At 35.8% G+C, this 72,089-nt stretch overlaps 2 protein-coding genes across 3 annotated transcripts; one reads left to right on the forward strand and one right to left on the reverse strand.

The window, feature by feature from the left end:
- Window positions 1-11,901: 11,901 nt before the first annotated feature.
- LOC121368033 (conserved oligomeric Golgi complex subunit 6-like) lies at window positions 11,902-29,976 on the reverse strand. 2 transcript variants are annotated; one of them, XM_041492545.1, is made up of 20 exons: window positions 29,875-29,976; window positions 28,480-28,623; window positions 28,214-28,285; window positions 27,398-27,456; window positions 26,714-26,825; window positions 26,117-26,199; window positions 24,889-24,959; window positions 23,852-23,945; window positions 23,538-23,614; window positions 22,208-22,345; window positions 21,773-21,837; window positions 19,201-19,292; window positions 18,796-18,910; window positions 17,916-18,047; window positions 17,287-17,454; window positions 16,493-16,600; window positions 15,003-15,056; window positions 14,539-14,618; window positions 12,663-12,842; window positions 11,902-12,487 (listed from the first exon to the last, which is right to left on the reverse strand). In XM_041492545.1, exons 1-19 carry the CDS (start codon window positions 29,974-29,976, stop codon window positions 12,695-12,697), a joined length of 1,914 nt encoding a protein of 637 aa, XP_041348479.1. In that variant the 3' UTR covers window positions 11,902-12,487; window positions 12,663-12,694. The 2 variants fall into 2 exon arrangements, with proteins under 2 accessions (XP_041348479.1, XP_041348478.1); XM_041492544.1 differs by having other exon boundaries at window positions 11,902-12,842.
- A 714-nt stretch (window positions 29,977-30,690) lies between these two features.
- Window positions 30,691-53,640, forward strand: LOC121390188 (ER degradation-enhancing alpha-mannosidase-like protein 1). Its single transcript, XM_041521947.1, has 12 exons — window positions 30,691-30,981; window positions 36,228-36,300; window positions 39,115-39,218; window positions 40,028-40,199; window positions 41,220-41,403; window positions 42,596-42,687; window positions 43,576-43,658; window positions 44,547-44,667; window positions 45,936-46,180; window positions 48,097-48,193; window positions 50,268-50,441; window positions 53,370-53,640. Exons 1-12 carry the CDS (start codon window positions 30,731-30,733, stop codon window positions 53,463-53,465), a joined length of 1,692 nt encoding a protein of 563 aa, XP_041377881.1. The 5' UTR covers window positions 30,691-30,730; the 3' UTR covers window positions 53,466-53,640.
- The last annotated feature ends 18,449 nt before the right edge of the window (window positions 53,641-72,089 follow it).

Genomic DNA, 72,089 nt, shown 5'->3' on the forward strand with positions numbered 1-72,089 from the left:
GGGGAGGGAGTTTAGACTGTCGATACATTTTTATATGTGAGATTCGAGTAATGATTCTCTTAAAAATATTTTTTTTAAAGAGAAGAAAATTCGCTTTGATCAGGGGTGGTTGATCCCCCCGAAACCGTCCCTGCTCACGCGCTTGACCAATGTGCTCTGGTGATGACGTTTAAGAAAGGACCAACTTATAACTGTCTGCCTGTCTCTGCCTATGTCTGTCTGTCTGTCTGTCTCTCTCTGTCTCTGTCTGTGTCTGTATGTCTGTGTGTCTGTCTGTCTGTCTCTCTCTCTCTCTCTCTCACACACGCACATACACCGCCCAACAGTCCATAAAACCACTCTCTGAAGGTATGTATTAATTAAATTAACGTTGTGTATTCAGTGAACCAGTAAGCTGACTGCCCGGGGTATGGTGGCACTGGTCGTTGATTTAACCAGCATACAAACAATCACAATAGATGTGTGTACACCTGTACATACTAGTGGCAGCATAAACGAAAATACATGTAATAAGTCTCATTTAAAGAATTGAAAATAGCCCCGTTTCTAACCAGTATTAACGACATCCTATTTGTATTGGTGGCTATTTTCAGCTTGAATGAGAAATAGTTCCCACTGTGAGGCTTGAAAAGATCTGAATGTGTATTTTGACTCGGAAACACTATGGAAAACCAACTCTAGAACTTAACGGGACTATATACGCTCCGTGCGCAGTTTATTTTAAGACATAATAAAAATATATGCATGACTGAACGGTCACATTATTAGATCAGTACTGTATACACTAGCATCATTACTGGATGATGAGAGGATGAAGAAGAAGTTTGTTTCGTTTAACGACACCACTAGAGCATATTGATTTATTAATCATCGGCTATTGGATGTCAAAAAATTTGTAATTTTACATAAAGTCTTACAAAAGAAACCCGCTCCATTTTCCCATTAGTAGCAAGGGATCTTTTATATATGCACCATACCACAGCCTTTGTTATACCAGTCGTGGTGCACTGGCTGGAACGAGAAATAGCACAATGGGACCACGGACGGGGATCGATCCTAGACCGACCGCGCATCAAGCGAGCGTTTTACCACTGGGCTACGTCCCGCCCGCCGATGAGGGGATGAGTGATCTGTACATAACATGAGTTAGTGGTGAGACGGACGGATGGACAGACGGATAGACAGAAATACGGACGGACGGGCCAATGAATAAATGAATGAATAGATGGATGAATAACGTAAGTATAATTATGGGATTAATATTTATAACACAAAATGTGGAGACATTCTGGTAGATGAGTAACAATTTGTAAGCAATTAATATATTGTATGTGTTTTAACTTGTTTGATTTTCTGTTTTGTTTTTAACATGGGAAGGTATTTATAAAATAAATTATATATCGAAGTTAAACAAAAAATATCTTGGACTGAGTTTTAAATAGAGTATTTAAATAGACAGACAGACAGACAGACAGACAGACAATAGTACTGGTCAACAGACCAAGAATCCAAAATCGCGGGTTAACCTTAAACAACTTTTAAAAAGTATATTTTGATTTGTTTTCAAGCAATAAATCACTTTAGATGATTAAATATGATCCGCGTATAGGGTCCATGTGCACTGCATACTAATGTGAACAAAAATAGAGTTACTGGGTTTTGTTTCTGAACGGCAGTGTTATTGCCAACCACATTACAAACTATCTTGTGGGCCCAACTCTGTCAAGTGGTTAAGACACTCTACAAAACGCTAATGAAATGAGTTTAGAAGATCCCTTATCGATCGTGTTTACTCTTTATTGGTAATATTGGGTACATTAATGTCGCTCGGGTGCTGTATAATATTGCAAATATTGACCGTTCTCGTCGCTCTTGTGAGAACAACCTTAGTGCATAAAAGCAATGCGCTGCCATACAACTTGGATATAGTTTACTAAGTGGCAGTATCTATGAAACTTCACACAACTGTTACAAATGTTGCTATTTGTTGTTACATGGTGTGGTAGAACACCACATTGATAGACTGTGTATTAATATATTCGCCAGGCTGTTAATGTGAATATATACATATTTAGAAATGCATGATCACACGCACACGTAACTATGATATACTAGTCCATATACATGTACTATATGATTTGCGTAGCATATCATAAAATGACATTATACATAGTTTAGTATGATTAGTACCTCTATATTAAATATAGACATGTATATTTGTGTGTATGTATATGTGTGTTTGTGTGCGTGCAGAATCTTAAATATATATATATATATATATATATATATATATATATATATATATATATATATATATATATATATATATATATATATATAGACAGACAGACAGACAGACAGACAGACAGACAGACAGACAGACAGATAAATACATACAAAGCTAGATAGATAGATAGCTAGACAGACAGATAGATAAATACATACAAAGATAGATAGATAGATAGATAGATAGATAGATAGATAGATATACAGATAGATAAATACATACAAAGATAGATAGATAGATAAATAGACACATACATACAGACATACAGACATACATACACACACATATATATTATAAACAAGTTTTATCATAATCCCAGCACCTCCAGTGACTAATATTATAATATAATTTTTAAGATTAGGAATTTTTAATTAAATCAGAAGAGAAGTTTTGTACAAGTATCTTCATTTCATAGAAAAAAAAGAGTTAGGCTTAGAAGTATTTGAACTTTACACGTTTAAAGGGCTTAACAATTAATTCGATAGATCTGTGATCAAAAAGTCGCAAAGTTAATTCGAAGTCATTACACACATACACATACATAATAAAGTAAGAATGGAAATCAGCTTGTACTAACCTGATCATAAGACATAATCCCACTAATCGGATCTTAAACACGTCGATAATCCACAAATCCTATAACGGGTAAAAAAAAAACAGAAAGGAAAAAAAGTTCATGTCATATCCATGCCATCTTGGCATTATGTTCTTCTCCTCTCTCGGTGAGGTATCCGCTTGTACACCTGATTCGCTTTGCTGGCTCGCTTCACTTGCCAAGAAAGGAACAACTCTCACCCTTCATTCTTATGCAAATAAAGTTACTCTGACGACGGCGCACAACATGACCCCTGAATATACGTCCTATGTTTGGTCGCTTGTAGATAGACTGCACATGCCGCGACAGTGGGGGTAAAAGGTACTTAAAGCCCACTGCTCGTGCTCGACTGAGCGACAAAACCTTTCAATCAGGAATCTGTACGTATACAATGATAGATAACAGATCAACAACAGCTATTGATTTTTTAAAAATGAGACGGGTTCAGTGCAAGTTACGTGTAATATTATATAGCTTTTTATGGGGTATAGTCTGCATGTGTATCAACTACTATATTACGTAAGTGGCGGAGATGTTTGAATAGAGAGAATAATTGACTCGGTGCATGTTCCTCAGTAAATGTATGGTGTGAAGTAAAATGTGAACCCTTTTGTTAAACCGTTTTCTTCTTCTGTCTTTCGATATATATATATATATATATATATATATATATTTATTTTATTTTCTATTTGTTTTGTTTTATTGGGGATTTTTTAAGTATTGGTATTAGGTAAAACTACTCTCCTTTTTTTTGCAATTCGTAATACTATAACCTCTTTTATTACTGGTTTTTAACAACAGCAATACAAAACCTCATACGATCTGACGAATATAGTCATAAGTACGGTTATCTACTCGTAATCGACTGTCGACTCAAATTTCATTTCATTTCAACTTATTTTTCTGCTTATATCCAGTTAAGGTTCAAGCACGCTTGCCTAGGCACAGACACCTCAGCTATCTGGGCTCTCTGTCCAGGACAGTGTGTTAGTTGTTAGTGAGAGAGAAGAGGGTGTAGGTGTAGTGGTCTTACACTTACCCATCGAGTCACTAAAACTCGCTCTGGGTGGGAGCCGGTCCCGGGCTGCGAACCATGTATCTACCAGCCTAATGTCCGATGGCTTAAAGGGACATTCCCGAGTTTGCTGCATTGTAAGATGTTTCCGACTAATAAAATATTTCTACGATTAAACTTGCATATTAAATATATTTTCTTGTTTCGAATGTCAATGTCTGTATAGTTAATGTGTTTCTGGTCATCTTAATATTTGTAAGAAGCCCAAACGGCAGGGGCGTGCGCAGGAAATTTTGCAGGGGGGGGGGGGGTCGAGGTGTCTGGCGAAGCCCGTGGCGGTGGGTCTGGGGGATATGATTTTTTTTTTCGCCTTGAGCGGGGGGGGGGGGGGGGGGGGGGGGCCTTTGTCTTCAAATAATTTCGTACGTACGAAAAACATTAGTTAGAAATTTAACCTAGTACAAATATTAGAACGATCAGAAACACGTTTACTATACAGCCACTAATATTTTATGCAGAAAAATATATTTGGTATGTAATTACAATCGTTAAAAAGTCTCTGTTAGTCGATAACATCTTAAAAATTGCAGCAAACTCAGGAATGTCCGTCTAACCACGACACCACCGAGGCCGGTGAGTGTCTAGTCAAAAACGAACATTGCGCTTATATTTCAGATGCTCCGTCTGAATATCTGAGCTGTATTAAGTGTGGCGTGTGCTATTCACTACATGCGAGTGCATGCAAAACACCTTTTTATTCTCTTGTATTTTATAATTTTAGACCATGTATCACATTTGCCAATGTCGTCACACACACAAAATCAGTTATCGTATTCATGTTGGTACAAAATATATCTGTAATTTAATTTACGACTTTTACTTTTAGGTGTCTCATACATTGTATATGGTAATTTGCGATATTAGATAATGGTTAAAGGATTTAAAAAGAAACACCCCGACATGCCGTCGAATAGACTATCATTTTTGACAAGGTAGAAGTCTTTGTATAACATTTAACACAACACGAACCACGGCTTTTAAGAAGCCAGTTGCGTATGAATTAATTTAAAATCCTTTTGTAATTTTATACTACTAGAAGATATGTTAGTATACGCAAGGGACGTCGGTAGTCACATAAGATCCTTTTGATAGCAACATTTGCATTTCCCCACAGACAGGACACTTCAGATCATGGATTTTAATATACTCGTTTGACTTGTGCAGATATACGTATACTTTGACTTGTGCAGATATACGTATACTTTGACTTGTGTGCAGATATACGTATACTTTGACTTGTGTGCAGATATACGTATACTTTGACTTGTGTACAGATATACGTAGATATACGTATACTTTGACTTGTGTGCAGATATACATATACTTTGACTTGTGTGCAGATATACGTATACTTTGACTTGTGTGCAGATATACGTATACTTTGACTCACTGGGCCCACTGACGGGGATCGATCCAAACCGACCGCGCACCAAGCGAGTGATTTACCACTGGCCTACGTCTCGCCCCCTGATGTTTCTGATACCACGAAATGCAGTTTTTATATTTTTAAACACGCACGTACCTCTGAGAAATAACGGTTACGGAGACGAGCTCTTTATAGGTATTTCCCCCATTTCAACGTCAAAGACTTGTTCCACTCTGTTGTACCTTTATTCAAATGTGTTATCCATTTACAGATGAACCAAACTTACAATAGGAGATACAGCTGTGGTGGCAGTACTTACGACGGGTGCCCCCAGGGGCAGGATGTGTTCAACTTTCCAGAACACCTGATATCATCACTATTATGACAGTGATTCACGAGTGAATGTCAGCACAGCTATACCTATTCTAATGAGCTCTGTCCAGTGCTAGTTGTAATTTAGTAAACTAGTATGGGAGTGGCAGCATCTTTTTGGCGGTGCAAGAGGGATAAAGGCACTAGATAGATTCATTTAACAGGTTGAAACTAGGGTCTGTGACTTTAATGTTTTTGCTGTTCAGGGCCCGTGCTTATAAAACTTTAGTCTACACCCAAATCTTTAATGACGTCTTTTGCATGCATTTTATTTATATATATATATATATATATATATATATATATATATATATATATATATATATATATATATATATATATACTCTTCAAAAAAAGAAACGCAAAAGGGTACAAATGGGTTATAACTCCGATTTTATGTTTCCTACCGGTTCATGCTTTGTGAATATAAGGTCATTGCATGTCCCAAACACATTCCCACGGTTACATTCGATAAAACGCAGCTACTGTACAATAAAGTTCCAAAATGTGAATATTCGCAAAAACGCAGCCACGTGCAAACCATGTCACCACTGCACGTGCGTTGTCTGCACGTGCAACATGAACACCGACAGTATAAAAGTGCAGGGTGTTCGCTTGCCTGGCCTCTGTATCTGGCCGACAGTTGACAATCCAGGACATGCCACGTCTCAGTGAACCGCAGAGAAACAATGCCATCGGCCGACTAGACGCAGGCGAATCCAGAACGGCCGTTGCCAGGGCATTCCATGTGTCCCCAAGCACCATCTCCAGACTGTGGGACCGTTACCAGCAACATGGATCAACACGTGACCTCCCTAGATCCGGTCGACCACGGGTCACTACCCCCGGGCAGGACCGCTACATCTGGGTACGCCACCTTCGGGAACGATTGACTACTGCCACCTCCACAGCCGCAGCAATACCAGGTTTGCGCAGGATGACCAGACCGTACGGAACCGCCTACGTGAGGTAGGAATTTCGTGCCACCAGTTCGAGGTGTCCTCCGACTCCGACAGTGGTGCCAGATTCATCGACAATGGCCTCAACTGCGAGGATGTGGTTCCGAGTCCCGCTGCTCCGACACGCGTGTATACGCGTCGTGGTGAACGTTCCAAACTGCGTGCAGGAAGTGGACAGATTCGGCCAAGCGCAGAACTGACCTGGTCCACGTGCAGGGCAACCTGAATGCACAGGGCTACATTGACCAGATCCTCCGGCCACACATCGTTCCAGATCCTCCGGCCACACATCGTTCCAGTTATGGCCAACGCCAACGCAGTGTTCCAACATGACAACGCCAGGCCTCACACAGCACGTCTCACAACGGCTTTCCTACAGAACAACAACATTAATGTCCTTCCTTGGCCATCGATATCACCGGATTTGAACCCAATTGAGCATCTATGGGACGAGTTGGACCGACGCCTCCGACAGCGACAACCACGGCCCCAGACCCTGCCCGAGCTGGCAGCAGCCTTGCAGGCCGAGTGGGCCACCATCCCCCGGGACGTCATCCATACTCTGGTTGCTTCAATGGGCAGGCGGTGCCAGGCAGTTGTCAACACACGCGGAGGCCACACCCGGTATTGACTCCAGATGACCTTGACCTTGGTGGTGTGTCCTATCACTTACTCACAATGGACTAGAGTGAATTGTGAACAATCCTGCAACATTTGGTAATTATCGGACTCACCATTCAATAATTAAATCAATTCTCCAAATGTTACGACAATGTGGTTTTGCGTTTCTTCTTTTGAAGAGTATATATATATATATATATATATTGCGCTGTAATGACGCTGAAGTCTCAGAATCTATTAGTTTTGAGACTAAACTTTTATAAGCACAAGGCCAGATATCCAAGGGTTATTAGATAGGTATATATATATACATAAATAATTTTCTTTGCAGGACAAAACACGAAAACCCCATTAAGTATGACCACGCTATATAGCATGGGTTCGACATCACACTATGCGCGAGAGAAGAATTTGCTACAAAACAAAGGATTATCGAACCCGTGCGGTCAAACATCCTCGGCGCTTGATCGTTCTCAGATACACTGGCGCTTTTCACACCTGGATGAAACAAATACAGCTACAAATCAGCTTGGAAAGAATTCTGCAAGTCGAATTGGACCACACTGTAACTAATTGCGAATCAACACCTAGCTGGGGAGCTGTTGGGATCAAAGTATTAACCGCGAGTCGACTCGCACGACAAATCCTTTATGCCATACTAAATTGGTAAGCGAAAAGTGATGATTAGATTTGGATAATGATTAAGAAAGAAAAGGAGCCCCCCACCCCCCTCTCACCCACCCGTCCTTCTCAGTATGGTATAATGGTTCAATAACACCAAATCAGTTATCACTGCCAATAATGTTAACATTTTCCAATAATACTGACATAATAAGTACATCTTTTTAGTTCTAAGGTAAAATGACACCTTTCCAGCCAGACTAAGTAAAACTCTATAACTGTTAATAAGAAACAATACTGTCCATTACGACTTTGACTCCCGAAAGCCGAAGATATCTCTTAACCAAATTGAAGTCCGCAGCTGCACTGTCGATCTCCCCCCTACTTTGGGGGCGATGATCCAGTTATTTGGCAAGTTGGCCGAGTTCTGGGTATCCTACACCGGGGACAAGACCTTCATAACGCTGGTATACGGGCCGACTCAACAACCCATGACGACCACAGCGAAGAAGAGAAGGCAGAGGAACCAGAGACAACACAGGGGGGAGGGGGTGGGGAGAGACTAAACCCAGCAGCTACTCTGCCAGCGGCGGACCCTCCAGCCCCGCCTCCAAGTAAGCCGGTGTTGCCTCACCATGTTGAGGTTGACCCACCGGCCAAGGTCGTCGCCAAACCAGTTGAACCCCCATTGGTGTCACCAAACCTAAACCGGCTCAATCCCCTCCCCGGTGGCCAAACTGGCGTACTTGCATTCTCCGAGGGACGTGCCCCCCGACGGTCAGAAACTGATGGTGACCAGCACCTCATATGATTGCAGAATGCTCCATGGATCCGCCTTTCGAAAACTACTATAAGGGGAGGAGCACCTTGACAGGCAGCTTCGGGGGGGGGGGGGGGGGCACATGATTATCACCACCCTCCACAGCGGCCGATTCCAGCAGGCCTACACCAAAAAGGACGCCTCCTACGAGACAATGCACAAGACTTTGCACAGGGTCTTGGCCAACCACTATCTGCACATACTGAGGAAGACGAAGAGCACCAGAGACGACACAGGAGAGGGGAGGAGGGTGCTACTAAATACTAGTTTCAGATGTTCAAGAACTTTGATGTCAAACCGCAACCCTTTTCAGGGATACACCACTACCCTAGGTTCGTATAACGTCGGTACGTTTAAGTTTAAATTTCAAAACCCCGACACCCTTTAACTTTCGGCTGTACCGTTCAAAATTAGCGGACATAATGCAAAAAAATTATTTCCAACTTCTCGGCTTACTTCTCCAAAGGAGAAGTATAATTTTTTTACCACCGCCTCTTTCGCCTCCATAAGCGTACGAGACGGGGGCAGAGGCAAATGCCCCCTTAGTGCTGGAGCAAAACATAAAATTTTAATGGTTTATTTAACAACGCACTCAAAACATTTTATTTACGGTTATATGGTGTCGGACCACAAAGATATTGTGGGAGGAAATCAGCTGTTGCCACTTCATGGGCTACTCTTTTTGATTAGCAGCAAAGGATCTTTTATATCCACCATCCCATAGACAGGATAGCACATACCACAGCCTTTGATGTACCAGTTGTGGTCCACTGGCTGGAGAGAGAAATAGCCCAATGGGCCTACTGACGGGGATTGATCCCAAACCGACCATGCATCAAACGAGCGTTTTACCACTGGGCAACATCTCGCCCCTTGAAACATCAAATTCGGGCAAAAATTATACATATAATCGGAGACCTTTTCACCATGTATTTCCATCATTCTACCCTCAGAATTAGTTGTAATCCATGCAAAAATGTGTAGGAATTTGTTTGCTACTCTATATAACTGCTTGGTAGTAATGCGAATATGAATAAATGTTATGTAGATTCAGGCATTTTTGTTTAATTCGGGCAAAAGCCAGCCTTCACCCTCTACAAAATTGGAAGCCTGTACGCCTATGTTTGCCTGTTTATCTCAGCCACAAGAAGCCGTCTTCAGTGCTCCTTTAGTGCTAAAATCGTAAGCGAGAGTCCCGCCTTCCCCCCCCACCCCACCCCTTTCCTGTCTTGGACACAAGGGCTTGCTTCGAAAGAACTTTTGCCCACGACAGGCGTGTGCTACAACAGCTTGCTCTGAATGTGCACGTTAAACCCTTGTACTTGACCTGACCTAATACTGTTAGCGGTCATTCTTGGATGTCTTATTTATCTAGAGCTTGCTTCCATTCCTTCCCTTTAAATATTACTGGATCTCTAAATGACTGTCATTCTTAAAAATGATCACGTTAACACCTAAATAGCAATCCATTGAAACAACTTGGTTTCATCTTCCATGACTAACCAGTTTGTTTTTCTATGCATACATATATCAAGTAAACCTGTTTACATCAAGAGAGCACTGGATAAAAAAAAAAAAAACAAACACAAGAATTCCTCAGAATTAAATGTCTCGCCTACTGTAAAATGTTTTGGAAGGAAATGTTTTATTTAACGGTTATATGGCATCAGACTTATGGTTAAAGACCTCACAGATATTGAGAGAGGAAACCCGCTGTTGCCACTTCATGGGCTATTCTTTTCAATTTGTAGCAAGGGATCTTTTATATGCACCATCCCACAGACAGGATAGTACATACCACGGCCTTTGTTACACCAGTTGTGGAGCACTGGCTAGAATGAGAAATAGCCCAGTGGGTGTAAAATGTTTTGGATGCACTGTGATGAATATCCAAATAAGCAACTGTAAAACAAGTTTCGTTGACATAGGACGTAGTTTGTCAGAAACTGATCTAAATGCAAATCTTTAACATAAAACTTGAATGCAAAACTTGACATTGTTGCAACCACCTCTGCCTTCTGAGAAGGAATACTTTTACTGCGTACAGGCCTGGGTCCCGTTTTACAAAGCGATCTTAGTGCTAAGATTACCTTAAGTGCATTGCTACCTTATGCATCAATTACATGTAACATTCACATTTAACTCTGCAACCACAGTTTCACCATCATCATATATAGATAATTTATTTAAAATTAAAAAGAAACTTGTAACATTAAAGATGCACACACACACACACAGACACATTAACACACACACACACACACACACACAGATGCATTAACACTAACACACACACTCATTAACACACACACACACACACATTAACACACACAGACACATTAACACACACACAGACATTAACACACACACAAACACATTAACACACACACACACACAGACATTAACACACACACAGCCATTAACACACACACACACGGACACATTAAAACACACACACACGGACACATTAACACACACACAGACACATTAACACACACACATACATTAACACACAGACACATTAACACACATTAACACACAGACACATTAACACACACATTAACACACACACATACATTAACACACACAGACACATTAACACACACAGACATTAACACACACACACACACATTAAAACACACACACACCCACGGACACATTAACACACACACAGACACATTAACACACACACACACACACACACATTAACACATGCACACAGACACATTAACACACTCACGGACACATTAACACACTCACGGACACATTAACACACACACACAAACATTTTCTCTAATTAATTTTGTATAATGTAATAAAAATAAAACACACACACACTTGATTTGATAGAATTTGTGACCATTATACACTGATAAATTAAGAACAAAAAGACATACAATTCTTATATAATAATGTCATGAATTTTGCTAATGAAGTGAAATGTCATTATTTCGAACTCTTACATCATAATTCCAGGATATTTCTATTTCACAAAATGGTCCCATGACACAATTGTCATTGACAACTTTAAAGCACAACTCCGGCACTAATACCCATTTGATTTGGTCTCTTCAACATCAAGATAATAATATTTTAACCATATTTTATAATGAAATCAACCACTGCAAATTTATTTAATACCAAAAATCATTCAAAACATTTAACAAATAACAAAACTTCATAAAAATATACAATATTATGTATTGACAAAATGTAACAAATACCTTATATACAAATGCACCACAATATATAATATATAAACCCCCAAATTATAATAAACAACAACAATGTAATCCATGTATTATAACATAAGTTTGACTTATGTACTAGAAACCAGAATTTGCTATATCACTGAAATAAGTGTTATCAGTTAATAGTAAATATAACACTTTGTTTTTACTGTCCAAACTGATGTCACAATTACAAGCTTAATGCCTCAAAAGAACACCACATAACCCTCAAACTGATGGCACATAATATTCAATTTTTTGTTCTTCAACATTGTTTTTTTTTTTTTGGTTTCAATTTTTTTCACTACTCTTAATTTTTGTGCTTATAACCAATTAAGGTTCAAGAATGATGTGTTTGGCACACACTTCAGGTATGCTGGCTGTCTGTCCAGAACAGGAATCAATGGTTGGTCCTTGGTGTAGTGTCTTCATACCTCCTCACTGTGCCATAAAAACACACTCTGATTAGAAGCCAGTACTGGCATTTGAACTCAGTATCTACCAGCCATAAGGTCAATTGATTAAGCACTACTCCACATACGGGTGTTGTTGCCAGGGATGGGGCCATGACCCACCACAACAATCATACCTCTCTTTGTTTTCTCCCCACTACTGTCGCTATACAATGACTCCTAGCCAGTGATTGAGGCCACCCCAATAAAAAATCCAGCTTACACCAATGTACACCACTGAGGCAGGTCAGCTCTGTCCAGCTCTATATTATAATGACCTAACAGCGATGACTAAACTATGACAGCAGTTTCACCACTTGGCTTGGAGTTCTCGGCACGATGCTCTGGGGTTCACTGTAACCATTGGATGGATGATGGATGGCTTGGTAGATCTGTTGGTAGGCTTCACAGATGAGCTCAATAGAACGCAACTTCACATTTTCCCTAAAATTTCAAGAGGAAATAATGGTACAATTTCATATGAATACAATTTATGACCCATGAATATAAGATTTTCAAGTCCAGAGGCATGAGACTTAACAAGCATTCTGTGAGTACTGCTAAAGCAATACATGTCCCCTACAGGGCCTAACACATTTTCTTATCTCCTAAATTCAATGGCAATAACTTTGTGAAAAATGGTAAGTTGCGATGAAAGTTAAACTTGATCTGTAACAGTACATGATACCTTCAGGCATTGAAAAAAAAAAAGGTTCAGAAAACAAATTTTCATATCTCCTAAGTTCAAGGGCCATATCTCTGTGAAAAATGGGTACATTTTGATGAAAGTTAAACTTTATCTGTAATAGAACATAATAAAGTTATACATAAATTTTCAGCTCAATATCTTGGGGCATTGCAAACAAAATTGCCACAAAACAAATTTTGTAGTTCAAACTTGATCTGTAACTACATGAGAAAGCCATACACAAAATTTCAGCTCCATATCTCGAGACATTATAGAAAAAACCCATCTGGAAAAATTATATTTGGGACAGACAGACAGCGATGAAACTTACAGTCCCTTTCGGATGGATTGGAAGGGGACTAATAAAGTATTGCCCATACAAATAGCATGTAGTTGAAGTCAGAAAACTTTGCTAAGGTCTGAAGTCAGGACTTCCTTATTATTATGAGTTTTAATCTCCATAAAAAACCTTCAACCCATTATAGATTTTAATTATTATCATGATGAACTTAATTCCATTTTGAAATTTTAATTAATGATTCTTGATTAAACAAATGTCACTGGTAAACTAAAAATTAATGGCCGAATTTATGCAGCCTGTTTTTCTTAAACGCAGGTGTTTAAGCATTGTAAATGTATATGTATGTAGTTACACGCGTGCAAGACATAAACAGGCTTTGTAAATCCAGCCCTAATTGTCCAACAATACGAAACCAGCCTATGGTCTTAACACATGATAAATGGCAATATCCTGGCAGAACATTATTGTTCTGTGTGCATGACAAATGATGCTAATTATTAACATTTAAAAAAATAAACATGCAAATTAAGTCTTGTTATAGGAACTATCCTGCATTTGTAGCCATTGCAACATGTTTTTAACCAATATAGCCTGTTTTAATTTAAATGTAGATTTCAGTCACGTCCATCTCACTTGTGTGCATAGCCCTGGTGCATGTCAAATTTATGCTAATTGTACTTCAAACAGGGTTTTTTTTTGTTGCAAATTTTTAAATATTCAGGTGTATGACATGAGTAGATTTAAAGGCATATTGTCACATACCACTGACCTATTTAATGGTCTAACAAAGTATTACCTGAACAAAAATAATTTGATGTATCTCTAAATGTACTTTATTCACCTATCTTCATAACCATCATACTCCATTTATAAATGACATTTTGTAAAAATAATTTAATTATGGCAATGGTCCATAATTCAAAAACTAAAATTGCCGAGAAGGATGACATGGATTTCACTCCATCATGGTTCAATTAAGGTAATGCGATAGCTAGATTTGGTTTCCAACAATTAATGTAATTTTTTTTATTATCCATTTTTTGAGAACTATGGTCCTTAAATCCGTGAAAGTATGCCTTTAATTCCCTGTCCATGAGAAAAACCCTCAGTACAGTCCCTTTAAACTTCAGATACTGAAACTACACACAAACCTGATCAAAGCACTAAGGAGAAAACTGCACTGTGGGAGAACAAGACTGTCTGGGGTAGCAAGGTAACTGTCAAACTTATTCTGAAAAAGAATCATTGTACATTCAAAATTTCTGATAAGGTTCATCAGGTATCTGTTTTTTAATACCCAGCACACATTAAATAAAATTAAGATTCTAACTTGAGGAAGCAAAACTGAAAACAATTGTGCCAATCAAAAGTTGTCAGCTGTATATGTATAAATGCACAAAGTTTATTAAATATTGTACATGCTATGTCTTAATTCAATAAAGAAAAGGATAGCAAAATTTGTTTAATAGTTGGGATGAGAAAACCCTTAATGGCAATGTTGAGGAGGTTTGATCTTATGACCCATACACCTCTGGCAAGTACTCTATCGACTGAGCTAAATTCTACCGTTAAAATCTGTGAATAATGAACAACTGAAAAGAAAAATAGTTCTTACCATGCCCGACTTAACAGCCAGGGTATCCATTCCACTCAAAGAAGACAATGGACCCTGAAATATAAAAAATATTTCTTTGATGAATTTTTAAGAAAAAACTAAATCTCTTACAAGTTAACACAGGCTACTCTGGGTATATAGAAATTTTTTTGCCAAATTATCTGATGAATTCCAAAATAGCAGAAACTTACCATTACTTTTAACAAAATATTAATCATTACATAAAATTCTTTCGCCAAATTAAAATAACATTTGCCAGTTGTGTTTAAAATTAGCGACTGGCGAACTTGGCGAGTGCCAGAGATGGCACTGTAACAAGAAATGTTTTTAATGAAACAAACATAACCAATTAAAGGGACATTCCGAGTTTGTTGCATTGTAAGATGTTTCCAACTAATAAAATACTTCTACGATTAAACTTGCATATTAAATATATTTTCTTGTTTAGAATGTCAATGTCTGTATAGTTAATGTGTTTCTGGTCATCTTAATATTTGTAAGATGCCCAAACTGGATTTTGTCTTCCAATAATTTCGTATGTACGAAAATGTTTAGGAAATAAAATGAAATTTAACCTGGTACAAATATTAGAACGATCAGAAACATGTTTAATATATAGACACTAATATTTTATGCAGAAAAATATATTTGATATGTAATTACAATCATCAAAAATTCTCTGTTAGTTGATAACATCTTAAAAATTGCAGCAAACTCAGGAATGTCCCTTTGAACAAAAACTGTCAGACTTAATGGTATATAATTAAATTTCTGTTACATTCATTACAACGTAACGTCATCCGATTGGTCCGGACGTAGCAACGGGAGTTTGTTCATTTTTCGATGAACGTAAAAATTACGTCGTCAGGGAACGTCATATGTGATGACGTCATTTTATATGGGCAAGTTGTCTTAATGAACGTTATTGTTTATGGATAAAAAATAATTCAAAATAAAGTATGACTTTTTAGTGTTATTATTAGAATGTATCATTCAAATTTAATTATAAGTATTGTCTGTTATTTCTTTTATGTTCATCTGGGTATGGACAAAAAAAATCATCCGCAAACTTATGTGAGAACAGCTTCGCCGATTCACACAGTTTGCGGATGATTTTTTTTGTTCATACCCCGATGAACGTAAAAGAAACAACAGACAATCCTTAATTATCACTGAACTTGATGACACAGTGAAGAAGCATTAAGACTTTAACACTGGTTTGTTCTGGGTTCATAGTCTTGTATTGGCTCAAACCTAGAGTGAATTTCTATGACTCAAAATACTAAAGTGTAACTGTAAGGCCAATCACAATCTTTTCTATAATGACTCATCATTGAGATGTTGGAAGTAATAATTAAAAAAACAGGCATAATAATGAAATAAATAAATAAATATAAGTTTAATGGTATCACATGCATAAAATATAGTAATGAAACCAGTTAGATGTTTAATACTTGATGGTATATCACAGTGATGGAGCAATCTGTTACCTGACTAGGCTGGTACTGCTGGATTGTGTTGTAGATGGTAGCTAGACCTGTGTTGTTTAACACAAATGAGGCTTGTTCACTTGTCAGAGTGTCCACATGGGCATCAATCTGAAACCAGAGATTAACAGAACGCATCATCAATCAAACTGTTAAAAAAACTTTAATTTGTTTATTGGTTTAATAACACCACATACACACATTAATTACCAGTAATTAACCATCGGCAATTGGACGTAAAATATTCGGTAATTCTGACACAGTCTTCAGATGAAAACCACCAAATTTTTCCATTAGTAACAAAGGATTATTTATATGCATTTTCCCCACAGACAGGACAGCACATACCACAGCCTTTGAATCTTGATATAAGTCTTTGGGCATGGGTCTGCTGAGGTGGTTAGATCCAATGACCCAAGCACGTCAGGTGAGTGATCTACCAACTGAGCCAAATGACCTGGTTGAGTAAGAAAGGACTAATATGGAGGTGGACAGCAAAAGAAGTCGAAAGATAGAAGCTGCTAGAGAAAAAAATAGATGGAATTTAAAAGAAAGAAAGGAAAGAGACAGTGAGAATAAGAAACAAAACCCACAACTTTAGGTAGTGTGCACCGGCTTAATTGAGGTGGGGGTGGCATGGGGCTATGCCCTCCCCCTATTTTTTTTTTATCCTACCACCTTTTATATTTTCCTGTGGCCTCATAACACAGGACATAGACAGCCTGATTGGCCCTTACCAATGCAGGAGCCCCCCAGTATAAAATCCTGGCTACACCAATAGTAGTGCGATGACATACCTGAGCTTGCAACATCTCTAGTCTTGTGTCAGTGAATTCGTAGAGCGCCAGTGATGACTGCATCAGGTAAATAGAATTGATAATGTGTGCCGCCATGTCCACTGTACTGAGTCTACTGGCGGACATAGAACACATCTGTAACAATGGGTCAACCATGCAGGACAGAATCTGAAAAATAAACCATACATACTCAAGTCTAGGGATTTCAGCACTTTTCCAGTTCCAAGCCAGGGATTTATATTGTGGTTCTTGATCTAGAACAAAGAAATCAACTGCTACCATATAGGTTACTCCTGATTAGTAACAAGGAAGTATTTATGCACTTTCTTTACAAAATGGACAAAATGGCACACCCATCTTTTAATATACCAGTTACAGAGCTCTGAACAGAATGGGTATTTGATTTGTTTGTTTAAAGTGTATGCCAATTTTTATTTATGTAATGTTAGGACAAGAAAATTAACAGCATCTTGCCCTTTACTTATAAAACTTTTAGTCTAGACTCATCTTTAATAACATTTTGAGACTCATCTTTATTACCTTGAGACTTTGTCATGGCAACGCTATAGGAAAGTGCATATGTCTGACATCATTACAGATAAGAGTCTAGAAGTTTTATAAGAAGATACCTGTTTAAAATCCTGTTTCTTGTCATCGACTGGCACCACCGAGGCATCATGACATGCCAGAACATCCTTCAACAGCTGTAGACTCTGAGTCAGGGACGCAGTTCCACCCAAGTCGGCTGGAGGTAACTCTACCTGTGACATAGAAGAAAAGAAAGGAAGTTTTTAATAATAAATCATGATGTGCTAGAACATTCTTCAGCAATTGTTGACTTTCATCTGAGATGTAGTTCCACCCAAGTCTGCCAGAGATGATTCTACCTGTAACACAAAACACAATGTAGTCTTCAGAAAAAAAACACTACACTTTTCTATTAGCAGCAAAGAATCTTTAACAAAATTTAAAGTTAAAGTTTGTTTTGTTTAACAAATGAATAAATTAATGTTTAACGACACCCCAGCACAAAAAATACATTGGCTATTGGGTGTCAAACTGTGGTAATGGAAAAACAATGTGTTTTGTTTAACAACACCACTAAAGCATATTGATTTATTAATCACCAGCTACTGGATGTCAAACATTTCGTAATTTTGAAATATAGTCTTAGAGAGGAAACCTGCTACATTTTTCCATTAGTAGGAAGGGATCTTTTATATGCACCATCACACAGACAGGATAGCACATACCACAGCCTTTGATATACCAGTTGTGTTGCACTGGCTGGAATGAGAAAAATATTTTATACGCACCTTACCAAAAGACAGGATTGAACATACCACAGCCTTTGATATAACGGTCGTGGGGTCATTGATTGGGATAAGGAAAACTCCTGCCACTTTTATCATAAATAAATTCAAACATTGAAAAAATATATTTCGCGAAATGATGACTTTAATCTTTCCTAAGCATGAGGCACGGTACAACTACACTGATGGATCTTACCTTATCAAGTAGCTTGTTGGCATGGCTGGTGAGACTGTTGAAAAACATTCTATGGCTGAGATCCTGGATTTCGGCAATCGTTGATAACAGCGCAGCCTCCTTCACAATTATCTGTCTGCAAAAACATTATACCAACTCTGATAACATATAATGAATATAAGGCGAATGCTGTCTAAAGTAACAACCTACTTTGTTTCTACTCTGTGAATTATATTATAATAATATACAAACATTAGCCTATATAGCAATTCAACTGAATTTGTTTTTAACTTTCTACATTAGAAGACGGGAATAACCTCTACTTTAAAAACAAATATAACATGTTTCCTAGAAATTGAAATATTACCACTCAACTTTGATGGGTCCGAAAAGGAAAGCAATTCTAATTAAACCTTGCATACTCACCCTATAGTGTGATGATAAAACTTGAGAAGGTTGTCCAGTTTGTAAAGTGTCACTGGATCTTGTTGCGATAGCAACACTTGTTCTACTCGAACCTATAAAAAACAAAGGAAGGAAATGTTTTATTTAACGACGCACTCAACACATTTTATTTACGGTTATATTGCGTCAGACATATGGTTAAGGACCACACATATATATAGAGAGAGGAAACCCGCTGTCGCCACCTCATGGGCCACTCCTTTCGATTAGCAGCAAGGGATCTTTATATGCACCATCCCACAGACAGGACAGTACATACCACGGTCTTTGTTACACCAGTCGTGGTGCACTGGCCGGAACGAGAAATAGCCCAATGGAGCCACCGACAAGGATCGATCCCAAATCGACCACGCATCAAGCGAGCGCTTTACCACTGGGCCACGTCCTGCCCCCTATAAAAAACAGGTAAAAAACCCGCCATATACCCGTAAATAAAATGTGTTGAGAGCGTCATTAAATAAAATATTTCTTTCCTTTCTTGTTAAAGGCAAGACAGAATATATACCATGACAGGGTTTCTGCCGAGGGTAAAATGGATATGGCGCCATATCCAAATTGTTTTGCAGATTTTTTTTCTAAGTTAACTTTTTGACAAAATTAATGACCCTTTATCATTAGTGTATGATTTTCTTAGCCCTAACCCTAAGCCTAACCCATTTTCTTCCTGGGGGATAGCAGGTGCATGCAGCACACATTGTAAACATTCAAACCAAAGAATTTCTTTCTGGCAGAAACCCTGCATGACCTGATGGGTCCAAGAATGATCAATCCTAAGACCTATTGCACTGAGCTACATCCTACCACCTAAGAGCCAGTACTGCTGCATCTCATACTACAGCTAATGTACCCCAACATTTATTCAAGGATTGTCTGTTATTTCTTTTACGTTCATCAGGGTATGAACAAAAATAATAATCCACAAAACTGTGAATCGGCGATGCCATTCTGACATAATTTTGCTGATGATTTTTTTTTTGTTCATACCCAGATTAATGTAAAAGAAATAACAGACAATACTTATACTTAAATCTGAATTATACTTGCTAATAACACAAAAAATTCATACTTTCTTTTGAATTATTTTTGGTCTATAAACAATAACACTCAATAAGACAACTTGACCATATAAAATCGAGAATTGAACAAACTCCTGTTGCTAAGTCTGGACCAATGGGATGACATTATATTGCAATGAATGTAACGGAAATTTAATTATAAGGGAATTGTTTGTATGTTTTTGCAGGTGTTAAAATTTGTTTTGCTTAATAACCCCTCTTGAACATATTAATTAATTAATTACTGGGCCATTGGATGTCAAACATTATCTTCAGATAGAACTGGCTATATTTTTCCATTAGCAACAAGGGATCTTTTATGTGCATTTTCCCACAAACAGGACAGCTTATACCATGGCCTTTAATCTACCAGTCATGGGACACTGGTATGGATAGAAAAAAACCCCACAATTGGTCTGCCATGGAGGTTCCATCCTACAATCCAAGTACCTCAGGTGAGTTCTCTGCTCTATTTCAAGTGAGTTATCAGCCCTATTTAAGGTGAGTTATCTGCTCTATTTCAAGTGAGTTATCAGCCCTATTTCAGGTGAGTTCTGTGCTTTATTTCAAGTGAGTTATCAGCCCTATTTCAGGTGAGTTATCTGCTCTATTTCAAGTGAGTTATCAGCCCTATTTCAGGTGAGTTCTGTGCTTTATTTCAAGTGAGTTATCAGCCCTATTTCAGGTGAGTTCTGTGCTTTATTTCAAGTGAGTTATCAGCCCTATTTCAGGTGAGTTCTGTGCTTTATTTCAAGTGAGTTATCAGCCCTATTTCAGGTGAGTTCTGTGCTTTATTTCAAGTGAGTTATTAGCCCTATTTCAGGTGAGTTATCTGCTCTATTTCAAGTGAGTTATCAGCCCTATTTCAGGTGAGTTCTCTGCCTATTTCAAGTGAGTTATCAGCCCTATTTCAGGTGAGTTCTGTGCTTTATTTCAAGTGAGTTATCAGCCCTATTTCAGGTGAGTTCTCTGCTCTATTTCAAGTGAGTTCTCAGCCCTATTTCAGGTGAGTTCTCAGCCCTATTTCAGGTGAGTTCTCAGCCCTATTTCAGGTGAGTTCTCTGCTCTATTTTAATTGAGTTCTCTGCCCTATTCCAGGTGGGTTCTCTGCCCTATTTCAGGTGAGTTCTCTGCTCTATTTCAAGTGAGTTATCAGCCCTATTTCAGGTGAGTTCTCTGCCCTATTTCAGGCGAGTTCTCTGCCCTATTTCAGGTGAGTTCCTCTGCCCTATTTCAGGTGTGTTAGGTACTAGTCTTTTTTTCAATCAGGTTCAAACTTACATTTTCTTTAAACATGATTTTTATTCATCAATAAACAATACTGCTATTTGATTTCAGTATACAGTCTCTTATGAATATTGTTAAGAAAATATTTCAGGATTATTAGAATACTGTATTTAGTTTAAATACAGAGCATAGCTTATTATTTTGGTGCCGTAACACAATGACTCCATGTGTATTAGCGTCTCTAATGTTACCTTAAATGGCCTGCACACACCTTCAGTCACATGACCTAGAATTTCTTCAATCTGAGAATCTGTTGCTGCAAATAATAATTTTAATTTAACAAATTAAAATTTATAAATTTATGTGAAAAAATAACTAAATTACACTTTTACATCCTCCTCATATATATGTTGATCTATCATCATTTACAGAATTCTAGAGATACATTGTTTCTTTTCCCCCCATTTCTTCTTGTAGGAATTTCTATAATTTCACATCAATTTTAAATTGAAAGATGAAGCAGAAAATGGATTCTTGCCGTAAACTATACATTTTTCATGTCAGGTTCAATTGATGAATTGTGGTGAATTTAATTTAAAAAAAATTTAATTAATAAAAAATATATAAAAAAGTAACTGCAGTAGTTGGTTATACTATATAGTATATATCACATTCATAGTAAATACCTTGAATAAGTTTGAGCAAATTCTGAAGATGTTCTTTTTCCGAAGCAGAGACTTGATGTAACCAAGCCAGCATGTCACCAACATACCGCAAAGGATCATGGGAATGAAGTTCAATTGGGCGTGGTGTGCCACCAGGTCCTGTGGAAACAGTTGTAAAATAATGATTAAATACTTGTAAACAGATTACTTTGCAACACCTATTCATTTTCTTAAATCAAATATCAAAACATATACTATACCGTGTACCAGAAACCACTTTAAGTATTATTTGTTAATAATTCCAGTTTGTTTTGTAAATATAAAAAATGTTCTATTTTGCTGTGCAATTTGCAAAAATATTGGTTAATATATAAATAAATACAGGTTATTACCAGAGTGTTTTTCGGTATCGTCAATATCATATATTAGGAATAAAAATTGTATTATGGAGCCTCCGGCGAGCATAATCCATTATTTTTATTCCTAATATATGATATTGACGATACTGAAATACACGAGGGTAATAATCTCTTTATCATATAAGCTCAAGCTTAATTAAACGTGTTTTTGTAAACTGTACACGCAACTTTAATTCCAGTCCGCCATTACTAGATATTCAAATGACGTAAGAATATGTGGCGCAGTGTATTTTTGAATGGAAATGACGTCAACCTCGAATGACGTCATTTTAGATGTCCTTACATCAAAATAAAGTTATGCCTAATGTTTTTTGTTTTCCGAACGCTGGACAGCTTTCAGTGTCAAATTGCCAATGCATACGTCAATCATGGAGTGTCACCCAAGTACGTTTGCTTAAATGTCAATAATCCTAGTGCCGAGACCTTGACTAATTTACATCTAATTTGCAAAGTTATCAAATTCTTAAAGTATGTGATCTGAAAAATATCACACACTTTGATTGCACTGAAAATTTAAGATATTATATGATAAATAGCAATACTCACCCATAATGAAAATGTTGTTTGCTCATAGAGTTTGCAATAATATTTTCTTGTATTTAAGTATTCTTTTGTTAATATGTCTCTACTAGTTGGAGATCCATTTGGTATGCATGTAAAATTAAAAAAATAAATCCAGACATGATCATTTTAAGCAGTCAAAGCTCTTCACTATGACTGAGAATTGTCAATTTTGTTATGTCATGATCAAAGTTTTACAATTTTCAGAAAAAATTAAAATGTTTGGTACTTTCAAAACAGTTTTCCTTTATTTTTGTTTACATCAAAGCAAACTGGACTTATTGACAAAAAAACTTTAAAGATTTTGCTGGTAAAAGATATGAGAATAAATGATGAAATGAAATATTAATTAATTAAAGCAGGTTACCTACCTCCTCTCGTAAGAGCATCGATGAAGCCTCGAACCACAGCACTTCTTCTTGCCGTACCAAACTCATCCAGGGAATATCTTTGAATCAAACAAATTTACATCAATATTCTAAATTTATAACTGGCAAATATGAAAACTATATATTACCAGTCTGTAATATCTCTTTTTGGTCATTGGCATTATAAATTCTTATTATTACATTAAAACAGTAAAGTTGGTGGACCTAACATTATTAGATTTATATCAATTTGTAATTTGGGGTCTTACAATTATTGGATATTAAATATACTGATCTTATATTCACTAAGTGCTTACTTAAACAGAACTGGTCGATCCTGTAAAGCTTCCATAGCTTGACACAGTAACAATGGAACATCTATAGAATCTGCTGTCAAAGTCCTGCATTCATCTGAAAACAGAACACTCTATGTTAATCAATCAACAATAAATACAGTGCACATAAAATATTCAGTCTGCATACAGTATATACTAATGCAATCTTTAACTATTCAGATCATTGATTTAAGGAAAACTGTTATAATGAAATGTTGCAACAACGAGTCACTGATTTAAACAAAATTTAATATTCTGAGGGTACTGCTAAAGCAATACATGTCCCCTACTGAGACTAAAACATTTCATATCACCTAAATTAAAGGGCAATAACTCTGTGAAAAATGGGTAAATTGCCATAAGTCAAATCTGATCTGAAACAGAACATGATAAAGCTATACTAAAAATTTCAGCTTAATATCTTGAGGCCTTGCAAATAAAGTCTGGAATTTTTTTTTTTTGTATTTCCTACGTGCAAGTTCAAGGGCCATAAATCTGTCAAAAATGGCTACATTTCCATTAAAGTCAAACATGATCTGTAACAGTACATGATAAAGATATAAATAAAATGTCAGCTAAATATCTCAAGGCATTGTGAAAACAATATATGGGACAGATGGATAGACAAACAGACATAAGGACGGAGATGAAACTTATATTCCCTAATAATAACCAGTGCCTTCATATTCTAAACCAGATCCTAGGTTTAATACAATTAGAATTTGAAAAAGAAAGAAAGAAAAAAAGGAAAATTTTATTATATTATGATATACAGTAAAGTACACTTATAACGAACATGCTTAGAACGAACATCTGCATAGAATGAACTGATCATCCCATTTTACCTCCATATGCATAAATAACTAACGTAATAAAATAAAAATGTGTACAATGAACTACTGCTATAACGAACTATCATGGTCCCTTCCGATTCTCTATAAGAGTACCGGGGTACTTTACTGTACATAATAAGCAGTGACATAAGAAACATGACAGTGTATATTATTTGTTTATCTTACTCTGAGTCCACCTATATAATCTCTCGTATGATGATTCTTGGTGCAAAGCCATGGACTCCATGATTTCTAGTCTGAAAACAACAATGAAGAAATTAAAAATACAGGACAGAATTGACACTAATTGAATATTTAACAACACTCTGGCATAACAAAGCACATCGGCTATTGAGTGTAAAACAAATTTATGACAATCAACATAAAAAAAAAAAATTTATGAATAAAATATAGTGTAAACATCTGTGAAAGTCACATTTATGAAAGGCACAATGAAGCATATCAGCGTATCATACCAAAATAAAATGTACAAAACGTTACAGTCAAACCATGGACAGTGTGTGTGGAACCAATATTGCAAAATGAAAAACATATCACAGATGCTGAATTCAAACAGACAAAAACAAACACTAGTCAGCCAATGGAAACAAAACCAATATTGCACCAAACTATTAATACAAATGGAAAAACATAATCACTGGGGGCAGGACATAAAATTTGTTGAGTGCGTCGTTAAATAAAACATTTCCTTCCTGTCTTCATAATCGCTAATGCTTAAGAAACTCATTAACACAAATTTAAGAGACACAGAAGATTACCTGTACTCGTCTCTCAGGACAACCCATAAGAATGTTGCCACCCTTTCACCATGATGAGCAACAATATATTTCGACCAGTATGGACCTTTCACCGATTTCCAAGTTTATGAAAAGATGTAGATTTTTCTTATTTTGACATGTACAAAGTACATATTTGACTGCAGTGTATGTCAATATTTATAACAAGAATTTTGAAACTACTACTAAAGCAATACATGTCCCCTACCAGACAAAACAATTTCTTTATTTCCTACATTCAAGGGCCACAACTCTGAAAAGTGGGTAAATCACCATGAAACTTCAACTTGATCTGTAAAGGTATATACAAATGATAAAGCTATATACAAAATTTCATCTTGATATCTCCAGGCATTGCAACGGTTCAAGGGCCATAACTCCATTAAAAATGGGTAAATTGTTCAAGAAAGTAACAGTACATGATGACGCTATTCACAATATTTCAGTTGAATATATCAAATCCTTCTGAGAAAACCCATCCGGAAAACATATTATGGACAGGCGGACAGAGAGACAGACAGAAGGATGGAGATGAAACCTATAGTCCACTCCAGTTGGACTGGTAAGGGACTAATAACCACGAGAAGGTGAAAAAAAAGATAAATAAAAATACCAACCCTGCAGTCTGCTGGTTGGTCCGGAGCAATACTTTACAATCAGTGTGTATCTGCTTCACTCTTCCTAGAGCACTGAAGAAATCCTTTACAAAGAAAAGAAAAAGAAATAAATGTTTATTATCGATTTATTAACAACAATAAACTTCCTCCAAGTCTAACGTTTTATTTTACAGCTTATATATTCTGATATTTGATATAGGAAACCAAAGTATAAGAATTACTAACTTTTATGACAGCAGCAGAGTTAACAAGTGTAATAAGAATAAGTAAAATTAAAGAAAGAAACAAATGACTGTTTTAAATTACATTTACAATAGTAAAAGAAATACAACCTATTTATATTTACAATTCTGATTAAATTTTATGTTCACAGTTATTGTATTAATTAAGAGTAAAAAGAAATAATAATAATAAAAAAAAATTAATTCTTTTTTTAAAGAACAACAAAAAACCTGTATTAAATATATCAAAAGTTGAATTCCATTAAATGTTTACTGACAGATCTAATGTTAAAACTGGTTAACTAGGCTGTAGGAAATAAAACATATTTTGAGGATGTCCTAAACCTAATGTTGACATTACCACCCTATGAATCACCTTATGTAACTGTCCATCCCGAGTGCCACGCAGTATTTTGATTTCCTCTGGCTTCAGTTGAAATTTAGACAGGAATGCATCAGCTACTTGCACTTTCATCTCTAGCTTCTGACTGAAATGAAAATAAACCAATCACTAATTGTTTTTAAGTAAAATGAATTCTTGCAAGATCAAATAAAAACTGATTCTAGACTACAAATAGGACATTAACTTTTTATTGTTGCTTATTAATGAATAAAAAACCCCAAACCCCACCAAGAGTAGAAATTGCACTTTAATATAAATATTGATATTCTTTATATAAATTGTACTGTCTTATATTTAGTTCTTACTATACATGCTACTCAAGGGATGTCATTCATAAGCAGGTATAGAATTACAAAGAATAAATGCTATCCTGATCAAATGTTGATATTTTACAATCTAATTTGCATTAAGTTGACAACCCTGTTATACATACACTTGCAAGCTTGTTCCTGATTATCTTAATATCAATGTATAATGTTAATATTTAAGATAAACGAATGAGTTTTTTTAGGTCATTCTTTGACTTCGGTATCAACCTGATTATGTCAAATGTCAATAGTTGGCTATAATTACATTTCTGGCTGTTATTTCTATTGTTAATGACATCACTGTACTTACTCTAAATTACATATTAACTGAAACATTGAAGTGTACTACCGTTCTGTTTGTAGTTTTGTTGTCTGGCTAATGAGATCATGGGTCTGTTCTTTGGCAGCCTAAATGAAAAGAAAAAATTAAGAAAATATAATAAAATTTAAACAAATCTTATTTTGTCCGTGTTTAAGACTTCAAATTCATACCTCCTAAATTCAAGAACCATAACTGTAAAAAAATGGGTACATTGCGATGAAAGTTATGACCTATAACAGTACATGATAAAGTTATGTACAAAATTTCAACTCAGTATTTCAAGGTATTGTGAAAAACTCAGGAAAACAAATTTGAGTATCTCGTGAGTTCAAAGGCCATAACTTGATGAAAAATGGGTAAATCACCACGAAAACCTGACCTGTAACAGTACATTATAATGCTATAAACAATATATTGAGGTATTGTGAAAAATAAGTCTGGAAATTTTCTTTTTTATATATCCCAAGTTCAAGGGCCATAACTCTGTCAAAAATGGGTAAATTCCCATAAAAGTCATATCTGATTTGTAACAGTACATGATAAATGCAATACACAAATTTCAGCTCAATATCTTGAAGCATCGGGAGAAAAATATGTCTGAAAAACTATATACATGTATAGGACAGATGGATAGGCAGACAGGAAGATGAACAGAGATAAAACCTACAGTCTCCTCCGGTTGAACCATTAGGGGACTAATAAATGTGCAATGGTAATGATCAACTTTTCTGAAATTTTCTTTTGATCAAGAAACCTAAGTACAGCAATTACTGGAGTATGTTTTACACAGATGTGTCTGGCTGGACCAACACACAGTATTGGTTTGTACATGCATCAATTTACCTTTAGTCTACTTGTCATATCTTGACAACAGTCATTCATGGCCTTCACATTGCCGTAGACACAGTCCAGTTGCTATAGAAATGAAAATAAAATATATTAGATATAGATACCAGTATACCATGCATGTTGCATATAAACAAATACATGTACATATATGTGTTAATATTTAAGTACCCCTGGAGGGTAACCCCATTAGCATGTACAACCAAAAATGAAATATTTCTTTAAGTAAATCAGATATGTGTAAACATATTTATATTACCTACCTCTTTTACTGACTGGAAGGCAGATAAGAATTCTTCATTTATGGCCAAACTTCTTTTCTCAATATCACTGCGCAGGTTTCTTCTGGTACGCAAGCTGTTTTCTCCAAGTAATGTCGACAAATACTTAAGAGCTTCAAGCATATCCTGTCATAAAATACAGAAAAGTTACATGTAATGTGTGATTAAAAACGTGATATATTTAACAACAGGAACTTATCTTAATGAGACTATACTGAGACAGTCTGCTGCACTGTAAAATGTTTTTAACTAACAAATTTTGTAACGACTAGTATTTGATACTAATTGTATTTTCTTATTTCTAATTGTCCTAATACATGCATTTGAAAGTAGCCTAAACTGGATTTGGTATGGCAATAATTTCAAATGTACGAAAAATTATATATTAGGAAACAAAATGGAGTCTGACCTAGTCACTTGCAGTGCAAACAATGATCAGAAACACATTTAATACACCACCACTAACATTTTATTTAGACAAATATATTTAATTTGTCATTACAGTTGTTAAAAAAGTCTATTTTGGTCGACATGATGTCAACAATTATGAAAACTCAGGATCCAGTCAGTATGCCCAGAGGTGGAGACAGGGTTTCAGTCATTATATATAAAGAGCGTACGGGAGAAAGTGGGTTCACCGATAGGGTACATTTAAATAAAGGTAACTTGTTATTGCATGAATGTCTCACTATCAAAGTTATGGGTGTAAAATGTAAGATTTTCAATCTCCTAATTGTGTTTGATGTACATTTTAGAATTCAAGATCAATGTTAGCTCATACATTGGGGGGGGGGGGGGGGCAGTAGGAATATGGTGGTTAATATTATATACAAGGCTAGCTCTGCGTTAGCAGAACATTTCACCAAATGATCTATTAAACTTAAAAAATTTCAAATTATTCCATGAAATTATTTCGCCAAATCAAAATGAAATTCGCCAATTGTTTTTGAAATTCACAATTGGCAAATTTGGCGAGTGTCAGAGCTAGCCCTGATATAATAATAATAAAAAATACCCAAGGTTTACAGATATTGAGGACTCAGTCATTATAGGGTTTTGACTAAGGATGTGACTTCAAAATCACCATATTTTTTCAACTAAAAATATATCTAGACTTAGAATAACACCCAACTATTTTATACAGTGTATTAACATAGTTGACAAAGCTAGAGTCAAGTTTTCGTATCATTAATCACGTGTATGGAAAGCGGGAGAAGTGAACATACGATTTAAAACACAAATTACATTACTCAGTCTTTAAAGAATTTTGTCCCAATAGAGATGCCAAACTAAGTACAAATATTCACTATTTTAAAGGCTTCCCTGTATTTTTCTGTAATAAAATAATAAATGCACTAATTGCAAGACAATCCAGACCTTGTCATTATCAAGTCTAGACTCTAGAATTTTGCTTAGTTTTCTAGTAAGTGGATTGTTTGCTTGTTGTGTTGACACGTCCGAACTATCCTTGTCCGCCATCTTGCTTATGTGCGAAGGGAGATAATTAGTTCCCAACATAAACTAATATTAGGACCGTACTAAAAAGATCAAAGCAGGATCTCTATTAAAAACAAAAAAAAGTTATTCAAGTCCTGATTTTATTTATTGATTTATTGATTTATTGATTATTTTAAACATTTATTAATTTAAAAAGGTCTCTCTCTCTCTCTCTCTCTCTCTCTCTCTCTCTCTCTCTCTCTCTCTCTCTCTCTCTCTCTCTCTCTCTCTCTCTCTCTCTCTCTCTCTCTCTCTCTCTCTCTCTCTCTCTCTCTCTCTCTCTCTCTCTCTCTCTCTCCCTCCTCCCTCCCTCCTCCTCCCTCCCTCTCTCTCTCTCTCTCTCTCTCTCTCTCTCTCTCTCTCTCTCTCTCTCTCTCTCTCTCTCTCTCTCTCTCTCTCTCTCTCTCTCTCTCTCTCTCTCTCTCTCTCTCTCTCTCTCTCTCTCTCTCTCTCTCAAGCATCGAACTACCTTAAAACGTGGTAACTTGTAGTTAGCCAAGCACGTAAACGCCTAATAATATTATAATCTAAATCTAACTCCTTGCGATTCAGATTCGAAGTTTTTCAGACAATACTTACAGTCATCTAGTCGACTAGTAATAACCGTCCTAGTTTTTAAAACACGTATCGGTCACAATCCCAGTTTCAGTTTGCAATTCAAAACAACCAATGTAATTTGACCACATATGACGATATATCAACTTGGTTTAGTTGAGATTTAACATGGAAAAGTATCATGTCATATTACTTTTTAGTTTTGTTCGTATATTTGGTGCCTATAATCAGTAAGGACTATTTGTTTGATAGCTACTGGGATCCATATAACAGTAAATATGGCCATTTTTCCGAGAAAGAAAGACTGGAGATGCTCGAAGCTGCCAGAAATATGTTTCATTTTGGATACGACAATTACATGCAGCATGCGTACCCCGAAGACGAGTTGAACCCGATCGACTGCAGTGGACGAGGTCACGATGTTGATAACCCGTAAGTGGGTAGGACTTTCATTTGGCACTATCACACATAAAGAAAATTATAAATACTTATCATAAATAGTTAGGGTTAGGGTTAGTGACAGTCACAGTGCCAAAGGAAAGTCCTACCCGTAAGTGGACTACATGCATAATGATAATAATATTGGTGTTTGGCATTGAGTGAAAGGCCTGGGTAGGAAAGAGTTCGACCCGTACCCCTCTATATCAAAGCTCTAATTTAGTAATTAGTCTAAAGACTAGGCCTAACCCTAACACTAAAACTAACCTTAATATGGGGATATGGGTCGAATTCATGCCGCCTGGGTATAAATGGGGTTATTGTGACCCATGAGGGGAGGGTATGTTAAATTTAACACTGCTTAAAGGGATGCTTGCTCAAGACTTTTGGACTGGCATGCATATTCAATGATATATAATGAATGAACGAATGAATATTAAACGACACCCCAGCACGAAAAATACATCGGCTATTGTGTGTCAAACTATGGTAATGCAAACAAATAAGGTGATGATCAACATCAACATAAAAATTCAAGATTTAAATGAAAACAGTGCAAAGAACTGTGCAAAAACACAAACACCACAGATAGATACTGACTTTTACTAAAAATTTCAATTTGTGCTGTATTGGCCATTCTTAAAGAAAATGTTACACCCCTGCACCACGTTGAGGTTACAGCATACGCAGGGGCCAGTGATATATAATGCACATTATTGCTTAACATCAACAAGTATGATCATATATATACTAAAAGGCAAAAGTTATTGTGACATGGAGTTTTTGGAGCACTTAATAAATTTGTGAATGGATTTATGGATGTAAACCAGAAAAAATATGCATGAAACAGCTAGAAGAAATGCATCCAAGCAGTTGTTGCAGTGATTGCATGCTTTGTGCAAGAAACATGGAATATTCGGGAGAAATCCTGTCCAGTGTTCACCATAAAAGGCCAAACATTCAGTTGCAAATCACTGCCACTCTGTGCAGCCTTCAGAAGTCAAGAAGTCAGAAACACACCATTATAGTGAACTGTTTGATGCAATTTCGTCATACCACACCTCAGTGAAAATGACAGATGGCGAGTCATAGAGATGCTTGAACCTGGGACCTCGCAGCGTGACGTCGCACATCAATTCAACGTCCACAGAAACACCATATGGCACTTATGGCAATGATATCAACAAAACAACCAGGTCAGGGACCGTCCCCATAGTGGCCGACCACCCGTGACAACCCCTAACCCAAACCCTGATCCTTCCTCAGATCTGGAATAACATTCCTGGGAACTTTCTCCAGCATTCAATGGTCTCAATGAGATGACGGTGCCAGGCCTGTATCAATGTTCAAGGTGGACACACTCGCTACTGACTGTGTGAACTTTGCTCTGGACCCCCTCTAGTGATGTGGCTCATTTGCATATGGCAGGTGCACCCTTTTCATGTTTTCATACCTTCTGACATTTCTCTTTCCATGTTATAATGTTTCATACACGGCAGTAAAAACTTATCATCAGTTATCTTTGTCTTTTGTGTGTCACAATAACTTTTGCCTTTTAGTATAGTTAATTAATAAAATATTTAAATGTGACGGCTATTATATATTTAACGGGCACAGCCATTTTGTACCATCCCAGTGAATACACCCTCTGGCGAGCCAGTGGTTATGTATCAAGTCAGGAATTAGTCTTAGAACTGAAGAAACAAAACGTACCTGATTTTTGCAGATGGATCGCAATGTTCTGTAATAATATCCATCCTGGTAAGCCAGCAATAAGTATATATTATTTTCAATACAAAATAAAAGCACCATTGTCAAAGTGTCGAAATAACTGTATTATCTTTTGTCCATAAATTAACCCACATACTGAAATAATAATCGGAGTGTTTTCTTAGTTAACTGGTCTTTCTTTCCGTGGCCTGTACCTGTGGTTCCTGATTGGCAGGTGTATATTTAGACGGTCCCCAGTCAATGTGTCTTGACACACTAAAAATATGTGCTTCTTTTCTTAAGATCACAGGGTATTGTGTGATAACCGCACAGACACCCCGAAAATCATAATAGACATTATCGGCCGTCCTGCTTTATTACTGTAATAATTCTGTAAAACCCTTAATTAAGTAGACTTTCCCCATCTAAAACCATAAAACTGACCAATTACGTAGTCTCAAAGAAAAGAAAATTATCACTTGGGTATCATGAGTGGTCCTTTTTGCTCCAACGTACTCTACCAATAGGCCTAATAATATGCATTTTTTCTTTGAATTTTTGTAAGAAAGAAAAATACTTTAACTCCATTTCATTCTATTGATGCAAATTGAAATATATTTAGTTAAATAGTTTATTATACTATCAAGTCACTTATGTTGTTTTACAAGTCAGGTTGTTGAAAGCGAAGCGCCTTGTCGTAAATTACATTGTTTGTTTACACTGAGCATACAGGAGTTGGAGCTGAAGTCACCTTGCCCCAAGCTATAGCACCGGACGCCACAAAAATGAAACAAAATGGCTGGAATAATCACGTTTTTTATTAACTTTAAAATTATGCGTTTTTCATTTCGTAAAGTGTCAGTATGTGTTGGTGGTCCGGGTATGCATCTTTCCAACACATAAAGCTCTTGTTTGAGTTGACTGTCCCTTTAAGGCAAAAAAATAAATAAATAAAAAAGGTTAAACACTGTTAAACTTAAAGTTGAGGTACATGTGATACACTGGCATAGGAAGGGGTGGGGGGCATGTCCCCCCCCCTCTTTGTAGCAGCAGTGATTTTAAAAAAAAAAAATATTTTACATGTATGTATATAGATATATATAGGTGTGTGTGTGCCTCCCACCCATTTTTGCCCCTTCCTACGCCTGTGTGATACATGGTGACGTTCTGGATCATCAGTAGTTGATGATCAGTATGTATATATATAGAGAATAATATTGTACATGAGTGGCCTTAGATACCATTTATCTCACAACAAGTTGTTTTAAAATGTATCTTAACGAGAGAAGGCAAGTTTGATACGTTTTTAAACAAGTTTTGAGATAAATGGTATCTAACACTAACGGACACGAATGTATTATTCTATTTCTTACATATCCTCAAAAACCAGGTTTTAAGCAAATTTTAACATCTTTTTCGACTAAAAGCTATTTACAGCCATTGCACTTGTAGCTGACTTACATGTCACAGACACATGATTGTCAAGTTAACTATACATCACATTGTGTAGTTTTTCATTGGATGTATGGCAGTAGTGACCTGGTCATCACCTAGGAGCAGTCGTATGTCTTGAAATTTTTAACACATGTACGTGTGTAAACAACCATGTGTTATCCAAAATAACGCATGGTGTTCTCACCAATGGGTGTGTAAGAAATATGCTAATTTTTAGTCAGTTCTACTGTAAATTTAATTTTAAAAATATAATTTGCATGTGCATAAAATAGTTACATGTAGGCCTATGGTTGGGTATATAAAAAGGGTTAATTTTGGGTTATAAAAGATCTGAACAGATCAGGGAGACATGTCAACACCAATTAGGTCCACTTAATGAGCTACTTTCGGCACACTAATCTTCCAAAACTATACATAGCTCCCTATTTTTCCTTTTGGCTGACCGTTCAAAGTTGCGCCTAATTTCCTTAAAAAAAACTGCGCACCTTTCCTCTTTGACTTAATCCTACGGGACGTTTCAGATTCCATAGCACCATACCACTCTCTGTCTGTTACCAGCCCCAGTCAGACTGCTGGTGCTCCCTTGCACCTGTCAGTGCAGGCAGTCCCCCCTCCAACCCACCCACCCCTTTCCTGTCCTGGACGGAGGAGCCAGCTGAGGCTGGCATTTGTTCCCAGGACAGGCATGCGCTACAACAGCTTGCTCTGAATGTGCACGTTAAACGCTCTGACCTGACCAGACCTGGTTATAAAAGTTGTAATTTTAGGTACTGCATGTATGCAAAAGGTTACAGTTGGGGTATAAGGGTTTAAGGTTGGGAATAAGAGTGGCTAAGACTGGGGTTTAAATGAGGTTATGGTGGAGTTTAAAATAATTAGGGTTATAAAATGGGTTAAGATTGTTGCCTCATAAAAATGGTTAAAATTAGAAGAGGCATTATGTTTATGGTTATATAATAAAATGGATTTGGATGATGTACATGTTGTATGCATAAAGAAAATATTTGTAAACCTGTTGAGAATTTTCTAGATACATGTACCAGTGTATGTCTACATTTATGGATTGAGGAGACTTTACCATTTAAAGAGGGCTATCATTTTGGTTCCTCATCACTCACTGATACTAGTTACTTTAGACATATAGCTTTAGAGAGGAAACTCACTACATTGTTTTCATTAGTAGCGAGGGATCTTTTTATATGCACAGACAAGATAGCACATACCACAGCCTTTTATACACCAGTTGTGGTGCACTTGCTGGAATGAGAAATATCCCAATGGACTCACCAGAGGGGATCGATCCCAGACTGATCTCGCATCAGGCGAGTGCTTTAACACTGGGCTACATCTCGTCCCCAAATATACACAACTGAAACTCAAGTGCAAGATTCAGCAACATGCATCCAGTATACATGCATAATGTACATGTACCTGTTAATTAAGAAACATAAATGTCAAAATGTACGATGTAATTACAGAAATGTGGAGGTAAGTAACAGCAAATATGTCGGAATTATGATTCTTTGTTATTGAGCACCAACAACTGTTGTCGTGAAAAGTATTCGGAATAAGTGAAATTGGTAATAATCGTTATTGGTTAATAAAACAATAAAAAATAAGAACGATATTAGAAGTGCTCAGCTGTTGTATTACATGTAACAGCATATTTTTTTAGTCTGCTTGTGCTATAGTTATTTTTATAAGGCGAATTTCTTGAAATACGATAGTAGTGACCAGGTTTCTGTTAATGCTGCTTTCATTCCGAAAAATTATTATTTAAATGATTTTAAGAAAGAAAATGCATTTGTTGAATTAGAATGGGAACATATGTTGTATTTGACCATTTGCAGAAGTTCATGCTGGTCATAGAGTCGCCAATATCTGTTTTACTGTCTCCGGTAAAACTCAATTTGTGACTGTATTACCAGCATAAATGTCTGCAAATGGTCAAATACAACATACATCCCCTAAATATTATCATAATATGCTATGCTACACCTAATGGCCCTGGGGAAACCCCTGTTATGAACGTTCGCAAATGGTGTGTTTTTACCTGCTTTGTTTTTTTATTTCAGGTCTAATATCAACATCAATGATGTGTTGGGTGATTACAGTCTGACGCTAGTGGATTGTCTGGATACACTTGCAGTAGGTTTGGTCACACACAAAACTAAAACACACATACTTGAACATACTGATGATTATATATATAAAAAGTAGGGGAACCTGAAATATTAATGTTAATATCAACTATTAGACCGAACATATACGTTTTGACCACAGACATCCTAGTAAAGAATGTTGAGGTCTGTTTATCAACACACCGAAACACATTCCATAGTTTGCACGTACATCACGCAGTTGCCCCGTACACGTGTGTGGGGTGTCATTCTCGATTTTGACAATTTCCAGGAAGGTCGATTAATCAATGTGGAACATTATTTCTGTCAATTGTTTTCATTCTGTTGATGATACAGTTGTTATTGTTTTGTGTTTAGTCATTTTTATTGTTTGAATTTGCGATTTACTGATAAAAAAATGTCAACTTTCAAATTTCACTTCTGACCCCAATCGTCCTTCAAGATCTTTGGTGGTCATAAAACCTACTGTAATACTGAACTACCGGTTGTAATGTTTGCCCAATTAATTCACTATTATCATATAGCCATTCCCCACAGCTAATATACCTTTCAATTTTGGCAATTGTAAATTCTTATTGAGTTCCCCTACTTTTTTTTAAGAGTATATATACACTGGTGGCACCTAAGTCTGCGCACCTAAGCATTTGTGTTATATTTTAAAGTTAAAATATTTCTTTAAAAATGTTTGTTTTACCGCCACAGTACAATGGACCAATAAATGTGTTAAAACTAAAGTTATTTTAATTTTAATGTTTTTTAAACTCAAGTAATGAGTGCATTTTTAGTGGGATGACGGCACATAAGTCTGCGCAGCAAACATTAAAACAACCACTTCTGTCGCTAATGTTTACATAAAACAGCAACAAACAATGGATCCGACTTTTATACGTTCTAAATAACAAATACTTCCTGTTATAGTCTGTTTCAGGAACATTTAGATTGTGCAAATGAGATAAATATAAATGGTGTTCCATGCTCCTTAGTTTGGACAACACAAAATGACAACAAAAAAAAGCCAATGTAAAAATATTTGATCATTATTCAACAAAAATTGTCTGTTATTAACTGTGTAAATGAGCATAAATAGTGTTCGTTAGACATATAGGACAATCAATGATAATTTTGAAACAGACTATAGCTAAAATAGGTCATGCTGTAAGTGCAATCTTCAGTCTGTGTGCAGCCATTTTGCATTGTGTCACTCAGAGGGAAATTCAAAGTATGCTTGGATGTTTACGTCAACAAATAAAATAAGACATTCATTTCATTTATGGATTCATAAATTACAATAAGGTATGTATTGAAGCTTCTATGTAAATTTATGTAAGTTGATATGCAAGGTTGATCATTACAACGTTGACAGACACGTGTTGACAGGTGATAGAAAAACATGTTCGAGGCTGGCAAAAGTATACTTTTAGTGCATTAATTCAGAGGTTTTTTTTCAATAAAAGTGTTATCGACCAGTTTTATACATGTATTCACACACACGCACGCACACACACGCACACACACACACACACACACACACACACACAAATAAAGATTAATGACATAGGTCATCACTTGATCAGGCAGCTTTATCATGTAATGATACATGTACATGTATGTAAAAATGGTAAGCATTGTGAGGTTTTCCTCAAGAGTGGAATTATCCCTTCGCCATGAACAGAATAAAGCTGATAGCCTTTCTTTATGTTATTAACCTGTTGTTGTTTTTATCGTGCTTATAGCCAATTAAAGTTCAAGCACACTGTCCTGGGCACACGCACCTCAGCTACGTGTCTGGGCTATCTGTCCAGGACAGTGGGTTAGTTGTTAGTGGTTATTTAGAGAGAGGAGGGTGTAGTGGTCTTACACCTACTCCTGTGTCGTTAAAACTCGCTGTGGGTGAGAGCCGGTACCGGGCTGTGAACCCTGTACCTACGAGCCTTATCAGGGCTAGCTCTGCCACTCGCCAAACTCGTCAATTTCGAATTTCAGGAACAATTGGCAAATTTTATTTTGATTTGGCGAAAACATTTCATGTAATAATTTGTATTTTGTTGAACAATAACAGTGGATTTTGCATATTTGAAGATAAATTGGCGAATGTTTTGCTCACCCAGAGCTAGCCCTGCTTATATGTCCGATGGTGTAACCACGACACCACCGAGGCCAGTCAATATTTATCTGGAAACATGGAGCCAGAAGGGAAGTAACTCTGTATTGTACATGCACACATACTTCGTTGTACTTGATCATGAAATTTAATTTGTACTCAATTACATTGAAACCCCCCAAAACCGGACACTCACAGAACCAAGTAAAAAGTTCGGGTTTAAGGAGTATTTGGTTTAGAGAGGTTATCTTCTGTACTAGCTGATGGATTATATTTGACTTTACTACTTTTCCTTTTTTGTTTTTAAATTACCCACTTGTTGATCTCAGGGCTTTCCCCAGAGGCATATGGCGTAGGGGGCCACTACACCTTAGGTGTGTAAGTAAGCACTTTGGCATCATGTAAGGGCCATAAATCAATTGCTTCTACACTTTAATTGGCTATAGGTGACAATCAACTGTTGGTTGTAACAACTTTTAAAACTTTACAGCATACAGGTATTCACACTTCTAACAGGTGAAACATGTTATTCATATCTAATTAGGTTCAAGGCCCTCAGCACCCTTTCTTTAACAACAGTCGATTACTAATTGTCATCCACAACAAAGCTGGCACTTGCATTTGTGTTAATCTGATAGTGAAAATATAAGTGCCTTAAAAATATCCTGGGGAAAGGTGTGGATCTGTACACATGTATGTGTAGTTTGATGTTTATTTTAGGTGATGGGTAACAGCAGTGAATTCATAAAAGCCGTGAACCTGTTAAAAATGCAGCTCAACTTTGAAAAGAACAACACTGTGCAGGTTTTTGAAGCCTCTATCAGGTTTGTATTCATGATGATTATCATGTTTCAGTAACAAAGATGTTGTCTGAAAGGAAACAGAAAGCTCGACTATAAAATTGCTGACTCTTTATTTCTGACATGTCACTATGTATTTTCTATGTTTCACATAAAGTATATTTGGGGTTACTACAAACACAGGATGACACTGGGTTTGTCAGAATTAATAATTTTATCAAGAAGTAATTAATTAATGTGTAATTAAAATTATATGTTTAGTATGCTTAGCTGTAATAATCATAAATGATTTTGAGACGGGCACTGCAGGCTCAACTGACAGCAAGTGTAGAGCAAGGCCCTGTCAAGTATTCCTATATTTGTTTAAGAGAAATACAACAGCTTCATCGCTATTGTTATTAACAGGAATCATCCTGTACATTGCCTAATTAGCCAATTGCTAATCTTTTTACAAAATGGCTACAAAATTTAGACTTCGGCTAATAAAATATTCCTCAAATTAACCACATTTTAATGATTTTTAAGGAAATATGCTATATTTCTGAAAATTGGCTGAACCAAAATTTGATTAAATTCATCATTTATGTATGTTTATGATAAAAAAAAATTTTTTTGTCGCTTTTACATATTGCCCCCCCCCCCCCCCCAAAAAACAAAAACAAACCCAAACCCACAACAAAAACCCCAACTCAAAAAACCCCAACAAAATAAAATAATTTGTTTATTACATTGCAGTTTAAGATTCCATACTAAAGTTGTACTGTTAGTAATTTTTGTTATCATGTTTCTGTTGCCCTGTCAGTGACACATCTGTTATATCTTTTACACTGTAGAGTTCTAGGTGCCTTGTTGTCGGCCCATCTCATTATCACTGATCCCCAGCAACCATTTGGTGACATGGTTCCACCCGACTATGACAACGAGCTCCTACACCTGGCTCATGACCTGGCCACCAGACTGGTGCCAGCCTTTGAGAACACCGCCACTGGGATTCCTTACCCCAGAGTAAGTCGGAATGTATTGAAGTTATATAAGAAATAGTTTAAAATTATGATGAATTTATATTCAAAATGTTTTTAAAATGTATAATTTATGGATGAAATGTTTTTTTTTTAAAACATGTTGCATTGTATATATATATATTTTTTTTTTTTAAACATGTTGAATTGTATAAGAAATATTTAAAAAATATTATTAATTTAAATAAGAAATGTTTTTAAAATGTAAAATTTATGTCAAAAATGATTTTAAAATATGGTGCACTTCTGTAAAAAAAAATAGTTTTTCTAATATAGCAAATAATTGAAAAATGTATAACATTGTGTATTTTAGCAAATTTCTGAAATGCATTAATAAAATATACCCCTCCCCCTCCAAATGAAAAGCATTTACAAAGTTTAAAAAAAATACAAATTATATAGTTTAGCACTGTCATATCTATTTTATTCCTGGTTGATTTGCATCATTTTTTTTCTGTCTGCAAACTTGGTTTAAATAAACATGTTTTTAGAGATATTGGGTAAACAAACCAGTTGCCTCCATCCCCCAACATACACACACGCATGCATGCACGCACACACAGACACACAGACACACACACACACACACACACACACACACAGACACACACACACACCACAACACACACACACAGACACACACACAGACACACATACACAGACACACACACACAGACACACACCACAAAACACAGACACACACACACACACACACACACACACACACACACACACACACACACACACATACACACATACACACACACACACACACAGACAAACACAGACACACACACACAGACAAACACACACAGACAAACACACACACACACACAAACACAGACAAACACACACACACAAACACACATACAACACACACACACACACACAAACTCGCACACACACAGACACACACACACCGACACACACACACAGACAAACACACAACACACACAGGTTGATTATTTTTATTTGTGACAGATCGATAATCTATAACCTATTTCAGGTGAATCTTCGTTACGGTGTTCCCCTGGACTGCATCAACGAGACGTGCACTGCCGGGGCTGGTACCTTGGTGCTGGAGTTCGGGGTCCTGTCCCGTCTGCTTGGAGATCCTGTGTATGAGAGTTTAGCTCGGAGAGCTGTGAAGAGTCTGTGGAAATACAGGTCGAACGTCACAGGACTTTTAGGTAGGAACAATTTACTGTACATGAGTGGACAAATTCCTGTTAGGGATTTAGAAAGGTTGTACTTTGTCGGTAGTAACTAGTGATGGCAGTTAAAAAAATATCTGTAAAGAAGGGTCTTCTCCAGCTGGACAAAAAGAACACTTTTAATCTAAGAAGTTGAACAAAAAAGATTCTATGTTTCATGGGGTTGGACTGTATCAAGAAATATTTAACCTATAAGCAATTTGACTGTAATTTGTTATGAAACTCAAGCCTCAGAAAATTATGAGAATTATCATTTATTACCCATATGGGCAGTGAGATGTGGGTGAATATCTTTAGGGAAAGATAGAAGTTATCTTTCCCCGCTGACGTCATGATGTTAGTTTGGTGACGTCATCGGTTTCCTCGACTGTCAAGTCTCTCGTTGATGAGATTTTACAAACAACAGTGAATGTTTAGTGTTCACTTTTTGTTGAAATCGTTTAAGCTCGTGAGTGACATTTATTTCACTCGGGACAGATAATCCGTAATTCATCGTTATTGTCTATTTCATTCATACTTTGCTTGTGCAAAATTAATTTTATATAGTAACCTAATTTGTTTTCACTAATAATTTAGGGCACCATGAACTTGAACATAATTATTCATGCAAAAATGAAATAGGTTACCTGAGATTTTCTCAATTCTCAGAGATCTGAAACTTTTTGATGTACACTGAGATCATTTGCCAAGAATGTCATGCCAGTGGTATGGGTTTAAAATTTAATATGTTTATATGAGTTTTATTACTATTCATTATAGTTACGTGTCAGTTGATGGGCTCCCTTTTGATGCAAATAATAATAACTTTCCTTTTCAACATTACCTGTCCTCAAACAAGTGCACTCCCCCCCTATTGCTAGTAGTCTGGTCCGAACATCCCAAAGCCAATGGGATGACCTAAATTCTTCTACTGTATGCTCCCTCTATTTCTGGTCATGTGACTGTAACTTCCTTCTTTTTTCCTTCGTTGTTTAGTGCAAACAATAATAACTGTTCATCTTTGCATTTAATAAAAAATTATACTACATAAGACTGGTGCTTCAATAGTCATCAAGCTTTCTCTTTTTTTTTTTAAATAATTATTTTATTAATTTCTGTTATGTTAATACATTTTAGCAGGAATACGTTTTGAAGTTATTCTGTGTAATTGCTGTTGTTGATTTTGCAGGCAATGTGATAAACATTCAAACGGGGGAGTGGGTGAGCAGGATGAGTGGATTGGGAGCAGGAATGGATTCCTTGTTTGAATATCTCTTAAAAGTAAGTACATGTATTGCTGTATTGGATATGACTGCAGAACACAATATTTCATGTAGGTTACGCAACTATAAATTTAGTTCAATTGTGGGGTGAAGCATTAGATATTTTGAATTTAAACCTTGCAAACTTTTGAAGATACCTGCCTTATTGTTTCAAAGCTATTTTGAAATAATGGATTAGGTTACACAAATATAGTTCACATAACTGAGCCATCAGTTACCTAGGCAAAAAGTAAGTGAACCGAGTTTTGGTTATCCACAATTTTCAAATATTGTCATCTGGACTGAAGCCTTGTTTGGGATTAGATTCATAGAGTTAACTGTATACATGAAGGCGTTTACCATTCCAGTGGCAGTAGGCAAGTAGCAAAGATACTCATTACAACCTGGATAAATAGTCTATTCAATGCTTTTTCGTTGTGTTATATAAGACCATAAATGTGAAAAACAATTGACATAAATCCAGTATGGACACCATTTAATCCTTTTTTCACCATATGTCCTCTTCTACAGACACAGAACCTTAAGATATTATGGCATAATTAAGCTAAGATCGTTCCTTCAGGTTACCAAGAAGTTAACATATGTTAATAAAGTCAACATATTTATTATTAATTCATAATGGAAGAAGACAGCTATTAAAGTTTGGTGATTTGGAAGAAAACTGTGTTAACAAACATCATCTTTTGCATTCTCATCTGTTTATACTATAAAAGTATAAGTGAATGCCCACATTTGTTAATTATATTATCCCTAAAAATAGTTTATGGTATCTTTAATGACAATATCTGTATTATTTAAATACCTTTGAAAATTGCATTGAAGTGATTAACGTTATGAATTTGTTTGTTGTAGTTGTTTTCATGCATTAATTTCTCTTTCTTTTCAGTCATATATTTTATTTGGGGAAGAGCAAGATCTCAGGATGTTTAATGAATCCTATGAAACTATAAAATATCATTTACGACAAGGGTGAGAAATAGTCACTATTTATTTATATATGCTTTTGATAGATTCCGTTCTTTGTATTATTAACAAAACCCTTCTTCGGTGTCAAAGTTCCCAGTCTTTTGAAACTGAAAAAAATATAAATCTGTAGTTATATAAGTAACATCTAAGGCCAACCGTAAAACAATAGTTGTAAAAAGGTATTTTTCGTGCTGGGTGTCGTTAAACATTCATTCATTCATTCCTCTTTTCAACATACCTTCATTTAAACTTATAAATCTGTATAAATTTGACTCTGGTCAGAGTAGAAACTTATGACTGCTTCCTTTTTCTTTCTTTTTTACAAATTTGGTTTTTACTATCTCGTACTTATAATGGCTTCTTTAATCATTTTGCTGTCCATCACGTAATACAGGGAACATTTCTGGTCATTTGAAAACTTGTAAATGTTTTAAAATTCTGTAGCTTGTGTAGTGAATTGAATGAATGAATGTTTATTGACACCCCAGCACAAAAATACACATCGACTATTGGGTGTCACAAATGGTAAATATATGAAAATGTATTTATATATATATTTATGTAAAACCACAGTTTAAGGAGCTGTGGGTGAAAAATATAATACAATACATAAAATCAAGGTAAGTGAATTTTAAAACTTTGTATACAAGTCAAAGTGTTTTAAAAACTTTACAATTAATTCTGGATGGAATTTAAAAGATTCCAAAACATTTACGTAGTGAATTGTAACACGATACTGAACAAACTGTTCCTTGTAATATGCAAGCCATTACAGTTTTACCAAATCACTTTTGAGGTTGCAGATTTAGTTCTCCAATGTGAACTTGTAAAAGAAATATTAAAGTACATGTACATCACATGGTTAGTAAACTAAAGATATATTAATTGCAGGCGGTCGCAGTGTAACGATGGTATTGGTAATCCACCTATCTATGTGAATGTTGACATGCGGACTGGTGATACAGCCAATACATGGATAGACGCTCTGCAGGCTGCATGGTCAGGAGTACAGGTAACTCTAGATTATTGTAACCTGGTTCCAGGGAGCATGGAATAGTTTCAAACATGGCAGTTATTTATACTGTGAAATAAAAGTCTCCAAGGATGTTTTTGCTGTTGTGTAAATGATGAGTTTAATTTATCAGTATTACAAAACAAAAAAACCCCAAAAAAACCTGACATACAAAATTGAAAGGAAAGGCAGTGGTATGTACTGACTTGTATATGGGAAAGTGCCTGTAAAGGACTCCTTGCAGCTAATGGCGAAAAATATAGAGGGTTTTCTCTTAGACTATATTTCAAAATTGTCAAGTGTTGGACATGCATTATACCCATTTACTTCTTTTTATAGTATTTGGCTAATAAAATGTTATTTAAATAGCCACTTTTGAATAATTGAAGACTAGTTAAAACATAATTCTTTCCAGTGTTTGAATAGCTGATGATTAATTAATCAATGTGCTCAAACTTTTAACTTTAAGACTGATGGCATAAGCACTTTGCCACCACAAGACCTGTACCAAAACTAAATAGATACATGTACTTAAAAGTGTACAGTACTTTCGTCATTTTAATTACTGTAAATCAGAAAATGTTAGCGAGCATAACATTTTAGTGAATTTAGTGACAAGACCCAAATATTTCATGACGCTAAATTTAAAGAGACATACTGCAGACTGTTCCGAAAAACCTTTGTGTGATTGTTTTGTCGATTAAACACACAAAACTGATTACATGCAATTGATTAAACCAAAACAATAGCTAGTTAGCACGCACATTACAGTACAGCAATTTTTTTAATTAAATTTAAGTTGTCTGTATCCTGTGTAATGTTAAAATGTATCAAAAACATTATTTCAGCTAATCCTACAACAAGTTTATTAGTTTTTTAGTTTGATATGATGGCCTTGCTAAAGTTTTATGTCGCTAATATGTCACTTATTTTGATTTCGTTGACATCCAATAGCCATTGATCAATGTGCATTAGTGGTGGCTTTAAACAAAACAAAACTTAAAAATGTTTTATTTTTTATTTGGATTTCGCTAAATTTTATGATGGCTAATATTTTATGATTTACAGTATTTGGCTAATAAAATGTTATTAGTCCCCACTGGTCAAACTGGTGCAGACTACACGTTTCATCTTTGTTCTTCTTTCTGTCCGTCCGTCCGTTAGCCACTTTGCCAATACAAGAACTGTCAAAGAACTAAATTGATACTTTATTTATTTATATTTATATTTATTTATTTATTTTAATGCAGTGTATATATTTGTTGCAGGTGCTAAACGGTGATATAGAGGAGGCGATATGCTCACACGCTTTGTACTACTCGATATGGAGAAAATACGGAAGTCTTCCTGAGCGCTACAACTGGCAGCTGAAGAAACCCGATGTCTTGTTTTACCCACTCAGGCCAGAGTTTATAGAATCCACGTACTTCCTATACCAAGCAACAAAAAACCCCTTCTACCTCCATGTGGGAAGGGATATAATAAATGATTTAGAAGATTATACCAAGGCAGAGTAAGTATATAGCTGTCGGTCAGGGCTGTGTCAGAAATTAGCACAGGAAGGTGGGGGTTGGTTAATGTAGACTATTTTTAATGTCTACCAAGGTGGGTGAACGAGAATGTATGTGAGGGTAGGGAGTGGGGTGGTCACTTGAGCAGGGAGAGTTACAACACCCGAAATGCTATGTGGTAGCAGCACGTTTCATCTCTATATGGACCATATGTTACAGTTGGAATGTGAAAAACAAAACATAACAGCAGTGGTTTATTATGTTCTGATGTGTAAATTAAACATTAATTTTCTTCTCCCCACTTCTCATGTGATAGTTTCTGGCATCTGCCCTTAGGGTGGGCAAGATGTAGCCCAGTGATAAAGTGCTTGCTTGATGCACGGTCAGTCTGGGATCGATCCCCGTCGGTGGGCCCATCAAGCTATTTCTCGTTCCAACCAGTGCAACATGACTGGTATATCAAAGGCTGTGGTATGTGCTATCCTGTCTGTGGGATTGTGCATACAAAAGATCCCTTGCTACTAATAAAAAAAGAGTAGACCATGAAGTGGCGACAGTGGTTTCCTCTCTTTAACCATATGTCTGACGCCATATAACCGTAAATAAAATGTGTTGAGTGCGTCGTCAAATAAAACATTTCATTACATTGACTTCTTTATTTGTGGGGGCAGGATTTAGCTGCTTGAGGTGCTTACATCGCAGGATCGAACCACCTCATTCAGCTGATTGGTTTTTTACTGTTCCAATCAGTGCACCACAAGTGGACAAAGACTGTGGTATGTGCTTTCCTGTCTGTGGAGAAGTGCATATAAAAGAACCCTTGCTGCATTAGGAAAAAATGTAGCAGGTTTCCTCTGATAACTACGAGTCATAATTACCAAATGTCTGACATCCAATAGCCGATAATTAATTAATCAATGTGCTTTAGTGGTGTCGTTAAACAAAACAATTTTTTTTTTCTTTATTCAAGAATCAAATGGAAGAAAGGCGCTTACTTGTAACTTGGTAAAAGTTACTTCCCTTAGTTCATTTCTGCATTCAATTTGGTTATGGGATGAGACGTAGCCCAGTGGTAAAGTGCTCGCTTGGTGCGTGGTCTGTTTGGGATCGATCCCCATTGGTGGGCCCATTGGGCTATTTCTCGGTATGGTGCATATAAAAGATCCTTTGCTGCTAATTGAAAAGAGTAGTCCATGAAGTGGCGACAGCGGGTTTCCTTCCTCAATATCCTTATGGTCCTTAACCATATGTCCGACACCATATAACTGCAAATAAAATGTGTTGAGTGCATTGTTAAATAAACCATTTTCTTCCTTCCTTCAATTTGGTTATAACTTATTGCCAGCCTCGGTGGTGTTGTGGTTAAGCTGTCAGACATAAGGCTGGTAGGTACAGGGTTCGCAGAGAGATCAGAAAAGCTACAGACTACATGTAGATGCAGTAACTTAAATGTAAACCAGATTTTTGTCAGTATAAAATATTAATTCACACAATTGTTCTGTTACTTACCATTAGTGTTGTTTGAATCCATGTCTCCCTGTCTGGTAGAAGATCAGTAAGTTTATAGGCATATTGCATGTTACAGATTACAGCATGTTTTACAGATGTACATATACATGTATGTTTAGGTTATATACTTGGTTGAGCCATCAAATAGATCCTCTTTGTCTGTGGCACTATGCTCTTAAGTAATATTTAAAAAAATAAACCCAACCAATCTTTGACATGGAAAAAAAAGAGAAGAAATTCAACGAGTTAATGTAAGCAAACAACAACATGTTTTTGTTATTATTTATTTATTTATTAAAAAAAATTAATGTATGCATTAGTCTAAAAAGCAAGAGAGTTGATTGCTTTCTGATATGTCTAATATATTTTAAATCCATAGCTAATTTAATTTTTCCTGCATTTTGTTCAGATGTGGCTATGGTACTATTCATGATGTCAACACCAAAACACTTGAAGATCGAATGGAAAGCTTTTTTCTCGGTGAAACCTGTAAATATTTATTTTTGGTAAGTACCTGTATGTATTGGTTTTGTGTTGGAGCAGTTGATACATAGATTGAATTCTTCTAATACTAAAATATTTCAATATTTATGAATTAAACCTGTCCTTTAATTTTAATTTTTTTTTTTTTTAACTTGAGTTCCTGTTTTCGAAGTACATGTAGTACATTGTATATTATATTTTTTTATATTAATTGTTGCCACTATGATCACTAAATTTTTAGTTAAAAAGTTAACTAATTAAATTAGGAACAAGAGGCAGCTTTTGATATACCAGTTGTGGAGCACTGGTTAGAACGAGAAAAAAACCCAGTCAGAGAATGGATCCACTGAGGAGGTTTTATCCTCCAACCAAAGCACTTTAGGGCGAGTGCTCTACCAACTGAGTTAGCTCCCGGCCCTTGATTGAATAAATAAAAATGATAACTATAATTTTTTTCACACTAATGTATCGTCAACGACCCTTACTGCGTTATGCTTCCAACTCCATTAGATTTGTTTTCTTGTGCATGCTTCACACAATCAACATCCGATTTGTTGCCGTTGCCGTCTACTTGTTGTTCATTTGTGAAGTTTTTCTTCAGTTCATGAACATTTTCATTAGCAATAAAGTTCAGACAAGTAAGTACATGTATCTCAATACAAAACTTAACAAATCCTTAAAACAATTAATTTTGCTAAGTCGTTTTTGTTTATTCCTTAAAATTACCGATATCGGGTCCACTAGACTCGTAGAAATTGAGTTGAAATGTTGGAAGATGAATTAACATTCGGTGCGTGTCACATGCCAGATCAATAAGCCCAAATCATTTAATTTTAAAGATTTTTAAGCCCCATATTGTTTGAATTTGTTTTCAATTATGAAATTCGATCTGCAAAAGGTATGCTACATTTTTGTGCCTCTGCTGTAGTGAATAGTATTCATAATCTATTCATAACAATCTTAAATAATTTTGAGTGTATAAATTGTGTTAATTACGAATCAATTCATTTGAAAATTGATATTTTACAATCTATTCACTGGTATGAAAATAATGCCTATCTGTATTGACATAAACTTTTAACGATTGGTGTTGGTAAAACGCGGACCAGACCAGATCGCTTGAAAAACTGAATTTCACCTTTAAAAAAAAAAAAAAACCATATTCAGAAACATATTGTTTTCATATAGTGGCCTTAAAAATGAAAAATGAGGAACTGCACATGAGCAGTACAATACTTTTTGCAAATGCATGTGCCTGAACGCAGTTAGGAATGTTGCACTTTTTCCTGTTTACTGGAGGGTGCTTCACTTTTGTATACTAGAATGGATTTGTTTTATGTCCATATTGTTGATTTTTTTACGTTAATTGATTGCAATCTATTTTGCTTCATGTATCGTAACTGAAAAATGTAGAATAGTATTTCCGTAAATATTGTATTCATGTTTTTGTTGTTAGCTGAACGCAGTTTGGGACGTTGATGGTATATATAACTGTAACTTATCTGAGGTATTAAAATTTTGTTTGGATTAATGTGTTATAGCCAAATTGTACTATAATCAGGATTCTTATGCCTCGTGAAAATCCTGGAATCTCCTTGAATTTTGTGATTTTAAAATCCAGGCCTGTAATGTTCTGGAAAAAAATCATTAAATTTTATTGTGTCCTGAATATTTAGTCCAAAAATATTTTGGTTTATTTTTTCACATCTTTACGTTTGTTGTTCTCGTAACCTGTCTAAATTCAGACAACAATTTGTTACAAAAACATTCATTGATTGAACATTTCATTTCCTAGAAAAATAAAAAAATGTCCTGGTAAAGTCCTTGAATTTTATGTTTTTTCAAGTGTAAGAACCATGGTAATAATTATAGCTATATCAGGCATGTGATTCTTCCGCTAATTGGCGGAATTCTGCTTTTTACATTTTTTTCCTTTCATTAATTTTCCTTGCATTCTGCACTCAATTATGTGCCTTCAGCATGCATGTATCATTTTCAGCTTTTTTAGAAATGTTTCAATCACATGCCTGCTATATACATTTGTATATCGAACACCGAAAAAACTAATGTGCTGTTAAATATTCCTTTCCGTTCTAGTTGTTTGATGTTGACAACCACTTGAACAAGAAGTCATCCGAGTACCTGTTTTCCACCGAGGGCCACATTTACCCGATAGACCGACGGTTTCGCCGGAAGCCCTGGGAGGAATGGAAGCCGGTGGTCAGCGAACCTCTCGTTTCAGTGGTAGACGCAAGAACCAACATCTCAAACGTAAGTCAGTCGGTCAGAACGGTCATTCATATACAGTGAAACCTGTCTAAACCGGAACCTGAATAAACCGGAATCCTGTCAAAACTGACCAATTGTCAAGGTCCCGAATTTACTAAATTCTTAAACGTGACCGTCTAAACATCGAATCCCCAGTGTGATTCAGTTAAGACGTTTCACTGTACTCCACAAAACTAATCGAGGGCCAATAAGAAAAGTTAAAGTTCAAGTTTGTTTAGCACCACTAGAGCACTTTGATTTATTAATCATCTGTTGTTGGATGTCAGTCATTTGGTAATTTTGACATATAGTCTTAGAGAGGAAACCGGCTACATTTTTCAATTCATAGCAAGGGATCTTTTTTATATGCACCATCCTACAGACAGGATAGCACATACCATGGCCTTTGATATACCAGTTGTGGTGCACTGGCTATAATGAACTATAGCACAATGGGCCCACCAACAAGGATCAATCGTAGACTGACCGTGCATCAAGCGAGCGGTTTAACACTAGGCTACGTCCCACTCCGGGCAAGTAAGATGTTTGGGTAACTCTTTGCTAATGTCATATCAGTGTTCGAGATTAACGGTATCCCGATATCCCGGGGATACAAGAATTTAATTTTGGATACCAGACTTCAAGAACCCAGTATCCCACCAGGATACCATATAAAACTAAATTCTCAGGTAGGATACCAGATTTTGAAATGTTAGTATCCAAGTGGGATACTGCCCAAAATTTTTAATCTCGAACACTGCATATTATTTCAGCAAACAACCCATGACATATGAACCAATCTTGCACACAGTGGATTTTTAAAGCATTTATGAAAGCTAATGCTAAACAGAAAGCTAAAATTCATGTTGATTTCTAATGATTCTTTTCCTTTTTTTTGCTGTAAATTGTTTCTTAAAATCAATAAGTGTAATAACATCCCACAATGTCGACACATTACAAAGAAAGAAGCTGTATTTATTTTATACCATATTTTTTTTTTTTTTTTTAAATCTGAATATATCTCTTGGCCGCTAATTAATTTTGTTGAGTATATTTACTGAGATATAGTACTGATGTAATACATGCTTACCAGTTATACACCTCACTGTGCTTAGTTTACATGTATACAGCCTCACTACATTCAGTAGATCTAGTACTGATGTAATACATGCTTACCAGTTATAAACCTCTCTGTGCTTAGTTTACATGTATACAGCCTCACTACATTCAGTAGATCTAGCCACCTAATGTTCTCAAGTACAGTGAAACCTCTCAAAACCGGACACTCTGTAAATAGGAATTGTCTCAATACCGGACGTTTTTCATAGTCCCTTTTTAAATATCTGTCCAGAAGAGAACCTCTGTAAACCGGATACCTTTTAAAACCAGACTTTTTACTTGGTCCTTAGCCTGTCCGGTTTAGAGAACTTTCACTGTAGTAGGGATGTATGCAAGATGTTTCTAAGAGGTGTTGCAATGTTTAAAAAGGGCAATTTCAGTATTCAGGGATTTGATGCAACTTTTAAAAAGGGTACCTACGCATGTACAGTAGACAAAAGTACTCTAACATACATGAATTATCATTTGGCCTCAGTAACTGAATAAATATCTTCTTCTTATCTTGTCTTATCTATATGGTAATCTTTTACAGAAATATCAAGCTGAGCAAGATATTACATGTTTGACACTAAAAACCAACAAATGCATTGTATTCGCCTGGACCCTAATTCACTAAACTCTCGCAACTTTGCGATCTCACAGTGCAATGCAAAAAGACTTGCAAAGAGAATGCTTTGTTGTCTAGCAGAGCCTAAGAGACCTTTTTGAATTAGGCCCCTGCTAAACACTGCATTTTAGGGTGGCACTTTGAATATTTGGGTGGGTGGGGTTTTGTGAGAATGCACCCCCCTTGGATCTGCACCTGATCAGACTTCTGCTTTTAAAGATGATGAATGCCCATTTCTTTCCATTGAACGCCTCAACAAAGTTGATTTTTCTGCTGTATTAAATGCAAATGGTAAAGCAATTTACGCTGCATTGATGGATTTTTTTTTATTAATAATTGTAACTCATTTCTTCTGCATCCAGATGCTGCTGTTAGAAATCGAAAGTCTATTGATTTGTGGGTGAAAAGTCATTTTGTTACAGACTGTATTAAAGTAATTTCCATGTTGTATCAAAGAGTGGTATTCAATCACCTTTGGGAATTTACTGGTTGAGGTTTAAGACAAATGATTACACTGAAACCTCACAAAACCAGACCCCTCTGTAAACCGGAAATTCCTTCAAAATGAGATGTTTTTCATGGTCCCTTTTGTGAATATCATCACAGAACAAAGAAAAGAAGGCATGTTTTATTTAACGACGCACTTAACACATTTTATTTACGGTTATATGGCATCAGACATGTGGTTAAGGACCACACAGATATTGAGAGAGGAAACCCGCTGTCGCCACTTCATGGGCTACTCTTTCTGATTAGGCGCAAGGGATCTTTTATATGCACCATCCCAAAGACAGGGTATTACATACCACAGCCTTTGATATACCAGTCGTGGTGCACTGGCTGGAATGCGAAATAGCCCAATGGGCCCACCGACGGGGATCGATCCCACACCAACCGCACATCGAGCGAACGCTGTACCACTGGGCTACGTCCCGCCACTCACAGAACAAAACCTCTCTAAACCAGATACATAATATGTAGCTGTTAAAACTGGACATTTTAAATCATGATCATCACTTTTTAGTTTCTCTCCTGCTTTTAATGTTAGATCTATAATCCTTGTTAAGTTCAAGGGCAGTTTTTTCGAGATATTATTAAAGGTTAGGTTTTAAGGTATGCATGGTAATAGGAAACAAAGTCGTCCCCCCCCCCCCCATTCTGTTTCTTGCTTGTCATTAAACATTTTGTTGTCATTTCTATTTCAGTGTAATAACATTCCACTGGAAAGCAAACACTTTCTCCCGATGAAAAGCCGATACTTTCATCAGATGGAAGTTGCTGTGGGACTCTATGATAACTAATAAACTTCAGGGAATCGGTGCCAGGATTAAATTACCATGCAGTGAAAAGAGATAAAAACATCACAGGGCTTCTAGAATTTTTATAAAATCCACTAGCCATGGGATCAGTGATTTTAAAAATTTACTAGCCACGATTAAAAATTCACTAGCCCTACTTTACTTAAAGCTAATACAATAATAAATAATAGTAATAATCGAGTATGTCACTTGAAGAGGGAGATAGAGCTTAAAAACACTAACATTGGGGGGTTGGGGTGAGGGCAGAATATTCATATTTACAAAATAGACTTAACGGCAACATATGACAAAAACAAAAATTCACTAGCCGTTGGGCATGGTAATAGTAGTTATTTATTAGCCCAACATTGAATATCACTAGCCCTGGAAGTGGGGCTACCATAATCTAGAAGCCCTGCATCAACATTACTATGCAACCATTATGCAGTCAAAATTTATCATTTCAAATTCTGATGTTTGTTGTGTTACAATTTTAAAAAAGCAAGTTGTGTGTTTCTGGGAACCCGACCATACTGTTTGATAATTGGCTGATCCTAATTTTTGTTTTGATGTATTTCAAAAAAAAAAAAATCAATTTTGTAGGTGATATGAGCACATACATATTATTTCGGAGAGGAGTTATTGTGGTAAAACAAAAGAAAAGATAAAGGCCTCCCCACCAAAAAAACCTCACCTACTCGGTATACTTTTTTATAGGGATGTTCTCTGAAACACAAATTGTTTTTGGGCCTAAGATGTTTTAAATGTAATAACTGCAACATTAATTTTATTATTTGTGTTTTACTTTTCACTATAATTATCAAGGATTATTCTTATCATGTTAGTTACATACCTTGTGTAGTTTAGAAACAATCATTTGGAGTTAGGGGAGTGCAAGCTATTAAAGTTTTGTTTAGGTTTTTGTTTTTGGCTTAGTAAAAGTGGGAAAAGCACACTCTGTTTATCATGCCTGTTGTTTTTATATTATAAAAAGTCATCATAATGCTCATTCAGTGTTTACATTTTTATTCCAAGGATTTCCATAAATTATATAAAATACACGTAAGCAATAAACATAGTATATTTTAAAGTTAGAAACCAGCATATTCTTCCCGGCAGAAAACATACTGTACATTTTGTGTGGCATTTTTTGCCTGCTCTCTGTTAATTACGAGTCTGTGTAATTATCTGCCTAATTATGCTGTATCCATTTCTCCTAGTAGCTGTTTAATACAATAAATATAATTTATTTAGATTTATTATATTTAAAAAAATAAGGGATTATATTTATTCCTTTTTTATAGTATGGAAGCTAGTACCCAAACAATACACAGGCCTTATTCTGTATATTTTTTTTTTTTAAATATTATTATTTTTTAAACTATAAAGTACTTGTATGTATTTTATTTTTTATTGAGAAGACACTAATTAAATCAAACAAGTTTGAGCCACACCATATGTGGCTACAGTTAGAAAGAGCTCATACTATCGAAAGTGGCTAAAAAATATCCATGGATTATGTTTGTTATAAAATGTCCACAGGTGATGTTCTTATTTATTTTCAGTGTACTATTATTTAAGAATTGACCACAATTATTTCAGGTTCATGCAAGTATGAATTGAAAAAATTATGTGCAAACTGTATGACTTGCTGTTTACAAATTGAATCTTTCACGTTGGTATACATTTTTTAAAATGGTTTTTGTATCGTTCACGTGTGTGTTTTTTTCAAAATATCTAAATATGGTTGCCTGAATAATCCTGTTGCACAAAAGTAGTGCGAATCAGTGTGGAGGTGGAGGTGGGTGGGTAGTAGGTTTAGCTTAAATTTTTTCTGTTCATCGAGTTATGAATGTAAAAAAGTAAGCACCTCCGGACCAATCAGATTGCCGTAAAGTGTGTACAAAATTTAATTATATTGGTATGAGGTTTTATGTGTATGTATGTACATGTATGTAGGTATGTGTGTCACTTGGTGTGTGTGTGTGTTTCTTAGAGTTTTGTATTGTATATATTCAAGTATATAGATCTCAAGCTGGCTTACATGTATTTAATAAACCAGGTAGAACTAGCACTTTTTTACTCTTCAAATCTATAAACTTGAAATGAGAATGGGCCGTGCAGAAAACAAATTCCTGATCATTTAGTGTTTAACATGGCTAAATAAACATAATTTTTGTGCACACTAATTAATGCAGCAAATGCTAAATATACAGAACTTCACATATATGTAGGTTGTTTTTGCTTCCTATTTATTGCACTCGTTTATTTTGCGCAAGAATATATACCACGAGACAGTGTAGCGGTCGAGTGTTATGTTCTTTCGCAAAATAAACGAGTGCAATAAATAGAAAGTGAAAACAAGGTACATGTACGTGAAGTTCTGTATTACATACCTTCTTTTATGTGTTACAGAAACGTTTTTTAATTCAACATCATAATAACACTTTGTTAAATCTATTATCAAAACTCCTTTCATGGATTTACTTAACGTTAAGAATCATACTCTACGGCAGCCTTGTGAAATGTTCAAATACAATGTGATGTAATTTGTAAATCATCTATGATGTCGGTAAATAAAAGGTGCTAACTGCAGTAACAATAAAACAGGAATTCCCCATTTAAAAGTTCCAGTCAAGATCGCACATATGTGCGATACAAATTAAATTTATCACATGGTTTCAAAATGTCTTTATCATTATAAAAAGATTGAATACGTATGTCATAAATGAGTGTACTGTTTGAAGCTAGAAGATACAATATTGAATTATAAATGCAAATTATATCGAAAGTGAAAAAAATTTAAAGGTTCATTATTGTAGTTTCAAATACCATGTTTCATTATTTTCACTTTAATTCTATTTTTGATAAATAGCTATGAATTAGTTGATCCTACATTTCATCTTTTCATAATTATCTCATGAATATCAAAATTATGATTTTCTATTTGTAAACTGTTGTTTTCCCTTTAGACTTAGTTTAAAAATGGAAAGTACACATGTATGTACACAGAAAAATATTTGTGACCTTTTTTAACTGAATATATGCTGGTTGTTGGCCTCTCTCTCCTGGGAACTTCGACCTCAATTTTTATTTTTTCATTCGACTGCAAGGAGTTATGAATAAACAGTGTGTTACAATACCTACCGTACATGTAAAATCATGTCATCCTCTAAAAATTATTTAGCACTGAAATGCTGAGCATGTTCGTAATAAAATACTTGTTAATAAAAGAAAATAATTATATATACACATTTTAAAAAATTTCATTTCTGTCATTATTATTTGTAATGGACTAACCACTGTGATGTTTAAAGATGTAATTATACCTGGAGTTTGTTATGCTGTGATTGCGTTCAACATTCAGATATTCATTAATTTATATCTGTAGTAGCATTATTTCGTTTCTTCATTTGTATTCATATAATTGCTTTCTTTTTAAGATAAAATATGACATTCACAGCAAGTAGTAGATATTCAAACAGCACATGATAATAGGAATGATATATTACTTATAATAATAGTAGAGACAAATGAAAATCATGAAAATTTACACTAGCCATGATTACAAATTCACTAGCCCTACTTTAAATAAATACAATTTTACTAATTGTAATAATCAGATACATGTACATGTATGTCATCTAAAGAGGGAGATAGAGCTTAAACTCTCTTAGATTTAGGGTGGGAAGAGGGCAGGATATTCATATTTACAAAATAAAGACTTAAATGCAGAATTTGACACGGTGTTTTTTTTCCACTAGCCATCGGGCTAGTTATAATAGTTATTTACTACCCCAACACTGAATATCATTGGCCATGTGAGTGGGGCTAGCACAATCTAGAAGGCCTGGTGACATATATATATATATATATATATATATATATATATATATATATATATATATATATATATATATATATATATATAATGCTGCTATTAAATGTTTATGGCAGGATATAGAGGTATGCCTGAACCAGTCAAGGTAGTACATTTATTTAGTAATTAAAAAAACCTTTACACTTCTCTAAATGCATGAATCTGTGTGAACATTTTGGATTAACTGAAATCCAATGATAGGGTGGGGCATACTGTCCAAGTTGTCCTGTAATAAGCACTATTTTTTAGATGTGCCCAACGTGTTTGTTTAGGTTCAGCATTGGCCATGATAGTACATGTTAATGTTTTGCTGCTGCATATGTTTTTCTAAAATTCCATACTTATTCATATTTAAAAAAAATCAAAAAATCACGTATGCATTTTGAATTGTATACATATATAGCTTACTAATATATTAATTGAATGATGCTCTGTTAAAAATTTAATTTAACTGCATAATAACTGGAGCTTGTAGAATGCTCATGTAAATAATGTTCAGATGAGTATCAGTATTAATTATTACTCTGAACATTTTAAAATCTTAATTCCTATGATCTCTCAATACATGCTCTGACATTCAAACTTGGTTTATTCAATAAAGATGTGTTTGTGAGATGAGTCATCATCATCATCATATCCCTGCATCATATATACCCCCCCCCCCCCCAAAAAAAAAAAAAAAAAAAAAAGTGTTTAATGTTTAAAACGTTATGTTGAGCAATTGTGTAAACGAAGGTAAACTTGATATATATATTTTTTTAAAATGCAACATATTATCTTATGCATAGCTGGCTTTATTAATACAGTGAAACTTGTCAAACCCGGACCCTCTGTAAATCGGAATTCCTCCAAAACCGGACATTCTTCACGGTCCTTTTTAAAAAATCAGTACAGAAAATAATCTCTTAAAACTGAATACCTCTTAAAACCAGATATTTTACTTGGTTCCTAGGGGGACTGGCCTCGGTGACGTAGTGGTAGGCCATCGGTCTACAGGCTGGTAGGTACTGGGTTCGGATCCCAGTTGAGGCATGGGATTTTTAATCCAGATACCGACTCCAAACCCTGAGTGAGTGCTCTGCAAGGCTCAGTGGGTAGGTGTAAACCACTTGCACCGACCAGTGATCCATAACTGGTTCAATAAAGGCCATGGTTTGTGCTATCCTGCCTGTGGGAAGCGCAAATAAAAGATCCCTTGCTGCTAATCGGAAGAGTAGCTCATGTAGTGGCGACAGCGGGTTTCCTCTCAAAATCTGTGTGGTCCTTAACCATATGTCTGACGCCATATAACCGTAAATAAAATGTGTTGAGTGCGTCGTTAAATAAAACATTTCTTTCTTTCCAGCCTCCGTGGTATAATGGTAAAAGCTGGTAGGTACTGGGTTCGCATCCCGGTACTGGCTCCCACCCAGAGCGAGTTCATGACTGAATAGGTAGGTGCAATGCTAGGTTCAGACTACCAACTTATCACAACAGAGTTGACTAACTCGCTGAGCTCACGACTTCTACGACTGTCCAGGGGCGAGACTGGTTTAGAGGGGTTTCACTGTATATCATTTTATACATGGTGGTGGTGCATGATTTAGAAAATGATATTTTTTTTAAGGATGGGTGTGTTAAGTATTGTGTTTCATCCATGGTGAGTGTTACATTAAAAAATAATTCATAAGTGGTGTACATTAATTTTATTCTGTGAGTGGTAGGTATTTAATTAAAAAAAAAAATTGTTTGTTTAACCTCACACTTGACATATACTAATGTTCTGGACCCTCTAAAATGAAACATAATGTGCCAAATGTACGAAGCCTTTTTAACATAAACGCAAGTATTTAAACATTGTAAATATATGTAGTTATATGCGTGTAAGACAGTTTTTGTAAATTTGGCCCAACATGTTTATTTGCATGTTAGTACAGGTATATTGAAAATACAGTAGTTTGTCTCTTTTTTTTTTACTCAAGATTTTGTGAATTTTACTCTTTAATTTAAAAAGTTAAAACTGAGTTATTTTAGCACATATTATCTATATCACATTTATCTCTAAAACTGTGTGGAGAACTATTACTTTGGTTTGTTTTGTCCCGTTGTAATTTGTGCATTGTTTTGAAATGTGTACTTGACAAACTTGCAAACTGTATGATTTTTGAAACATTTACATTGATACGAAGTTGTATCCAAAGTTTCAGTTCAGTTGAGTTCAGTTTGACATTTATGATTTCTATTGTTGGCTGTTATTTATTAAAATGAGTGGGAAAAAAAATCTATTTTAATCATATTTCTGTTATAACCATATACTATTGTTTTTAATGAATAAAATGTTTGTTTTTCTTTTTTTTTTATTCTGTTGTTTTTATGTTGGGGAGATGAATGGATGTTTTTGGCCGTTGATAATTTGGTCTCACGTAGTAGACATGTATGAGGATCAAGTACCATCTGTATGTGAATGTGTATAAAGACATCATGTCACCAGTCTCTGTGCACTGGCCTCGGTGGCGCAGTGGTTAAGCCATCGAACTACAGGCTGGTAGGTACAGGGTTCGCAGCCCGGTACCGGCTCCCACCCAGAGCGAGTTCTTACGGGCTCAATGGGTAGGTGTACACCCTCTTCTCTCTCACTAACCTCTAACCAACTATTACATATATATATAATGCTGCTATTAAATGTTTATGGCAGGATATAGAGGTATGCCTGAACCAGTCAAGGTAGTACATTTATTTAGTAATTAAAAAAACCTTTACAGTTCTCTAAATGCATGAATCTGTGTGAACATTTTGGATTAACTGAAATCCAATGATAGGGTGGGGCATACTGTCCAAGTTGTCCTGTAATAAGCACTATTTTTTAGATGTGCCCAACGTGTTTGTTTAGGTTCAGCATTGGCCATGATAGTACATGTTAATGTTTTGCTGCTGCATATGTTTTTCTAAAATTCCATACTTATTCATATTTAAAAAAAAACAAAAAATCACGTATGCATTTTGAATTGTATACATATATAGCTTACTAATATATTAATTGAATGATGATCTGTTAAATTTTTTATTTAACTGCATAATAACTGGAGCTTGTAGAATGCTCATGTAAATAATGTTCAGATGAGTATCAGTATTAATTATTACTCTGAACATTTTAAAATCTTAATTCCTATGATCTCTCAATACATGCTCTGACATTCAAACTTGGTTTATTCAATAAAGGTGTGTTTGTGAGATGAGTCATCATCATTATCATATCCCTGCATCATATATACCCCCCCCCCCCCCCCCAAAAAAAAAAGTGTTTAATGTTTAAAACGTTATGTTGAGCAATTGTGTAAACAAAGGTAAACTTGATATATATATTTTTTTTAAATGCAACATATTATCTTATGCATAGCTGGCTTTATTAATACAGTGAAACTTGTCAAACCCTCTGTAAATCGGAATTCCTCCAAAACCGGACATTCTTCACGGTCCTTTTTAAAAAATCAGTACAGAAAATAATCTCTTAAAACTGAATACCTCTTAAAACCAGATATTTTACTTGGTTCCTAGGGGGACTGGCCTCGGTGACGTAGTGGTAGGCCATCGGTCTACAGGCTGGTAGGTACTGGCTTCGGATCCCAGTTGAGGCATGGGATTTTTAATCCAGATACCGACTCCAAACCCTGAGTGAGTGCTCCGCAAGGCTCAGTGGGTAGGTGTAAACCACTTGCACCGACCAGTGATCCATAACTGGTTCAATAAAGGCCATGGTTTGTGCTATCCTGCCTGTGGGAAGCGCAAATAAAAGATCCCTTGCTGCTAATCGGAAGAGTAGCTCATGTAGTGGCGACAGCGGGTTTCCTCTCAAAATCTGTGTGGTCCTTAACCATATGTCTGACGCCATATAACCGTAAATAAAATGTGTTGAGTGCATCGTTAAATAAAACATTTCTTTCTTTCCAGCCTCCGTGGTATAATGGTAAAAGCTGGTAGGTACTGGGTTCGCATCCCGGTACTGGCTCCCACCCAGAGCGAGTTCATGACTGAATAGGTAGGTGCAATGCTAGGTTCAGACTACCAACTTATCACAACAGAGTTGACTAACTCGCTGAGCTCACGACTTCTACGACTGTCCAGGGGCGAGACTGGTTTAGAGGGGTTTCACTGTATATCATTTTATACATGGTGGTGGTGCATGATTTAGAAAATGATATTTTTTTTAAGGATGGGTGTGTTAAGTATTGTGTTTCATCCATGGTGAGTGTTACATTAAAAAATAATTCATAAGTGGTGTACATTAATTTTATTCTGTGAGTGGTAGGTATTTAATTTAAAAAAAAATTTTTTTTGTTTAACCTCACACTTGACATATACTAATGTTCTGGACCCTCTAAAATGAAATATAATGTGCCAAATGTACGAAGCCTTTTTAACATAAACGCAAGTATTTAAACATTGTAAATATATGTAGTTATATGCGTGTAAGACAGTTTTTGTAAATTTGGCCCAACATGTTTATTTGCATGTTAGTACAGGTATATTGAAAATACAGTAGTTTGTCTCTTTTTTTTTTACTCAAGATTTTGTGAATTTTACTCTTTAATTTAAAAAGTTAAAACTGAGTTATTTTAGCACATATTATCTATATCACATTTATCTCTAAAACTGTGTGGAGAACTATTACTTTGGTTTGTTTTGTCCCGTTGTAATTTGTGCATTGTTTTGAAATGTGTACTTGACAAACTTGCAAACTGTATGATTTTTGAAACATTTACATTGATACGAAGTTGTATCCAAAGTTTCAGTTCAGTTGAGTTCAGTTTGACATTTATGATTTCTATTGTTGGCTGTTATTTATTAAAATGAGTGGGAAAAAAAATCTATTTTAATCATATTTCTGTTATAACCATATACTATTGTTTTTAATGAATAAAATGTTTTTTTTTTTTTTTTTTTTTTTCTGTTGTTTTTATGTTGGGGAGATGAATGGATGTTTTTGGCCGTTGATAATTTGGTCTCACGTAGTAGACATGTATGAGGATCAAGTACCATCTGTATGTGAATGTGTATAAAGACATCATGTCACCAGTCTCTGTGCACTGGCCTCGGTGGCGCAGTGGTTAAGCCATCGAACTACAGGCTGGTAGGTACAGGGTTCGCAGCCCGGTACCGGCTCCCACCCAGAGCGAGTTCTTACGGGCTCAATGGGTAGGTGTACACCCTCTTCTCTCTCACTAACCTCTAACCAACTAACAACTAACCCACTGTCCTGGACAGACAGCCCAGATAGCTGAGGTGTGTGCCCAGGACAGCGTGCTTGAACCTTAATTGGATATAAGCACGAAAAGAAGTTGAAATGAAATGTCTCTGTGCGGGGGTGGGACGTAGCCCAGTGGTAAAGCGCTCACCTTTGATGCGCGGTCGGTTTGCGATCGATCCCCGTCGATGGGTCCATTGAGCTATTTCTCATTCCAGCCAGTGCACCACGACTGGTATATCACTATCCTGTTTGTGGGAAAGTGCATATAAAAAATCCTTTGCTGCACTGGAAAAAAATGTAGCGGGGGTTTTCTCTTATAACTACAAGTCAGAAATACCAAATGTTTGACATCCAATAGCTTATGATTAATTAATCATTGTGCTCTAGTGGTGTCGTTAAACAAAAACAAAGTTTAAACTTTTTCCAATCTCTGTACCGATACCGTTACTTTAATTAATTTTCCATTCATTTAGTTATTGTGGTGCTTGTATTCAGTGGGTTAGTGGCTAGTTGTTAATGGTTAAAGGAGACCGGACACCAAAAGACATGTAGTGTGTAATGGATTAAGTTGACCTCAAAGACCGCATTACTCTAACGCCCGGCTCGGTGCTAGGCACCTGTCAGCTGCGCGTCTTAGGTTTGGGGTAAAAACAGAAGTGGGCAGGATTATGCATAGATCTGAACGAAAGCGAGGCAAAACGTCATCGGTGAGAGTTACCAAGCAATGCCGGTACACGTGTTGATTCTTTGGTTGTGCCTTTTAGTCGTCTTTTGTTTTTTTGTCTCCAGGTTTATCGGAAATTTAATTTACAAGATAATTAGTGTTATTATATACTGTCGATGTAATTATATGATGGTTAACTGTGCAGTGTTTAACTGCAACAGTAACAGCAATGCATCCCAAGAAACGACCAACATCATGGTTTCGATTTCCAAAAAAAACCGAAAGTTGTTTTAAAACATGGACGCATTATTGTCGTCGAATGGGCTTTACACCAACTAAATACAGCAGGTTATGGTACATTTACAATGTGAAAATTAAAACAAGTATGTACTTAAGATATAAATTAAATAAAGGTATTGCAATTTGTTCACATACGAATGTTTAAACTTCACATTTATTTACCTATAATTACCAAATTAATTTTCGACAGCCCATAACGACTCCATACTAACGTCTCTTGATCTAGTTGGTTTGTTAACCTCATAATAAAACACCTTCAAAACGTGAATTATTACGTTATGTTTATCGTCAGTTCAGTATATTTTCATTAAAATTAAAATGCTAACACTTGTGGCAGGAACAACATATGTACTCTGGCCAGAAGGAATGATGGTTAAATAATTTTAAAGCTAGTGTCGATTATTAAAGCATAATAAAATTGTACTTTTCAATGCTTTCTGTATGTCATATTAAAAATACTCTACACCAAATAATTATTTTAATACCTACCCTGGGTTTCTACCAGAGGGTGCGGAGGGTAAACTTATATGTATGTACTAAAAAAAATCTCAGAAATTAATATATATATGTTTGATATTTTCAATAGATTATAGTAACATAATTGCTGTTTAAAATTTATAAAAGTGCATGAAATAAAATGTTCAATAAAAAAAAACATTTCAAACCTATAACCACCCAATATACTCCTTTGAATATATTTAGTTTTTACAGGCCCGTAGGAACAACTTGGGGGGGGGTGGGGGGGGTGGGGGTGGGGGGCACTGACAGACTGGGTATAAACTCTACATCAGATTTTGGTTACAATGGCAAAAATTAATGTGATAAAGAAAAGCTCACAAGTGGGGGGGGGGGGGGGGGCACCCCTCCACCCCCCACTTCCTACGGGCCTGTTTTATTACGTACCCTCTAATTATTTTCTGGCAGAAAACCTGGTACCTTTGGTACAGGTTGAAACAATTGGTCGTCTAATTTTCGACTGTTACCATAAAATAATATAATTAATCACTTTTGGCATTTAGCAATTTAAAGCAAAATTAACAATAGTTACCACATGGAATAAGCATCATATATTATTTTGTTTTACCTGTAATATATTTGACCTGTAATATATTTTCATCAGGACTTCCTTCTTCCTCCATGAATGATTAAAGAAAATAACACTGGATATATTGTAATTATTTTAATTTTATTCCAATATATAACAAATGTGTTTTATGTCAGTATGTGGAGCAAACTACCTGAAACAGTTGGTTTGAAATCATGATTAGAAAATCATAAAGATAAAAGGAAGTGGGGGATACAGTCTCTAGTGAGGGATACAAACTAGATTTTTTATCTTTTTATCGTCTTTATTTATGCAAACTAGTGAACGTTTAAAACTTACATTTTCTTCCTAGAGTGTGTGATAGAGAACAAGCCCCTAGGCCCGCCCCTCCCCAGTTCCTATGGGCCTGTTGTATTTTATATTCATAAATGCAAAAATTACATAATAATATTGTCGATAAGACATATTAGTTGTAAAGTGATTGTCAGTATGTGGCAACAGTATATTTTCCAACATTTCTGTGTTTCTGTACCCGGCTGTGGACAGTTTCGGCAGACTAGTAACACATTTTCTTAATAATTAAAAATACACGGTTTAACCAAACACATTAAAACTTGGAGGGTAACTAGTTGAGAGAACAAAGTTTTTTGCTAAATTATTATATCTTGCTTTGGTGAGGAGGGGACGCTTTTTGCAAATTTGCGAAATCGGCCTATGGAATATCCACTGACGTGTCATATTTACATCTATGCTGAACAAGATTTATGATGAAATATTATTACATTTTGTGTGCTTTTCTTCTAATTAGGTCCATTTGCTTCAGTTTACATTAAAAATGTCATAAAAAATTATGTTTTAAAAAATGCTTGTATGCTAGTCTATGACCGTGTGGCTTCCGTGTCTTCGTCGGCAGTTGATTCATCAAAATTTTCGTCTAAGACAACATTTCCAGGATTGGGGACAAAGTCTTTGATAAGTGGTTCAAACTGATACGGTTTGATACAGTAGCACAAGCTGGACACAGTTCTTCGTCACTCGAATCGCTAAGTTCGTCCGTGCTGCTTGGTAGTTTCTTCAGTTTTCCTCTCATCGATGACGTCACGGGTCTAGCTCATCAATTGTCGACAGTTTCCGGCAAACATCGGAGATCGGCGAAAAAAACAACCCAACCAAGGCTTGCACGCTTAACTTAGTCACTAAGGGGAGCGCGGTAGTTGCGTGTTGTGGTTTATGACGGCAAACAATTCATTACGCCGTATATATGATTTGGTGTCCGGTCTCCTTTAAGAGTGAAGTCTGTGTACTGTGTAGTGGACCAATACCTATCCACCGGTTTGTTAAACTTGCCATGGGTCGTAGCTAGTACCTACCAGTCTTAATTCAGATGGCTTACAGGAACATTCCTGAGTTTGCTGCAATGTTTAAGATGTTGTCCACTAACAGACTTTTTAACGATTGTAATTACATATCAAATATATTTTTTCTGCATAAAATATTAGTGGCTGTATATTAAATGTGTTTCTGATCGTTCTAATATTTGTACTGGGTTACATTTCATTTTATTTCCTAAAATATACATTTTTTTGTACGTACGAAATTATCTGAGGACAAAATCCAGTTTGGGCTTCTTACAAATATTAAGACGACCAGAAACACATTGAATATAGAGACACTGATATTCTACACAAGAAAATATATTTAATATGTAAGTTTAATCGCAGAAGTATTTTATTAGTCAGAAACATCTTACAGTGCTGCAAACTCAGGAATGTCCCTTTAACCACTACACCACATACGTTTTTTTCCACCCATACAGCAAATACTAGTATGTCATTAAAATGGTTGCACCCATTGGACCCTCTGGATCTGCCTGTATAATATATTGACATGTTATGTCTCTGCATAGCCTTGAAAGCATTCCCACACCATTTCGTGCAGTGACATCAATGGAATTCTCGACATGCATTAATGGCCTCAAGCATAATTATCCACATTGACATCTAGCTATCTGTGGGGGCGGGATCTAGCCCAGTCGGAAGAATGGTCGCCCTAGGTACTTCCTGTTTAAACCAATATCCCGCAACTGGTACATCAAAGGAAATATCTAGCAGGTTTCCTTTTAGTTTACAGGCGATGATTAATCAATCAAAGTGCTCTAGCGGTGTCGTTAAACAAAACAAATGTTAGCTTTTTAGCTTTATGTTACTCCAATTTAAAAGCATGTATCTAGTTAGTTAGTATGTTGTGGGAGGGTTAAAAACACTCCATACGATAGGATTAAAAGCACTTCCCGTGCTATGTGGATACTGGTCTTGTTGAAGCACGTGAAGCTGTACCACTTTATTTAATACCTTCCCAATGGGCCAGCATATTTTCTTACCCCAACTAATAAATGAAAACATCTCGTCACAGCAGGCAAAGGAACATGGGCAATAAAGGACACCTGTTGGGTCCAAGACTTGCAAGATATCACATTGGACATCCAGATATCGGAAAGTACTTCCAGCACCAAAAGCAACCCATAGCTAAAAACATTACTTTTCTCAGATGTTGCTGCTATGACTAGAAGCAAGAATTTTGTCCATTGTGTGTATTTGGATATATGACCAGAAAAAACTTCGGTTGTACGGAAATGGATAATCTAAACAATAAAATATAAGTAATGTTTGATTTCAGTGATTATAAACGGCTCTAATAGTGAAAAATATGCCTTAGTGTTTAAAAACTAGGGTCTGTCCCTTTAATGACACATTGGGTAGGTGTAACACCACTACACCCTCTTCTCTGTCACTAACTACAAACAACTAATAACTAACCCACTGTCCTGGACAGATAGCTGAGGTGTGTGCCCAGGAGAGCGTGCTTGAACCTTAATTGGATATAAGCATGAACAATTAGTATACTTTCTAAAAAGAGCAGTCACGTAACCCTCTTGAGTCCTGATTTTTAAAAAGTCTATTTTATTATTATTATTATTTTTTTTTTTTACAGAATATAGAGTGAACAGAGAAATTGTATTGAAATACTGTAGATTACCTTTTTATGTCTCACCCCCACCCGTTAAAAAAAAAGCTTGCAGTCGCCCTGCATCATTATGTCCGAATTGTACAGATATATAAAAAACATTACCGGGTATACCAATTCATGGCACCAGCATTCATTCCAGTAATGAGCAATTCAAAATATTAGACTTTTATATTTATTTGAACAAAATAATTTTTAATAGTGTTTCTTACATTAGTAAATCCGCAAGTAGGGTTTATTTAAAAGATAAAGAGACATTTTCAGCCGTTCAAACAAGCCATTTGTTTGTGCAGCCGATGGGTGTCTAGAAGTGATTTGCGAATTCCTGTTAGTCGGTCAGAGTAAACATAGATTCGGTCAACACGTATTATTGATATTCATCGACCGCAGACTCATGCGTTTCAAATTCAGTATGCTTTATGATTATCTATATATGTTTGAGAAGAGTGGTTTCTTAATTGGGCTTACGAACTAATATAGACAAAATAGAGGTATAATAATAATATCCACAGGGACGGATCTGTGATTTTATAAAGGGGGTGGGGATGGGGGGAAATCTACACATTTTTAGAAAGGGGTTTTTATGATTATATATGTTTGAGAAAAGTGCTTTCTTAATTGGAGTTACGAACTAGTATAGGCTAGACAAAATAGGGGTATAGTAATAATATCCCCAAGGACGGATATATGATTTTGTAAGGGGGGGGGGGGGGTTGGTGGTGGTCCACAAAATTCTAAAGAGAGCTTTATGATTATCTATATATGTTTGAGAAGAGTGGTCTCTTAATTGCAGTTAGGAATTAGTATAGACAAAATAGAGGGTATATAATAATATTCCCAGGGACGGATTTAAGATTATTTTAAAGAGGGGGGGGGGGGGGTCCACAAAATTGTAAAGAGTACTTTATAATTATCTACATATGTTTAAGAAGAGTGGTGCTTAAAGAGGCATTCCTTAGTTTGCTGCAACTTTTAATATGTTGTCGACTAACAGAGCCTTTTTAACGACTGAAATTATATATCAAATATATTTTTTTGTTTTGCATAAAATATTAGTGGCTTTATATTAAACGTGTTTCTGATCTTTCTAATATTTTTACTAGGTTAAATTTCATTATATTTCCTAAAATATTATTTTTTCGTACGTACGAAATTATTTGAAGACAGATTCCAGTTTGGTCTTCTTACAAATATTAAGACAACCAGAAACACATTGAATATACAGACACTGATATTCTAAACAACAAAATATATTTAATATGTAAGTTTAATCGTAGAAGTATTTTATTAGTCGGAAACATCTTACAATGCAATAAACTCAGGAATGTCCTTTTAATTGGAGTTAGGAATTAGTACAGACAAAACAGAGCCGGTGTAAGGATCCGCGGGGCTTGTAGCACAAATAGTAGCGGGGCCCTCTACCCAGGATATATATTTTGCAACCCCCTCGGGGAGAGTGGAAACATGACCTGAGGAAAATAAATGTACACATCAAACGCTTGGATTGTAGCACGTGCTACATGTGCTACTAGAATAAACCGGCTCTAAGACAAAATAGGGGTAAAATAATAATATTCCTAGGGACATATCCCGAATTTTGTACGGTGTGTGTGTGGGGGGGGGGGGGGGGGGGGGGGGAACTAATGTAATTTGACTTTGCCAAAGGCAAATAAGCCGAAATCTCAAGGCATGCTGAACAGAAGGAATGTTTGAAGAATAAACAAGATACACAGAGACGCGTTTTCAGGCCAATTTGGTGTTAATTATTGTGGATGGGTCAATTAACAAAAAAGTCATTAAGAAGGACATTTCAAACGAGCGGGCGGAGGGAATTACGGCGCCCCTGTGACCGTTTTCTGGACCCACCAACGATTCAGCATATATATATATATATGGCCTTTTACCTCATTTGTTTAGTTTCTCGAGACTCAATAGAGTGACCATACATACAGATTACATTATGTACAGCCAATGGGAAGTCGTCTACTATTCAGTGAGAATGCTGAGAACCAATCGAATTACCCCACCAGTAACTGCGTGTCCGTTTGTCCGTTTGTCGATCAGAGAATTACAATGGAACTTTACTTTGACAGAAAATAAACCCAAAGCTTTTACATGACATGGCCATATAAACACATTTAATTTATAATTTTTAAGATGATTGAAAAAGTAAAGACATAATCAGGGTCAAAACTTAAACAAAAAAACGTCTTTATGACGATCATCTTGTGACCGTTATAGCAAGTTCAACCTGTGATTTTGGGTGGAAAATAGTGACCGCTGGCCGTTTGGACAGGTGACCGTTATGTACAGGTCAAATAAAGAAGGAAATGCATTGGAGGGATTTATAGTGGCCGTTATAGGCAGGTGACCGTTATGTACAGGTGACCGTTAGACCAGGTTCGACTGTATATATATATATTAATTTTGTGCAAATGAAATTTATTGATAAATAATACATTTAGAAATCTGTATTCTACTTCTCTGTCAGTTTGCTACATTAAAAGATGCACTCTCGAGCATGTGTGTGTATATGTAACACATATTACTTACTAGTATAGAGACAATGGGGGTAAAAAACCAAAACAAAATTCAGCTTCTCTTTGTTTATTTATTTAAAAAATATATATATATATAATTGTTAAAGTACTAATATACCACCATACAGGAATAGTAATTTTTCTTAATTTATCATCATCATCATCATCATCAGCATCATCATCATCAACATCATCATCATCATCGTCATCACCATCATCATCATCATCACCATCATCATCATCACCATCATCGTCATTATTATTAACTGAAAGTTGATGATATTATATACCCAAATATAAAAATACACCTGCAGTTTTATTGCTATCAACGATTATTTACCATTTGCTTTATTCTTTAAAGAAAAAAAAAAATGTATACAATGTTTTTAAAAAGGCAGTTGGTAATAATAGTAGAGAGCAATAACCCACGTCTGATAGGCAGCTAAGACCTATTGTATTGCAACCATAGGCGTACGGGCTCCCATTTTTGTAAGGGGGCAGGCTGATTTTTCCCCGAATTAAACGAAAATACTCCGAATCTGGATAACAACATTTATTCATATTAGCATTATTGCCAAACAGCTATATAGGGTTGCAAACGAATCACGACGGTTTTTTTTAAACAAATGACTGACTGACTGACTGACTGAATGAATGAATGTTTAACGACACACTAGCACGAAAAATACATCAATCAACTATTGGGTGTCAAACTAAATCATTTGTGAAAGACACAATAAAACATATTAACATTAAATAATAATAAAAAAATCTTCAACAATAGAATATAATATAATAGATGTTTTAAAACATGAATTACAATTAACCGAACGATTTAACTATTGGGCAGAATGGAGAAAATACATAGTGAAAAAGTTTTAAGCCCGAATATCTTTGTCGTTTTTGCCCGAATTAGAGGATGTTAGAGTTTTCCTCCCCCCGCTCCCTGTCTCGTACGCAACATTATGATTGCAACTTTAATTTCCAAGACGCCAAAATGACTTGTACAAGTTAGACCGAGATGACCCCAGCCATGCGTAGTACTTTGCTACCTGTCTCTTCCCACTTGCCTTAGACAAAGTTAACGATGATTTACTTGCGTCATCATTTACCCCGCTGCCATATCCCATAAACAGAATATATCACTGTCTGGACCGCGTGTTTACTTCGCAGTTCTGGGAAATGGCGATATGACCGGGGTCTCACCATGTGCATCCATCAAATTTTCACGATTGGAAAGTATGGCTTTGTCAACTGTAAATATACGTCCACAAAGGGTTTAATTTCTTTGAAGCTCCGGATTGACGTTGAGGAACCAATTTCCTATAATATATATATATATATATATAATAACACTCTTCGTCTAAACCAAATAGCTACGGGTTGAGCCTAACTTATTATGCATCTACCAAGGGCCGATCCAGGGGATATTTTAAGGATGGGAACAAGGGACTAATTCCTGAAAATAGAACTTCAGTAAAAGTTTAGCATTCATGATTTGAAAATTGTTAACAAATTGTTAAAAACAGGGGGAAGTGGATTTTTTTTTTTTTTTACACGAACAGGTACCCCCTGGTCTCATCCATCACAGTTGCACTTGTCTACTACTTTGAAACGCGCATCCTTATGATTACTAGAAAACTCAAGGTAAGCCGTAGCAATGTGGTGCTCGGTTATTAGGCCTACTTGAAACAACAACAACAAACAAAAATATATAAAACCTCAACCCCTGTCCCCAACCCCCTAACCCCCCAAAACCCCCAAACAACAAAACCTCAAACAAAAACAAAGCTCCACAAAACCAAAATCTTTAATAACACAACCAGAATATATATATATATATATACTGAACAAAAAAAAAAACTTCCGCTAACTTTGCTTGAACATAACTTGATGAAAACAAACCGGGGGAATAATTATTATATATGCGTTTAAAGAGTGTTCCAGGGT

The sequence above is a fragment of the Gigantopelta aegis genome, chromosome 3 (genome assembly GCF_016097555.1).
Source record: "Gigantopelta aegis isolate Gae_Host chromosome 3, Gae_host_genome, whole genome shotgun sequence".
Lineage (NCBI taxonomy): Eukaryota > Metazoa > Mollusca > Gastropoda > Neomphalida > Peltospiridae > Gigantopelta > Gigantopelta aegis.

What these genes read in the sequence shown, in the direction of transcription:
- LOC121368033 (XM_041492545.1), bottom strand. Translation starts at nt 29,976, where the DNA reads ATGGCGGACAAGGATAGTTCGGACGTGTCAACACAACAAGCAAACAAT. An exon ending in CCTTCCAGTCAGTAAAAGAG is followed by an intron (nt 28,286 to 28,479) that starts GTAGGTAATATA and finishes TCATTTCTATAG; the next exon opens with CAACTGGACTGTGTCTACGG. An exon ending in TTTGCTCAAACTTATTCAAG is followed by an intron (nt 21,838 to 22,207) that starts GTATTTACTATG and finishes TATTATTTGCAG; the next exon opens with CAACAGATTCTCAGATTGAA.
- LOC121390188 (XM_041521947.1), top strand. Translation starts at nt 30,731, where the DNA reads ATGTCATATTACTTTTTAGTTTTGTTCGTATATTTGGTGCCTATAATC. An exon ending in ATTGTCTGGATACACTTGCA is followed by an intron (nt 36,301 to 39,114) that starts GTAGGTTTGGTC and finishes TGTTTATTTTAG; the next exon opens with GTGATGGGTAACAGCAGTGA. An exon ending in TGTTTGAATATCTCTTAAAA is followed by an intron (nt 42,688 to 43,575) that starts GTAAGTACATGT and finishes CTTTCTTTTCAG; the next exon opens with TCATATATTTTATTTGGGGA.